The 58,201-nt window shown below is 35.1% G+C and overlaps 7 protein-coding genes across 51 annotated transcripts; 2 read left to right on the top strand and 5 right to left on the bottom strand.

Moving 5' to 3' along the window:
• The first annotated feature begins 3,219 nt into the window (after window positions 1-3,219).
• LOC112282377 (signaling peptide TAXIMIN 1) lies at window positions 3,220-4,958 on the top strand. 2 transcript variants are annotated; one of them, XM_090250709.1, is made up of 3 exons: window positions 3,220-3,423; window positions 3,747-4,170; window positions 4,553-4,958. In XM_090250709.1, exons 2-3 carry the CDS (start codon window positions 4,070-4,072, stop codon window positions 4,674-4,676), a joined length of 225 nt encoding a protein of 74 aa, XP_090106835.1. In that variant the 5' UTR covers window positions 3,220-3,423; window positions 3,747-4,069; the 3' UTR covers window positions 4,677-4,958. The 2 variants fall into 2 exon arrangements, with proteins under 2 accessions (XP_090106835.1, XP_090106834.1); XM_090250708.1 differs by lacking the exon at window positions 3,220-3,423 and adding an exon at window positions 3,503-3,571.
• A 3,432-nt stretch (window positions 4,959-8,390) lies between these two features.
• LOC112282830 (uncharacterized) lies at window positions 8,391-11,208 on the bottom strand. 4 transcript variants are annotated; one of them, XM_090250707.1, is made up of 4 exons: window positions 11,114-11,208; window positions 9,668-9,820; window positions 9,014-9,095; window positions 8,391-8,754 (listed from the first exon to the last, which is right to left on the bottom strand). In XM_090250707.1, exons 1-2 carry the CDS (start codon window positions 11,117-11,119, stop codon window positions 9,668-9,670), a joined length of 159 nt encoding a protein of 52 aa, XP_090106833.1. In that variant the 5' UTR covers window positions 11,120-11,208; the 3' UTR covers window positions 8,391-8,754; window positions 9,014-9,095. The 4 variants fall into 4 exon arrangements, with proteins under 4 accessions (XP_090106833.1, XP_090106832.1, XP_090106831.1 ...); XM_090250706.1 differs by having other exon boundaries at window positions 8,391-8,751; XM_090250705.1 differs by having other exon boundaries at window positions 9,672-9,820.
• A 426-nt stretch (window positions 11,209-11,634) lies between these two features.
• Window positions 11,635-13,192, bottom strand: LOC112282490 (chlorophyll a-b binding protein of LHCII type I, chloroplastic). The gene is made up of 2 exons (XM_024520119.3): window positions 12,918-13,192; window positions 11,635-12,705 (listed from the first exon to the last, which is right to left on the bottom strand). Exons 1-2 carry the CDS (start codon window positions 13,104-13,106, stop codon window positions 11,959-11,961), a joined length of 936 nt encoding a protein of 311 aa, XP_024375887.1. The 5' UTR covers window positions 13,107-13,192; the 3' UTR covers window positions 11,635-11,958.
• A 14,899-nt stretch (window positions 13,193-28,091) lies between these two features.
• On the bottom strand, window positions 28,092-29,434 carry LOC112282134 (uncharacterized). Its single transcript, XM_090250704.1, has 3 exons — window positions 29,405-29,434; window positions 29,188-29,294; window positions 28,092-28,978 (listed from the first exon to the last, which is right to left on the bottom strand). The coding sequence occupies exon 3, from the start codon at window positions 28,870-28,872 to the stop codon at window positions 28,219-28,221; it is 654 nt and encodes a 217-aa protein (XP_090106830.1). The 5' UTR covers window positions 28,873-28,978; window positions 29,188-29,294; window positions 29,405-29,434; the 3' UTR covers window positions 28,092-28,218.
• On the bottom strand, window positions 29,430-33,560 carry LOC149989311 (uncharacterized). Of its 4 annotated transcripts, XM_090250703.1 has the most exons (5): window positions 33,079-33,560; window positions 32,667-32,828; window positions 30,420-31,173; window positions 29,910-30,185; window positions 29,430-29,759 (listed from the first exon to the last, which is right to left on the bottom strand). In XM_090250703.1, the coding sequence occupies exons 3-5, from the start codon at window positions 30,918-30,920 to the stop codon at window positions 29,721-29,723; spliced, it is 816 nt and encodes a 271-aa protein (XP_090106829.1). In that variant the 5' UTR covers window positions 30,921-31,173; window positions 32,667-32,828; window positions 33,079-33,560; the 3' UTR covers window positions 29,430-29,720. The 4 variants fall into 4 exon arrangements, with proteins under 4 accessions (XP_090106829.1, XP_090106828.1, XP_090106826.1 ...); XM_090250702.1 differs by having other exon boundaries at window positions 29,430-30,185; window positions 32,667-32,905; XM_090250700.1 differs by having other exon boundaries at window positions 29,430-30,185.
• A 4,248-nt stretch (window positions 33,561-37,808) lies between these two features.
• LOC112282619 (E3 ubiquitin-protein ligase SIS3) lies at window positions 37,809-42,786 on the top strand. 37 transcript variants are annotated; one of them, XM_090250696.1, is made up of 11 exons: window positions 37,844-37,958; window positions 38,058-38,173; window positions 38,608-38,672; window positions 39,795-39,833; window positions 40,199-40,265; window positions 40,500-40,573; window positions 40,906-41,044; window positions 41,151-41,243; window positions 41,581-41,649; window positions 41,846-41,992; window positions 42,114-42,786. In XM_090250696.1, the coding sequence occupies exons 3-11, from the start codon at window positions 38,653-38,655 to the stop codon at window positions 42,567-42,569; spliced, it is 1,104 nt and encodes a 367-aa protein (XP_090106822.1). In that variant the 5' UTR covers window positions 37,844-37,958; window positions 38,058-38,173; window positions 38,608-38,652; the 3' UTR covers window positions 42,570-42,786. The 37 variants fall into 37 exon arrangements, with proteins under 37 accessions (XP_073390348.1, XP_090106822.1, XP_090106820.1 ...); XM_090250694.1 differs by lacking the exon at window positions 40,500-40,573 and adding an exon at window positions 40,652-40,740 and having other exon boundaries at window positions 37,857-37,958; window positions 38,426-38,672; XM_090250698.1 differs by having other exon boundaries at window positions 37,870-37,958; window positions 38,589-38,672; window positions 40,194-40,265.
• Window positions 42,787-43,881: 1,095 nt separating this feature from the next.
• LOC112282621 (uncharacterized) lies at window positions 43,882-49,967 on the bottom strand. 2 transcript variants are annotated; one of them, XM_090250699.1, is made up of 4 exons: window positions 49,922-49,967; window positions 46,187-49,011; window positions 44,919-45,715; window positions 43,882-44,637 (listed from the first exon to the last, which is right to left on the bottom strand). In XM_090250699.1, exons 3-4 carry the CDS (start codon window positions 45,183-45,185, stop codon window positions 44,425-44,427), a joined length of 480 nt encoding a protein of 159 aa, XP_090106825.1. In that variant the 5' UTR covers window positions 45,186-45,715; window positions 46,187-49,011; window positions 49,922-49,967; the 3' UTR covers window positions 43,882-44,424. The 2 variants fall into 2 exon arrangements, with proteins under 2 accessions (XP_090106825.1, XP_024376254.1); XM_024520486.3 differs by having other exon boundaries at window positions 44,919-49,011.
• Window positions 49,968-58,201: the final 8,234 nt, after the last annotated feature.

Raw genomic sequence — 58,201 nt, 5'->3', positions numbered from 1 at the left:
TACCGAGATGTGAGTCCACGTTTCTTACACTTGTTACAAATGAAGTCATCTGGGTTAATAGGTGGTCGACTGATGGCCGCGTAGGGGATAGCTTGAGAGTCGGAAGCCGTAGCTATGTTATTGCGGTTTGTAGCGGCGCTGGACCACATTACTGATTCGCATTGTAAAAGCTTCTTCTGGTTCGTCTTGACGCATAGAGATAAGATTGTCTTCATTGTGAAGCCTAGTGCTGAGTTTCTCCAGAGATGGGATATCTCTCTCATTCTGGATCTGCCAAGCAAGGCTATGGAATCTAGACGGTAATCTATTTAGGACCTTGTGAACACGAATGACGTTTGATTGTGGTTGGCCAATGGCTATGAGCTCCCGTTGTATGTCAAAAACTTTGGTAATAAAGGTGGAGACGTCCATTTGTTCTGTCATTAGGAGAGTTTCCCACTTATTTAGAACCACCATGTGTCAGCAATTGTGTTTGTTTGGTACATCGATTCGAGGCACTTCCACGCAACTCGTAGATTTGGGATGTCTTTGATATAGACACAAAGCTCGAGTTGAACAGAGAGCTGGATGTAGGATTTGGGTTTTTTCTTGCTTCCGTCTAATTGTGTTGCGAATACTGCTGGTTGATGTTACTCCGGAAGTGCTGAATGTTGCTTGAAAAACTTTGGGAGGATCTCTTGGGTCGTTGATCGCGGATGGCGAGGTCTCCTTGGATGGCAAGGTCTGCTGAGCTGGAGGTAGGTCAGCAGTAACAACGTCCCAGAGGTCGCCTCTTTTGAGGATGCTTTGCTGTGTAGATTGCCATAATCTGAAGTTGGATGGTCCAGATAACATAACGTCCCTAGATACTATGGTATCCATGGTGCCCATGCGTTCTGATCGTATGCAACAGTTACCAGGTGTGATGTGATGCAAAGAACTATTCTATTTTGCTAATCTTAACTATGGTACTGTAGTGGAGAGTCTGATCTCACACAAGAGGCAGAAAATGGTGACGACTGGGCGATCTGAAACAGAAAGAGAAAAAAAGAACAAGAATAAAAAAAAATTCTTAGTGTGGTCCCGGGGCCAAGCCCGCTCTGATACCATGAGAGAATGAGAACAAGAATATAACTGTATTACTTAACTGTGAAGAACAAGAAGAATCTCAATATATAATGAGATTACAGAGGATGGCCCGCAATGAGATGTGGGGTCCATATGTGATGAATGATGAATCTAGGTATTACTGTTAACTGAGGAGTAATATCCAACAGACACATCATGCATTGCACAGGAGTAAGGCACAGAGGAAGTACCATCATCTCCTTGTAGTGAGCCTCCAATATATCACAATTCTCACGAAGTTCCTTGTAGGTATGTAGAGGTACATATTTCACAGTGTCGATGTCTTCGGGAGTCCGAATGCCTGCTACTACATCTTCACCCGGCATACGCATTACAATGGATCTAACTCGAATCACTCAGAATTGTTCCGTAAGGCCACATTGAGCAAACAATCTGCAGTTGTTGAGGAAGTGATCCAGGTGAATCGAGACGTGTTGGTGATAATCAAAAGCATACCAGTCTATGATCCACGCCATCTGAGCTGTTAGAAATTGCGTATCAAATAATAGGCACAGCCAAGCTTGAGCACGAATCCAACCTATTCGCTGATGAGATACTCTCCATATGGTTTCTTCTCCCCGGTGCTCGGATTGCGAGTGAAGAACACACCAATACTAGAGGAAGCTCTCATGCTCCCGAACACCATTGCCAGCACATTGACAGATGTGCCGTTGAGGCCGGTGATCTGGTAGATGAGTCGGTATTTCACCGCTCGTGAACTATTCCATTATTCGTAGACAGCATTTACAGCTAGTCACAACTGCTCAAGAGATCTGTCCAAAAACATGGATCCCTTCTAAGATGCAAGAAACCATTCAAGAGATGCACAATTTTTCTGCCATTGTAACACTAACCTCCACCCGTTCTCTCGTCTCTTGTTTGGCGTTTAATTGAACCCAACTTACTAAAACACAAGAAAGACAAACTATACCAGCAGGAAAATCTTTGCTAATGGTGTTGCGGTAGACGCTTTTGTAACTCTGTACAAGCTCCTTCAGAACTTGAGTCGTTAGGTCTGTGTCATTGTACACCCACAAGCAGTTTTCAGGCTTTCCAGCTCGAGCTCTACAAGGGAGTGGCGGAGACCCATCTCCCCTACGCGCAGCAAAAATCGAAGAAGACAATTCTTCGTTAAATTTTTAGAAAACAGAGCTGTCCTCTTCTTCGTCCTGCAATTATAGCAGTCCCTCCACCTCCGTTAGAACCCCTATTTACAAACAGAATTGCAATGATAATCCACCAGTTTCCGCACAGCTAATGATAAAAGATAAACAAATCGTCAGAGAGACCCATATCCAGTCACCACATTTACTGTGCTGACATACCCGAAAGCTAATCACTCTCAGGTTACAAGTTCTCACTAATGAAGAAAACAGCTGCCGATCAATTTCTCCATATCGACGGCACTATGCCAAAGCAACCAGTGATCTTCAAAAATTTACGGCTCGATTCCCAGAACCACAGCTTCAGCACACTCAGCACTGTCGAGTCCCTGCTTCAACTGCAGCCCTCATGAACCATGAGAGGTTCATGCTTTTGGGGCTCGTTACCTTAATATCTGTCATAAAATAATAGTTGAAAGCTACAGTGTCAAAGTTCCCCAGTGTTTCAATTGATAAACCAACACCTGGAGAGGGTGTGGTCGCAGGTGCGGTGAATCATAGGCTCATTAAGGTGCAGAAGGGGTCCACAGTAGTTGAAGAAATGTTGTATTTTTTTTTTTTTTTTTTTTTTTCTTTTGTCTTTTTGATCTCTACTAATGACGTCCTCTGACACAGGCTACAGAAAAATCGCAACGAGTTTCATGTCCTACACTCTCAAGCAAATAGCACCTACGTAGCCGATTCCTGATCCCGGAAAATAAAGCACCCACCGCTCACCGATCACGTTTTCAGGGCTGCGTCAGAATTTCGGACGGTGTCCGGCCCCACGCCATGGAGCAGTTCCAATGAAACAGTGGGGGTTGCATGATGATTGGCTACGACCGTTGTTTCCCCGAAGCGTCCATGCGCTTGGACGAGTCCACACGCAAACGACCTTTTCCCAACCGGTCAAGCGATCGGAGTTGCTTGTCTACGTCCGAGAATGGTCGCTGCGTCACGACAGCCGAGATCACGATTGTTTGCTTCTGAGCTCTCCCAGGTCTATTGATTGGGGTAGTTTTTCACGCCTTGGATCAGGATGAAGCAGCGAGCACGAGAGAGTAGTGGGTGTATATGTTGTTGGTGAGCCGCTTTCAACGAAGGTTGTTCTGACGGGAGTATTGTTCAACGAGCAACGTTGAAGACCTTGCGCCGCAATTGATGCTCTCGCGCGGTGTGGGACCCACCATGACTCCTGTTGTGCTAGACCCATGACAGGGGAGCGATTTTGTGAAGCTGGGGAGTCGGGACTCTGTGTTCTGAAGTTGTAGCTTCGTTTTGTGCTCTTGTAAAGTGTCGGAGACGCTAGAATGCAAGATTTGGTGCGTTTCGGAACTATTGAGTGTGTACGGCTCTTGATTTCGAAGCATACAAGCACCGAAAGTTGGGTTTAAATTTTATCATAGTTGACGTGAAAGAAAGAAAAGCTCAGCTGTAGTTCGAGCTTCCCAGCAACAGTAATTCCGACGGAACTGACCAATTGCTGTTTGAATACAGAGCGGTAGACTGAGATAACACTGTTATGTAACGCCTGCGCTGTTACAAGAGCAGAAATAATCAAGTTCGCTGGGAGAGTAATTTGCTTGCGATAGCAGATTAACATAACATAACCTAACAGGAATTTGACGCAGCCATCTCTAGCTTGGGGGTGCTTTTCTGGTGTCGTTGCTCACAGCAACACTCTCCACCAAATTAGTAGGTTTTTGAATAGCTGCTAGAAAATCTTCCTGCACAGTGTTTATCGTTTGAGAAGTATTTACCGTGAGTGGACGCAGTGATTTGATACTCATCGAAGGAAAGGAAGCTGGTCGCAGGGCAAGATGGGCTGTGAGTGCAGGCCCCTCGGGTTTCTCATAGGATTACCTTTCATGTTGGTGGCGTCGCTGCTCTCATTAATTGGCGTGTTGCTATGGATTATCACGTAAGTCTATCTTCGTTCTTCCCTCTTGTGCGTTGTGTTTAGGTCCCGCGTGTAAGATTATCCACTTGCTTGCAGTAAAACAAAAAAAAAAAAAAAAAAAAAAAAAAAAGTGATATCGAATTTCCGAGGAAACAACCGTGTTTATTCTAAATTTTTAAGATGTCTTACCATTTGATTCAGAGTACCCAGTTTGTTATCTTAGAAATATTGTCTACAAGAACATCAGTCAATCTTTTTGGAGGATTAGCAGAGTAAGATTTTGGTACAGAATGGTAGGAATTGGAGCAGAGCGGATTCTCAATGACGGGCTGTTGCTTCCATGGTCTGTCACTTTACACTTCTTCCTGATGACACAACCACAATCCTTTCGATTCTTATGCAGGGTTCCACTCATGTTCTGCTGCCCCTGCATAATCTGCATCACTCTACTTGCAGAGTTTGCTGTGAGCCTCATCAAAGCACCCTTCGATGTCATCACATGGTTCACCGAGCAAATACCATGCTGACTGAGCATATATATATATATATATATATATCAAGCTGTAAATACGACTTTGTCATAGCGTGCTAATTTTAGTGATATGTGCCGGCGTCAAGGTACAATTTTCAGGAATTTTGTGTCATTTCGTCACTTTCAGATGTGAATGAGAATAATCTACATGTGAAGTTGCAAGTGAAGTCATTTGCTTTTGCATGTTAATGCCTAGCTACCAGGGGGAAGTAAAGCTCTCATACTACTGTGAGGACAACGTAGCTGGAAACTGCAAATATACTCTTTGTTCATATCATGAGGTTATTGTTTCCAGTTTTGCAATGCCGTCTGTGAAGCAAGACTTGCTGGACTGAAATGTCCCAAGTGACATAGTTTGTGGTGATGGATAGAATCTGTTGCATAATATTCAAGAACCCTTTTGTTTTTTCTTTAGACAATCCAGAGTTGTAATGCTCACTTGCTCACTTCCATTGAAGAGAAAACTTGTCTAGAAGCCAGAAAAATCGAGTCTATCAGTCTATTGGAGAGTTAGGATTCATCTAACATGCTTCTCTCGAGAATTAAATTAAGGGAATGTGAGCGGCAAAAACAAATGTTGTGTGTCAACTAATCGTCTTTCTTCTCATGGTCGATTGAGTGTCTTCGCCGTCAATGCGAGATTCAAAAAAAATATTTAACTTTTTATGATCTGGTCTTTGGAAGTATCAAAAAATAAAAATGAAGAACTGCACTCGTTAATTTAGTATCGATTACAGTATCAACCTTCACTAGTTTTACTGAAGCACATGCATAAATTTTACTATCACCATACATAATTTAGGATCATGTTGTTCAAGGTTCATATAAATTAGTCATTATCCTGATTGAAAAATAAAAGTAATATTACGGCAAACATTATCTCGAAGTTACTTTGAACAGGATATCGTTTATAGAGATATATTCAATGTTTAATTAATGTGTTAATAATTCTATAACAACACCTTGGTATAATTGGAAAACAAATTACTGTAATGAATTAATGAAACTTTACTGGATTTATTCATAAAAACAATACTCCTTTTAACAAACAAAGTTCTTATAACAACTACTAAAAATTTTGAAACTAGTTTTTTGAATTTTAAGCAACAGTTAATTTTTTATTTCAAAATCCAATTTGAACTAAAAGAATCTAATCTTTTTTTAAAAGGTTTCAAAATTTTAACCAATGTATTACTTGTAAGCACATATCAGATTAGAATATAAAATAAAAATTGTTCACTCTAATTAATGAATAGATGGTAAAAATGTTAAAATTTAAACATTGTATGGATTTTTGTTCCTAGAAACCCTCTTTAAAATTCTATAGTTCAAAAAGCTTGGTAAAGAGAAACTCTCTTAGAAGCCTTGGCCTATGGATGTAGTACAAAGTGAAAAAATCATAACATTGACCAAATCATTTTTTTATTACAAATCTAAAAAAGTCAACTTATATTCTAATAATTACATGAAGTATGAAATAATTAGTATCTTACTTTTGGATGTTTCTTTTTAATTTTTTCTTGACATGGCTTTTTAAATTTTTCTAAAGAATTTTTCTTATATGAAAAAATAATTATGCATGTCATATAGAAAAATGCATTTTCCTCATCTTTCCTTCTCAAGACTTTTATACTAATTGCTTTAAATATAAAGCTATCTAAGTGACACTTCTTAATTTCAACTAATTAAAGGATTTCATTATTATAGTATTCCACCTTGCCTTCTTTATAAAGGAATTACTATACAGACACCTCCATTGCCACACATCCTTGCAAAAAAATTGATTTTTATTTTAGAAAATATTTATTTCATTTTATTTGACAATGATAAAGAATTAAAAAAAAAAACAAGAGAAAATATTTTGTGTTTTAGTTATTCGTAAAATTAACTTGAAAAATAATTGCAAGAATAGAGGAATCTAAGGTTGAAATAATATAGAATCATAGAATACAAATGGATAAGAATATATCAAATTTTGGTATTGAAGTAATAAATATTAAAAAAATACATAATTTAAGAACCACAATAAAAGAATGGTGTCCTCCTAGCCATTCTCTTTGTTAATTATGATTTGTTTTTTAAAAAACAATTTCAGTGTATACATATATATATATATATATATATATAGATATTTTTACATTAAGATTGAATTAATTTCTATTTTAATCATTAAAAAAATTATTAAAATTATATATTTGAAGTATAAAATTACATTAATTTTGATTAAAGAATAAAGTCAAAAAATAAAGCTATAATTTTTTATAATCTTTTCATACATTTTTAAAAATAAATTAATTAAAAAACCACAATATATATATATATATATATATATATATATATATATATATATATATTGATATAAAAAAATTAATTTAAAAGTGTTAGTGAAAAGTTATTGATTACCAGAGATAAAAAGATTAGAGACAATGAAATGGTGTAATTTTTCTAGTAATATCAAAATCCATAAGTTTTTTATTTTTATTTTTTAAAAACAAAATATTTTAACATTTTATTATCATTTAAGCAGAAAAAAAATTGTAATATTTATTGTATCATATTGTTTGTAAGATTGATAAAAAGAAAATTTAATTTTTTTAAAAATTAAAAAAACTTAGGATTTTTCAAAATAATATCAAATTATCTTTAAATATATATATAAATAAATGAGCTAGTTTATTATAATTTTAATAAATATATATCATTCAAACAAGAAGAGAGAAAGGAAGTCTCGCTAAGGACTAAAAAAAGTGCAACAAGAAAAATGTCATCTTTTTTCCTACCATACATAATTATAACATATTCTCAAACTTACAAGTTAGCATATCTAGTTTTGGGGCATTGTTTTCTATGTTTATTATGTACTTGTAAGTTAGTAGGATAAATGTTTTTCAAACCACTTAAGCTTTAATTAAAAATAGGTTACATTACTTAAAGAATGTTTATATTTTGTCAGTTTCATTTAATTGTAATTATGTTTGACCAAAAGCAATGTAAAGACACTAGAGATAGTAAATGGTAGAGAGATGCTATTGCTAAATATTATTGGATCATGAAATAAAGTTTAGAATGTTTGTAAACTTCTCTTATATTGCAAATAAATTTAGCGACATCACAATAGTTTAGAATGCCACCTGTAGTTTTGCTCATGGAATTAACATTTTTAAACAAACAGACATGATGGGATTTTGGTTTAATTGCAAAATTAGTTAAATCCATTTTCCAGTTTTTTCTTACTTTGAAGGCCTTCCACTAGTATCACAAGATATTTCCAGTTTTTTTCTTTTTCTTTTTACCAGCTCCAGTTCTTGTTTAATTGAATTATTAGCAGTTTTCTCAGCAGTAGCCTCAAATTGCATCACACTGCAAAGAGGAAGTAATTAAGGAATGAGTACAGGACTTGGCAAAGCTTGAATTTTCATCGGCAAATTCAGGTACTACGGTTACTCGTAAAAGAATCCAAGCTCAAAACGAAAAACACACGACGGCATAACTCTTCTAAACTTGAAGAGCTGGAAATCACAACCCTCGAGCCAATAAAACCAATCATTCTTTCTTTTTTAAGTTTGAGGTAGCTTATCTCCGATATACAAATATTGACGAAGTAACTCCTGGGTGGATAACCCATTCCACATAAATCCAAAACCCAAAGGCCTACCTGATAGCTTAATAATCAATATATCCACCAGGTTTCAATACGAGTGAGAGGATGTGACCAATAATAGCAATGATGTTTAAGGCGAGACCAAATCTCGTTAAGACATGACACATTCAGAATACTCAAGTCTGAATCTGTTGGTTCATCTCACTACAGCGCACCCGCAGATCTGAGTACTGGATTGTCATGAGGGCCGTATAATGAGAATGAAACACAGCAATACCAGATATCAATGTCTTTATGGCACTAAGCTAAACCTAAACTGTATATTTTATGCATATTTGGTGTCGATTAACAATGCAAGTGTGAAACTAAGTAATTAAAAAATAACAGTAAAACTGAGAATCCCAAGAGGAAATAAGCCACAACGTCTGCCTGCTGCCCTGTCTTGTTCATCGCATCATTGCTCGAACACCTGCTGTACAGAAAGTAGCAGAAGAGGATGAAAGTGGGGTCTTCACGACACCCAATTTTATTGTAATTTCATTTGAAGATAGTCCTTTAATGAGTCAAACTACACCCACATCACAGCCATCAACGCATGATAGTTCATGCAACACGATACATTTTTAGAAGTAATATATGATTAAATGTAGAAATCCTCAGCATGACTTAGTGAAATAAGAAATCATAAACCATCAACCACTAACTGCTATAAGTGATGTGATGGGACTTACAAGATACAAGATATTGTCCCTCTCATTGACCAGCTTCAGACCTATTGTAGGTCACACCCCTCTTTGACGGTCCACAAAATCGCTGCCATCCATATCACACGCATCATAACATTGCCATTATACGGCCAGCACCGAACTACAGAACTAATTGTTTAATTAGTTAATTAAAACAAGAGAAGAAATAGAGGAATAAGAAAAAAACAAAAAATAAACAAAAACAAACAAACAAACAAAACAAAACAAAACGAACAAAAAAAAGGAATAGGGAGAAGTAGAAACAGGGAACAACTGATGGGTAAGCTGAAATAATTGCACCCATTCTACATAGGACAACTGTCAATTCATAGACGTACTCACAGTCAGATATCTTCGTACACACAATAAAAAAAGAATTTACATGTTCATTTTACTTGAAAAAATTCCACCAATCTTTGAACTGAATTATGTACGTTCAGCACTGCTTTGAATGTAGACCGACAAATGATTCTCATATTCTGATCATAATCATGAATAGGAGTAATGACATTGTCATACACAGAACATAAAACATGATGATGAAAGAGTTAAATATGAAGCAACCACTACAGTTCTCTCCTGGCCCCCAAAGAAACATGTAATCAACCACAACGACAATGCTTCAGTCAAACGGCGCACCTACGTCTGCTTGGAGTAACCGGATGATGAGGGCACTCGCTTAGTTCGGAACATCATGTAACCCACAGGGAGGACTACTCCCAGCATCATAATCACTGCTCCAACAGCATACCGCGCCGGCTCTGGTGGCGCAACCTCCAAAAGATGCCGCACCTGGTTTTAAGTTCATAAGTTTAAGCACATAACTCAGAAACCGTCCAGCAAGTACATTTTTAATGGATTAAACCGATCGCCTCTTCTTCCTGGTTTAAGAACACATACTAAGCTTGTCCAAAAAGACGTGTAGTATTACAAGCAATATCAACTCACGAAGCCATTTGACATCCATAGTTTTAAATCACCAGGAAGATCCGACCATGCTAGGTGTAGAAGCACATACAAACAGGTTGAAAACAAGTCTTCACAGAAATGAAGATCCTGTCAAGCCAGAAAAATAAAAGGCAACTTATCCAGCAGATTATATGAATGACCTGATGAAGTTCTTTGAAGATGCTGAGAGACATGAGCTAAGACATGCACGAAGCATGAATTTAAGCACCAATCTTCGACAAGGAAATTCTAAGCATTCAGAAACTTCAATCCGTACTGCCTTAAATTAGTCTATACTTAAAGAATCAGCTCAGCAATAGCATGAATCGATTGAAGACACCGGAATGAGTCTCTCTGAAAGACCTACCATACGCCTACTACACTTCCGCGGCCGTGATGTTTATAGCACCATTTAAGTAAAAAAATATAAATTTGAGGAATTTGCAAACTATGTATCAGATCAACACTCAAAGGCGATTACCCACAGTTCTTGCTAATGCAATGAGAGTGAAATTTACTTTACATACACATTGGGATAGAACACTGCTAACTTCTAAAGCAGATCGTCCACTGACGAGACTATGCTTGGCACAACTAATGCCATTCATACCTGCCTCCAATTCCTTCCCACTCTTAAATTCTTAAAAGGAAATTGATACTCGAGCAAAAGAAACTCGTGCAGAAGCAGGTAGGGAAACCCTAACACACTCCAGGGTGTTAAGGGTGATAAGCATATAGAATGTATTATGTAAAACGCTGCTCAAAGGTTGGAGTGAGCACAAGAAACGCAGGTGCGCGATGCGATCTTACGAGAGCCATTCAAAAACACAACCCCTGGACATATATCCGTATTCTTCCTCTCTTACCACCAACAAGTCGAACTATTACCACTAAGTGTTCAAGTTCCGGCTAAAATGCAAGTGGCAGTATCCAATACGATAAGAAAAGAAAAGAAAAACTAGAAGTACCTCCTGCTAAACTCAAACATAAATCATCAAGAACTCCGAAACACCAGAAATATCCACATGAAAAGTAGACAAAACACAGGAATTCAACAACGCAACTATACCACATGAATGGTAGCATAAACAGGATTCCAGAACGCAATAAAAATAACATATTATTAAGAAGCCATACCGGCATTGCTGAAAGAACGCGAAGCACTGGCACCGAAGCTCTAACGGCTACAGCTCTCACTCCCGACGCATGCAACGCAAGCAGATGTGTCACGAAGTGCAAGAGCTCTCGCTCTGTAACTTTCGAGCGAGTTTGAGGAAACCGGCCCCGACGTGAGCCTAGGGTTTCATCCACGAGCAATCCCTTTGAGGATGGAAAATCTCTGTCGAAACTCCCTGGCGCACATGCGGAAGTGGGATGGATGAAAAATTGGGCAGAGCCAGGTTTGCAATCCTCTGCAGGGCAATCGTCCTCCAATTTTGTATTATACCATTTGGGATTCTTCCGACATTGTGCTTTAGAAATGTGTGTGATTTGTATACTGTGTGGTCCAGACCCTAATTCTATCTTACAAAAAATGAAAAAGATATATATGTATATATATATATATACACACACACACATATGCGAGAGATTATTCAAATTGTTTCAGGACCTTTCTTTCTTGCTTTTTTGAGAGGGGGGTGGGGGGTTGCGTTAGATTTGTTTTGTAATTGCTGTTTCATATTGAAAGGTTTTTGTGTCAGCAAATTTCATGGTAATCTAAGAAAAACATGTAGTGGCTTCCGTATCTCAAAGCTCTCACCCTAAAAACTAAACTCATAAACTGGTGGAGCCAGGAGCTTCTTCGCTTTCTCCCGCAGTGGGATCCACTACACCACAACATTACAGCAAATTGGCATTGTAATTACAGTATTACTATACTTATGGCTCGGATCATGGCATCGGAGCGGCGTTGGATGACTTGATATTCATGGATTTCATGGCTGGAAAAGCAAAACGCAGGGCACTTCTCAGTAAATCTCTTACAAATGCAACCAATCGTGCAAGTTTTGCAAGGGGCTGACTCCCGTCACAGCGCCTTGCGCGAAGAGACCCGCCATGGCCATCATGGCAAGCCTTCCGTTCTTGATTTCTTTCACCTTCAGCTCGGCAAGAATCTCTGGGTCGCTTGAGAATCCAAGAGGATCGAACGTCTTCCCTCCGGGATAGAAAGGATCTGCCCCTTCTGGCACGAATTTGATCCTCGCGTATTCAGCGAGACCCATGAGCAGAGCTTGCACGACGATGACGGCGAACAGGCTGTGTGCGTTAATGAACCCGGGGACGCCTAGGTAGTCAATGCCAGCGTCGGAGAAGATCTGAGCTCCCGTATTGAACCAAACGGGTTCGAAGCCAGGGGTGGAGTTTGAGTTGATCAGCTCCGGGGTCAGGCAGCCGGTAATGCCAAGCATAGCCCAACGACCATTCATAAGCTCCTGAGTCCGGAGTCTGGCGTAGTTTGCTGGAAGCCTTGCGAGCTTGAATATATCGCAGCCGTAGTCCCCTGGGTACTCTCCCTTCAGATATTCGGGTACGTCTTTGGGTTTTGTGAAAGGGCCTTTCCACAATGGTCGGTTAGGTCCGTAGTATGGAGCTCGAGCATCTTGATCGGGTGCCACTGACTTCCCGTAGACCTTGTACCACTCGGCGATCCCTGTCATAGTAGCGGTGGATCCGTTGCTGGTGGACTCGGCTAATAAGGCTTCGGGCGCAGGGTCTGCACTTGGTGCCTGCAACACGATGGAAAGTGGAACTCAGATCGTCAACCGAACGACAATTTAATGTTTAACAATCTTTCGTCACACAACGTCTATGTCGCTCAATGCGCTCATTCAAGCTTCTGATCGTACTAAAGCATCGATGAAGACACTGCATGCATTCGCACAGGAACATAAGTTTACAGAACCAATGAAGAAACAGGAAACGCCAGACCCGAACCTACCTGTTGGACAGCGTTGATCACTCCCTCCAAACTCACAGTAGGCGCATCCGCGGTCCCTTCACCTTTCGACACTGCCTGGCAGGTCCATGAAGACGAAGAAATTGAAGAAGGCTTTTTTTGAAAACACTTACTGCTGCCAAATGCTCCAACTGCAGGGGCAACCACACCCTGGATCGCCATTGACGCCATCACTGAAATCGCAGTACACAGTTCCTCTAAACACGACTTCGATTGCAAGGATGCTACCGCTAAGTGGGAGCTCCGAAGTCGATGATCTCCGAATCCTACAATTGACGATCGTAGGGTTATGATTTTTTTATACGATCTCACTAGAGGACTGATCGAGAACGCTCTGTGCCATACATATCCGACTGACAAATCAGAGATTTGGATTGGGATCGCGCTCAAGGGTTCTGAAGCAGGTCTGTGATTTGCGACTGCGAGATGCGCAGGTTAGAATTCCGATTGGGACCATGACCCAATTACCCTCGGTAGGATGCGTGCGTGTGTGGGCTCAGAGAGTTCTGGTGAGCTGCAACGAGATTCCATGGGCAGTGCCCGTGAAGAACACGGATTGCATGGGTAGTGAGCTTGGTGGGGAAACAAGCGGGGTTATGGCGTCCACACTCCGTCCCCAACGCCGCACAATTCCCGCACACCAGCCCACACTGCCTCCACGCTCTTCCACAATTCGGCACTGCTATCGCTGATCACTCACTCACTGCACACAACGAACCCCCCCCCCCCGCGACGTCACCTGTATCGCCCCTATAGCCGTCTCTCTCAGCCCTACTTCCGTGCCGTGCCCGGAAATCCAATTCTGCTTTCGCCACTGCACGGTTACCGGATACTGTAGCCCTAAATGTGTGGTTTCCTTCACCGAGGTGGGAGAGCACCCATTTCCGCCATTTGGATTAGTTCTAGAACAAATGAGATCTAACTAACTTGAAATGTGTTGAGAATGTTTTAGAAAAAGAGACAAGAGTAGCTAGAAGTAATATGCACACACATGTAAAAATATACATACAAGAAGAAGTTCATTAAGTTCATTGATAGGATTATTTCTCTTATACAAAGAGAAGTGGAGAAGATAAACAGTTTCTCTCCACTACATCCAAAACATTGTAGCTACAATATTTACTATAGACTAGAATAAATAGTATGGAGAGCGCCACCTACATTTAATACTCTCAATACTCTTCGTCGCTCATTATAATATTTATATGCATAGAATTATAATCTACACTTTTTTGTAATCTTGTAAGATCAACAATTGCTGCCTCATTAAAACCTTATCTAGGAAAACCTTATTGTATTTAAGGATAAAACCATAGATAAAAGAAAAAGACTACAAGATTATCTCAAGAGTTCATTAACTTTCTTGCTCAAGAAAAGTAAGTTGCTGCATGCCAATGCCATAAGTGAGTTAGTGATGGTTGCACAAAGGTAGAGTTTTGGTGAAGAGATCAGTAAGATTATTTGCAAACTCAATTTTTTTGAACTTAAGTACTTAATTAGTAACCAAATCATGTGTATAACTAAAATACTTTGGATCAATATGCTTTGTCTTATCTCTTTTAATGAAACCAAGTTGCATTTATGCAATACAAGCGCTATTATCTTCATACAAGATAGTTAAAGAATCATCATATAAAAGTCTACAAGTTGTCAATGGATTTATTAATTAATTGCAACCAAATACATTCCTAAGATGCTTCATATAAGGCAATAATTTTTGCATGGTTGGATGAAGTTATAGTTATAGTTTGTTTCATTGATTTCCATGATATTGCAACTCCATGTCTTAAGAATACATAGCTTATTTGAGATTTAGCTGTTGCAATATTAGATTTATATCCTACATCAAAATATCCAATCAATTTTGGATCTGCAGATCGTATGTAATATAATCTCAAATCTTCAGTGTCTTTTAATAACATAGTAAATGTTTGACGCCATTTCAATATCATAGTATTGGACGTGCTTTATATCTTGCAAGAATACTAATTGCAAATGCAATATATGGTCTAGTAGATGTAGCAAAATATAAAAGTGCTCCAATCATTGCGAGTATGGATATTGTTCTTTCCATATTTCTTCATCCTCTTCACATGAACAGTATGGATCATAACCATCATGACCAAGTCCAATCATTAGTGTTGATAATTGATTAGCATCAATCATATTAAATCTCCATAAGATTCATCTAATATATATTAGTTGGTAGAGAAAAATGCTACCATTTGTAAGATGCATAATGTAAAGACCAATGCAGAAAGTTATTTTTTCTAGCATTTTCATTTTAAATTCATAGATAAGTAGATTAGTAGCTACAACACATGAAGATCTACTAGCTTAAGATCATCAATATATATAGCAATCATCACAAAACCAATTTTATCTTATTTTTTATCCCTTGATTAGTAAATCACTTATAAATTTATTTATAATTAAATAATCTCAGAGACATTGACACGACATACGTCCAGATTATTTTAGACCATATAGGATCTTGTGTAATTTAATACGATAATATTGTCCTAGAATAGGTATATTTAGAGTTCTTATTTTTAAATGATGTAGAACTTTCATATAAATATATGCATCAAGTCAACCATACAAATATGCAATTATCACATCTATGAGACACATCTCAAGAATGGCATGAACTGCCATTCCAATAATATATTAGACTGTAATTGAATCGATGACTAGAGAATATGTGGATTCGTAATCAATACCAAATCATTGGATAAATCCTTGGACAATAAGACAAGCTTTATAGTCGATTATTTAATCCTTAACATCTTGCTTATATACTAATATTATCTTATATCCCATAGGGCAAGAAGAAAGAGTGTGCACAATTAAACCAAAGACTTTTTTTTTTATACAAAGAAGCATATTTGTCTAGTACATATGTATGTAAGCAATTAATTACATGTATAAATAGGTAGAAGTAAGTAAAAGTAGGTAAGGTAAATTAATTCTATAATATTTTCTATGGAAGCTTCCTAGAGGCTTTATAGATGCTACTTTGACTTTATAGGTGTCTTTAATTGACTTTTTGGATTAGAAACATCGTCAACAAGTTGGCCATGTGCCACACATGTTGTTAGCTTGAAGACCAAACTAACTATGTGGCCCACATATAGAAAAACTTACCTTATAAGTTAAGATATGTGTCTTAAAAAGTCAACACATATTGGAGGTTCTATAGAACATCGCCATGTAGTCCCTAGTTAGATAGTATATATAGAGACAAGAGTGAAGCCTTCTTCACTCTTATCAACTCCTTTCTTGCTTCTAGCCTAGTTTCAAGGATCTCTAATTTTCTTGGCTTTTGGCAATAGCCATTACAGTTTCTTTCTTAATATACATATGAAGTTATTTCTATTTTTTCATCTTTCTTTGAAAGAAGTCTCACTTATTTATTTGTCTTTATCATGATCTTGTTCTTGACAGATTGACAAGAGTGCACTTACAATATCAGAGCTTTGTCTAATCTTAATTAAGAGTAGATTATCCCTTTCTCTTGATAAGATATAAGCATATTAGAAGTTGTGGATTATCCTCTTCTAAATTGATATTGTCCTTAGTATTTTCTTTGTTTTGAAGTCCTCTCTTTTATTTGTCTTGAGTAATATTAGACATCTTTTCTTTTCTAAGTATTATCATGGCAGAACTTGCTAAAGTAAAGAGTGGAATGGAACAAATGTAAGAGCAATTGAGGGGGTTAATACTTGTGATGCATCAACTCAATTTACCACCACAAGGACCAACAAGATTGACAGGAAGTGAAGATATAGAAATGATTGGAGCTGCTTCAACATCTGTACCAAATCATGTCCCTTCTTCTATGGTGGAACGCCCTTCTAGTGTTAGAGAACCAAGAATTGCCCTACTTGAGAAGTTTGATAGTACCAAATCAAAGTTTAGAGGATTTATCAATCAAGTATAACTTGTAATTGAACTTCAACCCCAAAGCTATCCAACTCCAAGATCGTAAGTTAGATTCATTAATACGCTTCTTTCAAGTTCAGCATCATCATGGTTTTCATCTTTTCTTGAACGACGAGATTCAATATTGGATAATCTAGAGGCTTTTTTAGTAGAGTTTTGATCCATGTATGGAGAACATGATACAATTTGTGTTGCAACCAATAAGATCCGTATTTTACGACAAGGCAATCGATCATTAACGTTGTATGCTTCATAATTTTGATAACTTGTAACTGATATCAAGTGGGATGATGTTGCACTTATTAGCCAATTTCTCTACGGATTATAATATGAGGTAAAATAATTAATGCTCAACTTACTTGATCCTCAAACATTGAGTCAAGCAATTGACTTTGCTATGAAGTGCGACAATTGTCTTTTTGAATTTCGATTTGAGAATTGTTCAAGTGGACCTCAACGTTACTATATTTCAATGGCAACACCAACATCTCTTCAATACATACATTCAAAAGTAGAGGATATGCAAATTGATGCGGTATGTTTCAAACCTCTTATTGAACAAGACAAGACTTGTCGTCGTTACAAAGGATTGTGCTTATATTGTGGAAAATCTAAGCACATTGTTCAACATTGCCCAAAGAAGCAACGCAACCATAAAATGAGGAGTACAGTGATCAAAGAAGATATCATGTCGAAAAACGAATTGGTCCAGCTACAATAGGGACCGTGCGGCTAGAACCTTGTACAACGCTTAGTAAAGGTCCTATCTTCTCCTCAAAACCTTCTCCATGTTTTACGATGAATATTATTCTAGAACCTAAACATCACAAAGCCTCTGCCTTACTAGATTTAGGAGCCTTAGCATGTTTCTTAGATGAAGAACTTGCTAAAAGATATAATATATTTTTAGCAAAGAAAATTAAACCTATTCATATAGAAGTCATACATAGTTGTTTGTTGTCTTTACGAGATGTTATTTATTAAACTCTTTTTATAGAAATAGCAACTAATGATTATAGTAGCTTTGTAATATTTAATATCATTAGATCTCTTTCTAATCGAATCATTTTAGGTTTTTATCATGGCTAAAAAAAATATAACCCTAAAATAGATTGGACTTCTTGTAGTCTTGATTTTTTTGAAAGTATAACTAAGAGCATAGTTAATCAAGTAAAAAGTCATAAATTTAGTATAACAAAACCTATATTTGTAGGTGTAAGAGCTTTTTTATATGCTACAAAAGAAAGATCACCTTGTGTCATTTATGCCACACCTGTTTCTACTGGAGGAAAGAATTCAAGTGGCATTCTAAGCCAATATCAAGATTTTTAAGTTGTATTTGAGAAAAAGAATGCGGATACTCTTCCCGAACATCATCCCTATGACTGCTCAATTGACCTTCAAGAAGGAGCACAACTGCCATTTGGACCAATCTACAATTTATCTCAAAATGAGTTGGTTGAACTCAAAAAGTATATTGAAGAGAATTTGGCTAAGAACTTCTTACTCCATTCCAAATCTCCAATAGGAGCTCCAATTTTATTTGTGAAGAAAAAAGATAGATCATTGTAGATGTGTGTTTATTATCAAGGACTCAACAAAATCACTATCAAGAATAGATACTCACTATCTTTGATCAGTTGAATTAAGCTAAGATCCACACAAAAATAGATCTATAAGGAGCATACAATATAGTAAGCATCAAAGAAGGAGATGAATGGAAGACTGCGTTTTGAACAAGGTATGGATATTTCGAATACAACGTCATGCCTTTTGGACTTACAAATGCACCAGCAATGGATCCTAAGAAAGTTCAAACTATTATGGATTGGAAGATCTCAAAAACGGTAAGAGATGTCCAATGCTTTTTGAGATTTGCCAACTACTATTGGACCTTCATCAAAGACTTCCCTCAAGTTGTAGCTCTACTTACACATTTGACCTGTAAAAACAAACTTCAATGAAATCAAGAAGTAGAAGTAGCATTTGAAGCTTTGAAGACAGCTTTTGTTTCTGCACCAATTTTGTATTGCGTCGATTTTTCTAAGCCATTTTTTATGGAAATAAATGCATCAGACTTTGCTTTCGATGCCATATTGTCACAAATGAGAACAGATGATAAAATTTATTTAATAGCTTTTCATTCCAAAAAAATTTCCATAGTCAAGATCAGTTATGAGATCCACGACAAAGAACTTCTTGCAATCATGGATTCATTTCAAGAATAGTGCCACTATCTAAAAGGTACTTCTAATTCAGTCATAGTATATACGGATCACAAGAACCTTGAATATTTTATATCAGTATGTATTTTGAATCGTCGCCAAGTCCATTGGAGTATGTCTTTATTAAGATTCAAATTCAAGATCACTTATCAACCAGAAAAACAACAAGGTTTGTTAGATACACTCTCTAAATGATCTTATCTTACACCAAAGGAAGGAGATGCTGCTTTTGATCAACAATGGACAATTCTCTTGAAGCCAAAGCATCTTCATCTTTGAGCAATGAAATCAACACTAACTGTTGATTCAACTTTTATTAAGCAAGTTCAGTCAAGTATGTCTTCTGATCCTCTTGTTTGTGATATTAAAGGAAATCCTTCAAAGTCTCATGATACTTTCAAGTTTGAACTCAAGAAGAATCTACTATATTTTGAGCGATGCCTATATGTTCTAGAAGGTGAAGCTCAATTATGTGTTCTTCAAGCTCATCATGATTTTTTAGTAGTAGGACATTTTGGGTACAATAAAACTTTAGAACTAATATCCAAGGACTTTTGGTGGCCTCAAATGTGGAACGCAGTCAAAGATTTTGTACAATTTTTTGATATTTGCTCAAGATCAAAAACTCCTCGTCATTGACCTTGAAGACTTTTTTAGCCATTATCCATTCTACAACAACCATGGTCTTCTATTTCTATGGATTTCATCATGGATCTTTCAATCTCAGATTCTTATAACTCTATATTCGTGATAGTAGATTGTTTTACTAAGATGGCACATTTTGTACCATGTACAAAATCCATCACAAATGAAGAAACAGCTAAGCTCTTTCTCGACAATATCTATCGCTATCATGGATTATCCAAGGATATTATATCAGATAGGGGAACTCAATTTGTATCAAGATTTTGGTAGACTCTTTTGAAGATTCTAAAAGTAGATATAAAACTATCTTTGGCATTCTATCCTCAAATTGATGGACAAATGGAGCGTGTTAATCAAGTTTTGGAGGAGTATTTAAGATGTACCATTAACTACCAACAAGATGATTGGACAACTCTTTTGCCACTAGCAGAGTTTGCTTATAATAACACGGTACATTCTTCTACAAAACAAACATCTTTCTTTGCCAATTATGGTTATCATCCACGACTTGATACTTTTGACTTTTCAAAAGTTGATAATCTTGGTACAAAAGATTTGGCAATTTATTTATCAAAGCTACATACAACGATGAAGGCGTAGTTAAAAGAAGCTCAAGAACAACAAAAGGTCAATGCGGATGTCTATCAAAAGGAACAACCACCATTTCACATCGATGATAAGGTATGGTTACTTCGTCACAATATCAAGACCACTCGTCCTTGTGACAAGTTGGACTATCAAAGGTTTGGACCATTTTCTATTTTTACACAAATCAATCCAGTTGTATATCATTTACACCTATCGAAGTCAATGAAAATTCATCTAATATTCCATGTGTCTCTTCTTAAACCATACAAGATAGTGGACATACCAAGAAGAAGACAAGCTCCACATCCTCCAATAGAAGTGAACAATAATGAAGAGTTTGAAGTGGAAGAAGTCTTAGATTCAAGGCGGCACCAAAATAAATTGGAATATCTTATCCATTAGCACGGATATGATATTTGTGAATGCACATAGGAGCTAGTAAAGAATCTTGCAAATGTAGCAAAGGCGATGGAGGCTTTTCATTGACAACATCCATCAAAATCAAGATGAAAATCTTCCTTATAAAAGAAACAAGATCTAGGCAAGATAACATTCTACTTTCAATCTTTGTTTGTAGCTTCTTTGTAGTTGTGACATTGTTGTGTTGTAACATGACTATATGGTGAAAGATGATAATATAGATCTTATTATAGAAGAGCCAAGTTAAAAGAAAAGATAGAAAAATATAGATAAAAGATAGGAAGGTAATAAAACTTTTAGTAGTAATGCTACTTTTTTAGAAAAAATAGCTTCTACTTACTTTGTAGGACCAAAAATAAGGCAAAATAAGGTAGATTGGAAAAATAAATGATATAGACATCTTTAGGAGGAAGTTAAAAATATATTCTAGTAAAAATTACTTAAAAAAAACTAGATGTTGATATCCGGAGAGGGCCAGTTATGAACCAGGGTCGAAATCAGACCTTGAGGCACAAAACCGAGTTTCAATGATGACTCCGAGATTCTTTGGTAGATCAGAGAGTGAGATTTGATAGAAGATTAAATAGGGTTTCTATGGGCATTAATTTTGGGTGATTTGGAGTTGTTCTAACTTTGTAAGAGCTTTGCAAAATAAAGGTTTGTTTTGGATGACTTGGATTTTATGAAATAAAATAGGGTTTACGTTTTGGATGATTTCAAGAAATTTATTATAGATCTATGAGTGAATTTTTTTTGATTTATGGTTATAATTTTGTTTAATATGTGTTGTGAATTTGAGCTCGATCTAACAGTTCAATTGAGGAATATTGAGGTTTAAGTGGATCAAGGTCTCAGAAAGTAGAATTTTAGGTCTAGTAGGGATTTTTAGGATTTCTTGCATTCTACTATTTGGATTTGAGTGAAACTTACGTGAGAGGATATTAGACTCGATTTTCTATGTGTATGAGAATTTTGAGATCAATCGAACGGTGCAAAAGAGAGATATTGGCTTTGGAAGATTGGCATCAAGTTTGGAGAAGGAGGCTGGCCAATATCAGAGTACATTTTTGAGATTATCGTCAATTTGATAACTCCGATCCTTTTCAATTTTTTTGTGCTTGTTTTTAACTTATTTTTTTAAAAGTGTGCAAAATTTGAGTTAAGATCGACGGTTTATTCATTAGTTATTGAGGTTTAAATCTATTGTAGGAATTATTAGGGTTTAGTTAAGATTTGGTTTAGGATTTAGGATTTATTTAGGGTTTGGTTTAGGATTTAGGATTTGGATTAGGATTTAGTTAGGGTTTTATTTAGGTTTTAGAATTTGGTTTAGGATTTGGTTAGGATTTGGTTTAGGATTTTGTTGGGGTTTGATTTAAGGTTTGTTTAGGGTTTGATTTAGGATTTAGGATTTTATTAGGATTTAAGATTCAATTAGTTTTGGCCTAAAGTTTGAATGAATTTCAATAGGATTTTAACTAGAATCAAATTAAGATTGAATTGAGATGTATTTGAGTGATATTTGTGATCATTTTAATTTTTTTTTAAGAATTCTTATTATTTGTTTGAAATTTCTTTGAGGTTTTTTTGAATTTGATTAAGCTTGCTTACCATTATTATGGTCTAATTAGAGCATTGTTAGTATTCTATTAGAATTAGGATTTTGTTATTACAATTTCCATTCTTCCTTCCAGAGCTAGGTGCCCGGAGCATTCCTAAGCAAGTTTTCATATATTACGACAACGCTAAGGAGATAGAGAACCAACTACTAGTGGATTCAACTCAAGAGTCTTCATTTGCTAACCTATCGGATGAGACATTATGATTGTCACAACCTTCAAGACAATGCAATTGCAATAAAGATCTTCAAGAACGACATGTTTTTCCTCGAATAGATGGCAAGATATAATGCGTTTGGTAATACGACCTTGGAAGGGACTCTAGATGTTTGGTGATTTTATGAGAGGTAGGAACAACTCTTGACGGTATTCCAAATGTTTTATTTGAAAGAAGTTATGAAGGCCTCAACAACTATCAAATAACTGGGTGATCTTCTCGCCCTGATATATGACACTATCGATGGTTAAAAGGCCCTATGAATTATCTTCGAAGAGAACAAAGATCACAGTATGTGGCAAATATAATTTGTCGTATCATAGATTTCCTCAACATATGATGACCGCTCCTTACGGAACTCATCACTAGGAGGGAAGGTAATGTCGTGGACATATGCATGTAAGCCAGTAATCATATGTATAAATAAGTTGAACCAAGTAAAAGTAAGTAAAAGTAAGTTAATTCTATAATATTTGCTATGGAAGCTTCATAGAAGCTTTATAGACACTGATTTGATTTTATAGGTGTTTTTAATTGATTTTTTGGATTAGAAACATCGTCAATAAGTTTGTCATGTGCCACACATGTTATTAGCTTGAAGACCAAGCTAACTATGTGGCCCACACATAGAAAAACTTGCCTTGTAAGTCAAGGTATGTGTCCTACAAAGTCAATACATATTGGAGGTCCTATAGAATATCGCCATGTAGCCCCTAATTAGATAGTATATATAGAGACAAGAGTGAAGCCTTCTTCACTCTTGTGAACTCCTTTCTTACTTTTAGTCTAGTTTTAAGGGTCTCTAGTTTTCTTGGCTTTTGGCAATAGCCATTACAGTTTCTTTTTTAATATACATATGAAGTTATTTCTATTTTGTCATCTTTCTTTGAAAGAAGTCTCACTTGTTTATTTTTTTTTATCATATTCTTGTCCTTGACAATATTCTTCTTTGATAGCATTTTTCTATTTTAACTAGTTAGAGTGATACATCATTTTTTGGATGGTTTGAGGTTCAAGATCTTCTTTTTTGTAAGAAAGAACTTCTTCAATCATGAATGTAAATTATTCATCTATTATAATAGATGGTCTATCCCAAATGTCATTTATAGCACAATATAGAATAGATAATTTTGTACTTAACTTGGATTTATTCCTCTTAATTTCAAGATTTTCTATTACATGAGGTGAAGTTATAATGTTCATGGACATATTGCCATTAATTGATGGGCTTGTAGATTTAGTAGGAACTTCTACAAAAACAATATCAGAATCACTACATATTATAACTTTCTTCTTTTATGCTTGCTTATTTGGTCCATGAGGACTTTTAATTACTGATATTTTAACTTGAAGCATATTTGTTAGTGGCATTGGAATCTTAGCGGATTTATTCTAAGCCTCATTAATGGAATTCTTATAATCCAAGGCGCATCATTGAAGCAATTAGATATTTTATTTGTGATCTGTTTTAGATACAAAATCTTGACAATTATACTTTCAGCCATAGATTTTTTAGGATCAAGATTCATTATAAATTTTTTTGGTGCTCCAAATATAAGTACTATATTTCTTTTTTGATTAAGTACTCTTTCTTTAAGAGATGGAAATACAATCTCTTCAAAACGACAATTTTAAAAATGTGCATGTAATAATGTACTAATTGATGGATCAATTCTATGAATAATGCTTGGTGAATCAAAACCAACATATATGCCTTCTTCTCAATGAGCTCCAATGGTATGTTATTGAGGTTCTTGTACTAGAATCCAAGCATGGCAACCAAATATCCATAAATAAGATATATTTGAAACATGACCTAAAATGAATTCTTGTAGTGTAATAATTTTAAGTGAAGAAGAATAAAGGCGTATTAATGCTGCAGCATGCAAAATTGCATGATTCCATACAAATACAAGTAAATTTATACAAAGAAGGAGTGGTTGGGTAATGAGATGTATATGCTTTATAAATAACTTTGTAAGTCCATTTTGAGCATGTTTGTATATAATAAAATATGTCAATTCAATCCTTGTTGCATTAACAAAGACCAAAAAATAATGAAATGGTCCAGATATTGGATTAATAGGACCACAAATATCACCGTGCAATCTTTCAAGCATTAGTAGTAACTCTTGTGGGAGTTTCCAAATTGAAAGTCAAACTATTGTCTTGCCTTGCATACATGCATGACATAATTCTATAGAATCTTCATATGCAAGTCTTAAATTATGTCCAATTATACATGAAATTATCTTTCAAAATAATATAGATCTTGGATGTTTCAATTATCTATGCTAGAAAGGAACGCAATTCTCTATGATAGATGATGCAAAATTAAATATAATAGGAGGCCGGATTGCAATTTGGTATAAACCATTTGTTGCAACAAAGACTTTTTCTACAACTTTGTAGTTTTGTTTAAGAACCAAAATCTCTTGCCTATCTAGAATTGCGGTTGAAAGGTCATAACCATTGACATGCATATCTTAGTATCTGATTAGATTCCAAGGTATTGAAGGTGCAAACATTGTATATTTATATTCTATGATAGAGCTCGTAGGCAATTTTACCATCGTTCTTCCTTCTTGGAAATAAAATGCATTTGTTCCAGCCAGTCATCAAATTTCTAATTTGCCAGATTAAAGATTTTTTTAATAAAAACTGACTATCCTCCAAGATAGTATGTATTATTAAAGAATCAATAAGCACATCATTTGACTCATCATTAGAGGTTTTTTCATTCATATAAGCCTCTAAATCAACAATATCAATTAAATCCATGGATACATCTATGGTATGAACTTCACGAGCCTTAGCTCAAAGTTTCTTATTTTCTTGGGATATTTTAATAAAGTATTTTGAAGTATGGCATGCATGTGCCAAATGTCCAATCATTTCACATTTATTGGAAGAATGCATCTTTGATTTTTTTTTTTTTTTTTTTTTTTTTTTTGTTAATTTTTCTACTGTAATTAATTATAGAATGTTTATTGTTTCTATATGGGCAAAAATGGTCACAACCATGACTAACTTGGTACTTGTGAGTATTTTTTCTATGTTTGTATAATTGTTTCTTAGACTTTGGAATATTAAGTGAATGAGATTCTAGAACTGTGGTTCCGATAGGATGAGCTTCTATATTACATAAGAGAAGTTTTTTTTTTTTTTTTTTTTTTTTTTTTTTGTTTCTCCACAAGAAGTAGATAGGACATAACATCAAGATGACTTTGAAATTTCATGTTCCTATATTGTTGTGCAAAGACAATAGATGTGGGAAGAAATGTAGAGAGAATTTTTGCATTCATTTTTTCTTTAGAGATGTTTTGTCCACATAACCATATTTGTGAAATAATATGATATATTTTACTATTGAAAGCATTTAAATTTGGAAAATCCAAGATACATAAATGTGTCCAAATATGATAAGCACGTGGAAGAAAAATGGTCTTTTGATGATCAAACTTGGATTTAAGATTCTCTTAGAACTTGGCTGGATCTTCCATTTCAAAATATTGATGTTGTAATACATATATAAGATATCGACAAAAGAAAAGAAGTGCTTTCTAACAGATAGCAATAAGAACTGAAGTACTTATATTATGAGATTTTTCAAACAAAATTATATCCAAGAATTTTTTGTAAATAAATTTATTTTTTCTATTTTTGCCCATAATAGATAATCATTTCTATCAGCAGCTAATGGTCAAAATAGAAGAGCTTGAAAATATTGGAATGGAGAGGTGATAGTTCAAAACATAGTAGAAATAGTCGAGAATGTTGAAGCACTCATTATAAATAAATTTGTAAATAAAAATAAAAGATGAAGTAAAAAAAGGTTGAGTAAAATAAATCTTAAAATATAAAACAAATAAAATGATAAAGTTGAAACTTAAAATCAAAAATGTTAAAAATTTTATGGTTTTTTTTTTTTTTTTTTTTTTTTCTACAAAAATAAAGGTTTGTAGTGGAATACAATAGGATGTGGTAGATGGCAGCAAGGTGCAGTAGTTCAATATAGGATGTAGTAATTTTGCAGATGTGTGGTAATACAATAGCAAAGCAACAACACAAGATAGCAACAATAGCTATAGCAACTCAACACAACAACAATAGTAGCACAATAGTAGTAACATAAGACAACAAGAATAATATCACAACAATAGCAACAATATAAGATAGCAACAAAAGTAGCAACAAAAAGAGAAAAAAAAAATTGATGAGAAAATAAAAGATAAAGTGCACACAAGTTTTTAAGAAGCAAAACTAAGGCATAAGAATAATCATGCTGATAACGTGTTGAAAATGTTTTAGTGAAAGAGACAAGAATAGCTAGAAGTAATATACGCACACATGTAAAAACACACACACATATACATACAAGAAGAAGTTTATTGATAGGATTATCTCTCTTATACAAAGAGAAGGGGAGAAGATAAACAATTTTTCTCCACTACATTCGAAATATTATAGCTACAATATTTATTATAGACCATAGTAAATAGCATAGAGAGTGCTCACTACATTTAACATTATCAACAAAATAGAGTACATTTTTGTTGATATTTATATGTATGTATGTAAAGGTATGAGGCATTATTGAGGTATGAGTGCTAAAAAAATAACCAAAAGATAAATATCATAATATATTAAATAATTATATAAATAGATATATATATATATATATATATAGAAAAATGTTAAATGGATCCTTCTTTTACTAAATAGATTCACTCTTGATGAAGAATATGGTAATCATGATGAATGTGGTTGATTTTTATTGGTTGCAAATGCAATAGTGAAGAAATGAATTTAAAGGTCATTATTTTTTTTCATAATGGTTAGGATGGGTGGATAATTTTAGTAAAAACTTGGGTCTATTTAACATTCTCCTATACATATATATATATATATATATATATATAATCATTTGCTACCTTCTTTTTTTAATTTTTTTTATTGTGATTGATTTAAACTCTTAAAAACCTAACAATTGAATTTAATAATAAAATCACTGGTTTCTTCTTTTACAAGGGGTGAGAAGATTATAAATTTTAAAAAATTCAAATTAAATTTAAAATCCTTGTCCCAAATGTCAAGTCATCTCTATTATATTTTCTTTTGACTATTGGCAATTATAACTAAAGTAAAGCACACCAATGTTTTGCAAAAAATATTGCTTCAATCAGTATAATTATATTTAAACAGTAGTCACTTTTAGTATCTCAAAAATATATGTAGGTCAAATATATAAATAGTCACTTTGGATCTGAGAAACTGAGCCCTTCATCCCCAACAGCAAGTTCATACAACTTTGAAGAGAACGTTGTTTACTGTAAATGAAACAGAGTGAAGCAAATGAAGCATTTTTAGGTTTGTGAAACAGGCGACACATGAATCAAACCAGCTGCTATTCAAGTACTGTACAAGTTGCAATACCCACTAAATCCACAGTTTTCTGCAAACAGTCGCAATCTACAGCCGAAACAAATCTCACACATTTACAAATCGCTTCTCTTGTGAACTTACATTATCGAAATGGGTAATGTGGAAAAGTCTTCTGCATGAGAATCAGTAACTTCGGACAGTCACAGACTCAGTGACCATTGTTGCAACATTACAAGCTTTCATGCAAAGTCTGAGCTTGTCACTGAAATGCTCATGTTCAAGTCCCTCAGAGGCACATGGTGAAAGACTCCGGAACGGGACCTTGGAGATGATGGACTGCTACAACGAGGAGTTGGAGACTTTGCAAGTTTTCTGGTGTTGCTCGCCCCTCTTGTTGCAAACACCTTCTTCACTGCCGCGGCATCATTCGCACTCACACATAGGTTTTCCTTGTTGTGGGTGAAAGCATTCTCACTGTGAGTTGGACTGCCCTTTCTTCCTGGATCTTTTGAGATGGCTTTGTCCACTGAAATCGACCTTCCCCTGTCACTTCTGTTGCTTTGTGCTACTGCTTTTCGGCCTGCACTGAGTTTTGGACCTTCACTTGCTCGTGCCTGATGCACTCTGGAGCTCTCAGGACTCTGCCTCGAATTATCCGGTTTGCAAGTTTCTCTCGACGTTTGCTGACTTGAGTGTCGAGAAGGAAGGGTTGCATTTCCATTGGATCTGGATGGTTCTGAAATGTGATTCCATGGCGAACTCTGCCTCGTTGATGTGGATTGTTTAGCACAGCGTTTGGATTCGTCAGGGGCTGCAGTATTACCGTGTATCCGAGGTTGTTCGGGGGCCAAGTCCACTACCGACATCCAGCCACCTGCTTCGTTCAAGAGCATGTCGTTGCTTGATCCCTTCTATTGTGTCTCGAAGCTCTGTTAACTGCGCTTCCAGCTTCGTATTCTTCTGCTCTGCGGCTTGAGCTTTCACACGCCATTCTCCCCCCTGTCCATTTACAAGCAGCAGGGATTCAACTTACAGAAATGCATCCTACATAAACGCTCTAAATGAGTTACATCTACCTGTTCAAAGATGTTCTTGTCCGAACCACAGAATTGAAAAGGACTGTTTCATGACCAACGTTTTAAGGCATTGAAAGTCATTAAAATATTCATTTGAAAAAAAGTGTATGTTTCTGTCTTCTTGACAGTTACCTCGCGTTGCCTAACCTTGCGCATGCTTGCTGCACTGTAGTCATTTCCATGATCACATTTTTCAAAACTTCCTGTACCTGCTTCCATTGCTCTGCTTCAGCATTTATCTGCAAAATCGCCGCGGCGCGTTTTGTGATTCATAAAATTGCTCAACTTTTACAGACTAAGATGCAACAACTTCATTCGGTCGGGTTGCAAGAAAGTGATTGCTACAAACCTGAGTAAGAATCTCACGGACTGTCTTTGTGGTTTTTTTTTTTTTTTTTTTTTTTTTGTTTAGCGAGCTCCTCTTCGAAATTGTGGCTGTTCTCCTGTTGAAGTGGTAGGAACAATTGATATGAGTCTATCTACTGCGGCATCTGTCACGCGTGCTCTCCATTACGACGATACTAAATCCTGAAGAAAATAAAAAATACAATCTGTCTCTGTTACTACCATTTTCTTAAGACTTCGACCCCATTTCTCTGTCGACTGACCGCCTCTTTGGGCAATCGGTAAACTGCGTCACTCGCGTTTGCTGACAGTCGAAAATATCAAGCCGTATCTGCGCCTATCTTGTTTTCGACAGATAGCTGAAGTAAGATCGAAGTGGGATTTTAGATAATTGATTTGAGTCAACTCTAGCATCAAGGAAAGATTGGCAGAATAGTTGAATTTTAACAAACAGTTGGACGAAGGACCGAATGCAAGAGAAAACCTACAGATCTGATTTGTAAACTTACGTGATCACTTTTCTGTTTCTCAGAGCAATTTTCTTCTGTGGTGCTCAAATTCGAGCACTTGTTATGGCAACTTTTCGGGAACATATCAGTAATTTTCTGGAAAACTAACGCTGAGTTATCAAGATATTTGTGTGCACCATCGTTCATCGCTTTGCTGCGCATTGCCGAGCTAGATTTCAATATTCGTAGTCTCTCATCCAGACAATGATTATGTCCTTCATTCGAAACTCGTCTACGAGGGGTGCTAGGAGCTGAAATTGCTCGTGGTCTTCTTTCCTGCGTCGTATTAAGAAGACAAATGAGAAATCAGGTGTTTGTGGAACAGATAAGCTTCGCAGGATGAAGGCATAACCTTTCATAGTACACGCACTGGGGAAGAGAAGGAAAGCGTTCCTACTTACCACCACTCCGATGCAACACATACTCATGGATATTCATCGAAGACGCCGAAGAGAATTGGGTGTACATGGCATTGAATACATGCAAAAATTATGTCTGAAGTCTGCTTACATTGTCGAGAATAGACTCTACAGCAACTCGAAGGGAACGCGCCATTTGGGCGCTCTTTCTACCCATGTCTGTGCATCTTTCTACCCATTGCTGTTTAGCAACCTCTTTCTGCATTCTCAATACTTCGCATTTTGCCTTCAAGACTGCTGTTTGCTTAACCCAGCCTGCATTCGTCCCTTTGAGACCAGGCCTATCCTCTGTACACACAACGCCTGATACCTTTGAGCCGTTGCTGTCTTTGGGGAAAATTGGCGAGGTAATTAGCGAGGCCTGCTGGGTGTAGAGGAACGCCTGAATTTCTGTTTCGAGATGCGCAGCGTCCAGGCTGAAGTTGCATTCTTCCTCGTCCGTGGAGAAGACTTTGTGGGGATCATCCTCGCCAATATTCACAGCGTCGGAGAGCTCGTCCACAGGAACCCATGAGGACATACCAGAACTGATGTGGTCAAGCCTATCTGCCGACTCCTGACCACGAATACGCATCGGTATCGAGGATATCATAAACCCCCTACGAATTTGACTTTACTGCCGTGACCACCTTCGTAATGAAGCTCCGCTGGCAACTCGAACAAATTGTAAACTGTAACTGAAGCATGTTTTCAGGGTCGTCCGTGCAACTCTTCAACTTATTCCACCGTGCTTAACTAGATACTTCGTAGATCGATTGGGAGCCAGAAAATTAAATGCTGCTGGTCGATTAATATCCCCCGAGACACGAGAAATTATTTCCACGCACAATCTCGTACGGCGTCTTCTGTAAAAGTGGTCACCATTCCAAATCCTCCAGATCAATCCCACAATGAGGTCAAAGAAACAATACTAGTCTATTCTGATGATGCAGAATTTTAAGCAGGCTCTCACAGTCAAAGGTATTTAGAGTAAGACAGAATAAATATATATATATATATATATATATATATGTATGTATATATATGACACGACAAGCTAGTGGCCAGCCGCAATGATCTTAGCAACTCATTCTAGAATGTGAGACTTCATGAAAATTCCACTCTAACCATCCTGAACACCCATGGTCAACATCGTCATGTACAGCAGTGGGTCTCATCTGGCTATCACACTCCGTCAGGTCTGGAAAATGACATGGATCCTGATTGACTATAACTTTCAGGTTATAATCTCTTAAATGGCGATTAAACCATGATTCTCGAGAACCTCTATGAGGAAGTCTACGGAGGAAAGATTTTTTACTCGAATCAATCTGGACTTTGCACACGCTGTCCCAGAAGAAATCGCCCTTGTTGTCAAAGTGCGCATCGAATTATCTTGTGCATCCAGACCAACTGTTAGAGTTTGTAATTACGGATGTTGTCAAGCTATAGACGTATCTACATCCAGACCAACTGTTAGAGTTTGTAATTACGGATGTTGTCAAGCTATAGACGTATCTACACCCAGCTACGGCAGGCTACGTGTGAGTTGACATCCATGTGTGAAAGTGAGGCACATCTAATCGTCAAAATTTGCACGCGGTTCTTGATTGCAGGCTAAAACTTCCAAAATATAAAGAGGAAGACCCAACCAGCTGGATCAATTGCGATGGAAGTGAGGAGAGGAGAAGAGACTTGAGCATTTCATTTTGCACGATTAAGTCACACGCACAGAAGCTAATGTCTAGCGGAAGGACCAACACAACATTCTTAAGGCACTTCAGTAGCAAACAAGCAACTCAAATTCTAGATAAACTTGAGGCAATGAAGCATGAGTTGAAGGTTTCGACAAGGCACAACAAGAGAACGTTTATTAGGATCAGGAAGTGCACGCAATAACTCTCGGGGATACCTAAGTGACTGCAGAGTAACGCAAACCAAACTTCGAAGCAGGAAAAGAAGAGCACATTTCGGTCGTCATGACTCAGTCGACGCTAAAAAGTAAACGACTCCTATCAATGCAGCAAGCTTCTCCATCTTCTAAACAACACTACCGACCCGCAGAAGTGACTTGATGGCGGTCGACATGGCTTACACCCACTTCGGTATTCAGCATCCAGATTCTTACAGTCTTTTTTTAGACAACATTTTCACACAAGCTCATCCACTCTGCCATGGAGCAGCTTCAGACCAATGGACAGTACCACCCTTTTACGACAGTCATGTCTGCTTTCTCAACGTTCCGAAATACAACAACTGCAACCAGAGAATCTTCTTCCTCGGGGCTGAATCCCCAATTCTGCAATCACCGCCGATACTGAGACGCCACCCAACAGTGCAAAGTTGGCAAGAACCATACCAAAAGCCTGCGACAGGAGAAGTGGCCCGAAGAGTGTGGGATCACAGAGAGCCGAATCTGAATTGAACAAGATGTCGAGGAGGAAAAATACAGCTTCGCGATTGAGGCACCGTCGAGCTTCGAAGAGAGTGAGGAATTCGGTGGCGGCTGTTCGACAGGAGCCTGTCGGTGGCAAGAGCTCCACGGGTCAATGCGCATTCAGTTCACCGGCAGGGCCGATTCTCGTATACCAAACTAAACTACAAAAAGAAAATAAAAACACACCCACCACATCAAATAAAAGTCTAACTTAGGAGCTTTTGTCACAGTATCATCTACTATGCAATGTGTAAATAATATGAAATGAAAAAATGACAAACAATTCTAATGATAATAATAGACGTCGAGAGGTTGAGACAGATGTGTTGTCAACCTCGCAAAGACCCAATTGTTGGACTGGTTCGGGCTCACGCTTCGATGCCACACAACACGATGTCCTCCATCACCAAAGATAAGACCCCCAGTACACAATTCAAACTTCCGTTTTGTGTGCATCGGAATGTGTGTGGGTGTGTCTGTGAGCACCATCCCACTTTCCCAAGGACCAATGACGGGTCTCGTAAACGTCAAGAGCACATCGGAAGCAGTGGACTTCGCTCACCTTTTCGCCGCGATCCCCGAACCACAACCCACTAATCCACGACTCGACCTTGTTGGACATGCAATGCTACAAAGGGATCTGATTCAAGCAGGATCAATAAACAAAACAAAACAAAAACTGGTAGCGCTTCATTTTCTTCGCATCCAGTTTCGAGGTCAAGGTAGCGGTCAGAATTGCTACAGTTCCCTGATCAGTGCCGAATGCTGCACTCTCCGCTTTTGGGTACAGCTCGGTGGAGAGACACAACTCGTAAGTAATGTTGACACGATTTGGGGGGGTTTTGTTCGTGGACGAGCAGATCCCCTCGTAGAGTAACAAAATAAGAGGCATAATGGAGCTTATTTCTTCATCTTGAACTCAATGGAACATCCAACAATACTACCAACCAAGTGTTTAATTTAAAATAGGAAAGAACTTTGCTACCCTACTTAGCTTCAAGGAGGACAAAAACATTTAGTACAATAGTCTATCCTCTATCCACATTGATACATGTATTTTGATGCATCCCTAATGTTATTCTTAATACATGTATTTTGATGCATCCCTAATGTTATTCTTAATACTTCATGTTATAATACGATCAATGTATTTATAGCTATAATCTTCATGTTATTTAGTTAAACATCTATTATTAGAAATATTTTTGACAAATCAATAGCTACAAAAAAATTGTATTATATCAAATGTATAAAAAAAAATTAATAGTATATGATTTTTATTTTGTTTATATAATTTATATATAATTTATTGCATTAATTTGATCTATTTGAGAATTTTATTTTATTTATTGCAATAAGAAGAAAAGAAACAATATATATATATATATATATATATATGTGTGTGTGGTAATCAAGCAAATTAATTTAGAAAAATCTAGTAATAAGGTAAAAAAATTGGCAAAAAATTTATAGATATCATTAATAATTTATTAGATAAATTAAGCTTTAGATTAGAATAAAAAAATTACACTAGCTTTGTTGACTTTCTTAAGTGTGTAATATATTTATAAGAATCTAACATAATAGCAAATTTAGTAAATTAAGCAATGAATATCCACAAACATTACAACTATAATAGACTAATCCCTATCTTTGACTTATATTGTAATAGGATATAGATAAGATAATTATATAGATAACTAGAACCATGGAAGTTTCTCGAATTGAGGTTAGGTTAATGAATTAAGTAGGATCCATTATAGAACATTTTAGAGAAGATTTAGGGCAGTTACTTAAATGGGATCCACCATAGAATCTTCTAGAAAAAGAATTTAAGGCAGTTATCTAGATGGGACCTACTACCTACAAACATTCTAGAAAATCTAAGGTGATAAGACAAGGTATAAATAGGAATGGCCAAGGCCTTTTGGAGCATCTGGTTAGTTATGGCTTTGGACTCTTTCTCTTAGTAAAGTTTGGTTCAGCATCTTTCTATTCAGATCTATTTTGTTTTGTTTTTGTTTGCTTAGTTTTGTCTTTCATGTCTTATTTTGTTTAGTTCTGTTCAATTTGTTTTGGTATGTTTTGTCATATTTTGTAATAAGGCCTTATGTTGTTGTGGATTAGAAGGATCTTGGGTTTGTGAGATAGTCTAATCTTGTTTCATATATAATTTAGTACTGTTCTATTCAAACTAAATTTTCTCCTTTCCTTGTCATTTTCATCCTTGCTTTTTAAAAATTATAATAGTTGATTCATTTTTAAACTAATAAATATATCAATCCATACAACTTTTAGATTTATTAAAATCAAACTTCAACTTAGTACAAAATACATAAGAATATATAATAATCTAGTATAAAAGGTTCTCTTCTATTAAATTATGTATATACACTTTTATTTAATTTTTATTAAAAAATAAATATTTTATTTGATTCTTGCTAAATTTATATCATTATGAATTGAAAGTAAAGAATCTTGTATTGCAATCTAATACGACTTTCCTAGAGTCTCTATAAAAAATTTTAACAACAACAACAACAAATTTTGTTATTTCTTAATAATCTTTTAAATTGCTGATATTCTTCTACAATCATAATATTTCTTATATAGCTATATTTCTATTTTTATCAAAATTCTTTTACAATCCTATCAACTATGTCTAAAAAATTTATTTCTATAATTATTAGGTCACAATTCTTTTACAGCTATTTTGTTTTCATTTTTTTTCCTTCCATCTCCTTTAATTCTTTTTTAATTATTTTTTTGAAAATTTCTTTATATTTTTTTGTATCTAAACACTAATATCTTAAAATGTACCATGTTATTGATACCTTCATTCAAATATAAATCTCAATTTGAGTAATTGGACCAATTAAATTAATTATAGTTACCTAATCCAATTGAATCAACTTAATTGACTTGCTTAATTCAATCAAATTAGTTACTTATTAAGTTTATTGAGTAAATCTTCATTTTAATGTTATCTCCTTTCTAAAAAAAGTTTTATCCTGAAAACTTTCATGATAGAAAATATTATTTTCTTACTTGGCTTTCTTGGTTTACTCACCTTTATTATTTTACTACCATTGCATCTTTTGATGTAATTCATTATTTGACTTTTAAATTGGTGCTGAAAAAATATATAGTATTTTAATGTTCTTAAATCATTTCATGAAGATTTGTTTAGCAATAATCAAATATGTATTAGATGCAATAATGTATTAGGTAAGATCTTATTTTTGTAGATTAGATAAGTCTTGATCTATTCTTCTCATCTAGTAGGAGGAATTGACCTTGAGAGCTTTGAATTTAGTGCAAAGTTTAAAATATTCTATTAATTTTCTATTCACTTTATAGATATAATACACATGTATTTTAATGCAATTTTGTTCCTATTACTAAGTCTCATATTTTATATTCTACCACAAAAATATGTTTATTAACTTATATTTTTTTCCTTGTCCAAATTGACATCTTTTTATTTCTAGTCTTTTTCTAAACTTTAGACTTTATTGTGGTCATCTAACTAAATTTCTTCTATAAGTTAAAAAAATTCTTTGATTTAATTTCTAGATTATTCTTTGTAGAATAATTCTCCAACTTATTTAAAATAATTCTATATTTTAAAGAAATGCTTTCTTTTAGTGACTACATCCTTATTTTATTTGGTGAGATATTGATCTAAGTGTATTTAAGTGTCATTAGAATTCTTTAAGGCCTCTATATACATCTTCATCTTATCTTTGCACTTTTAAAATTAATCTTTGATTTTTTCACTTTTGCATATAAAGTTGAATATGTCTAGTATTCCTTCCTTATAATGAATCTATTTAATATTGTAAAGTACATATCTATTTTTCTAAAATTATTTCTTTATTTATTTTTATATAAATCTCTTAGAGTTGAGTTTTCTTTTTATTAGACTCTTTAAGCTTAAAGTCAAAATTATTCTTATTATATATTATAATGCCTTTGTAGTCTTTGTAGAAACTATATTCCATATTTTTCCATAGCCATTAAGTGGGATTAAATAATGCACTTGTCAAACCTCCATGAAGTTAATGCTCCTTCTTCATAAACTATTGTTAATAATACTTCTTTATTCTCTAATATATTAACCTTCATCTTACTATTTCTTCATGTTTGTAAAAATGAAGAAAAAAAAAATCACAATTGTGTCATACTCAATTGCTACAATAGTTTTGACTAGCATTTTATTGATATAAGTTGATTTTTTTCTTGAAGAGCATCATCTCCATTATTTGCAGTGTGCATGGTTTTGCACAATTATTGTCCTTGATGCTTTTAATACCTCAACTTTGAAAATACACTTGAGGGGGTTATTTACTAAAATAAAATTGTTTATAATTTTGAATTGGAATATTTTTTTTATTACCTTTTACACGAAAATATTTTCTTAACATAAAATCTATATATTTACAGAACATATTTTTAAGATTTTTTTTTATTCATATGGTATTTATAAATAAAAGTTATAAAAAAAAATAGCTACAATAAGTACTAAATGTTTTTGATAAAGAATAAAAATATTTCAGATTTAAAAAAATAATCATCATGCATTCCATGACTTATCTAAAAAAACAAAAGATTACTTAATACATAGCTAAGTAACGCAACCATCTCTATAATAAGAATTCATATCTTTTAGGATTATAATTAAGAATCCAATAATTACTTAACATTTCTATCTTTTTTATTAAAATTATAATTAAAAAATTACTTAAATAATAACTTACAAGATTGTAAAAACTCCAAACTAAAATTTTGTTAAATTAAATAGATTTTACTGTTTATTTATAATAGAGAAGAGAAATATTATCCTAATACATAGATATATTTGTATGAAAATAATTTGCAAAAATATATATATATATATATATATACGTAATTATTTTTAAATGATGCATGAAAAATGTTAAAATTCGATGATTTCTGTTTTAGATGTGAAATTGTTGAATGTTTCTTAAGGCAGTGGTGGAGAGTTAGTGAAGGCTTTAGTGACGGCTTTAGAATTAGTGAATACGTAGTTAAGACTTCGTAAAGACCTCGTGAAGACCGAGCGAAGACCTTAAACTTGGCGAAGATTTCTGACTCAAAACTGCTTGTTTGATCGCAGGTTGCTGTTGTGTTGTGTTGTGTCGGTGAACACATCTTTGAAACGACGCTGAAACGACGCGATGGTTGAGAGAGGTGAGTTACTTTCTCCCTTTCTGTGTCTTTTGACTTTCTCTTGATGCACCCCTGGTTTCAACCCAATTCCCTAACCGCATGAAAAATTTGAACTTGTAGAACGGAAAGATGGAAGACACAGTGTGAAATCCAGGGCGGAGGATGATACGACACAGGAAAGTTCTACGAGTAGAGCGAAACTATGGATCGAGGAGCAACTGGTTGATTGCGTTTCGGTACAACTCTGGTTGCATCTCTAGTTCTTGCCCCCTCGCCAGATAATTCATAATGTGGCTCTTCGGTTGAATATTTGGCTTCCCCGGAGGACTGTGTGATTTGTACACTTTTCTTGAATCCATGGTAATATCTTTGATGAATGAGGATTACGATTAGTTCCGTGTTCTTGATGTCTCATGGTGAAATTAGGTTTCCCTTGAATAGTTTTCAGCTGAACGTGACTGTCTTAAAATGTGTGTGTTTGTTTCCAGGGTCTGTTTTGACCTACGATTAATCTGTATCCATCCTATTTCTGGTCTGATTTTGTGTCCAATGTGGCAAACGGTGCCTCTGGCTCCTGCAGTCTCCATCTTGGTTAATGTAATTGGATTTTGAGGCAAATGAATTCCTGGTTCACTCAAGAGCTTTTCCCAGAGTGTTTTGAATTATGCAGTGGGTCAATGTCAAATTGAATGCGTACAAGAGCGAAGGATGAAGGATGTGCAACTCCTCAACCAGGTTAACACGACAGACCCTGTGCAATTGGTTGCAGCATCAGATCGTATGGTATATTCAGTGTCTCAATTAAAGTTCCTTGTGAGATACTTTCAGATCGTGTGCTTATCGTTACAATTTTAAGTAGAAAAATTACACAAGTGACTCGAACAAATAAGCTCATGAGTCTGCATGCATCTGTGGCAGTAATAATGCAGCCTTAATTTCACGCTTTATAATATGTTCAAGTCTTGATATGCTTACATACTGCCCAGTTACTCTAGTCTCTTGCATCATGCATTTTAATGATCTTAGATGAGACTTCCACTTCGACCACAAACAGTACTTCTTTAACATAAAAATGACGCAAATTGACACTGTAAGTAAACGTTCAATTTTCAAGTCTCCTGATTGGCAGAGTTGGATTACCATTGAGTTCACCCCTTGCAAGGGTGTCATGGTTATACCCTGAATCAGATTGTAATTGAGAGGACTAACTCACATGCTGCTTTGTTAGCTTCAAACCCAGGCAGATGATTTAACCAACTGTATGTTATGAAGTCCAAGCAGTGGCAGACTGTTAGACAGAAGCCTTTCGCAAACCTCTACTTGACCAAGATTATTAACCTTTGAAAAGAGTGGTGATTATAGGTCTAAATTGACAAGAATTAGAGAAACCGCCTAGTTTATGTATCTTTATGAGCAGGTTGGTCAAACGAGATTCTTAGGCAAAACCCTTTTTGCTCTGAGACAATGAGTGTCAAAGGAACTCCTCAATGACATAACGAATTGCAGCCACTCAAATATAAAATGTCAAGCACGTGGCCTCCACCTTGGTGTGCAGCACTGAACCTGCATAAGAATCTGATGATTGAATAAGTCATGAAGGGTAGTCTTCTTTTAGCTGATTTTTTTTTTATATTGAGCTGACTATGAGCTGTCGGCAAGAAAGTAGCTATTGCATGATCACGGTGAAAAAAAAGTGTTTGGAAGATGAGAGGAATATAAGTAAACATATACCCATGAAAAAGAATACGCAGATCGTCAATCTTCTTGACAGGAAGGAACTTTGGTTATTCCCGCCTTTTCTCATTATGAAGATACAAAATTTACCAGATTGATGATACTGGTGGTTTCGTATTGCAGGTTCGATGGGTTCTTCCTTTCTATGCTGGCCACTAGCGTGTATCCTCTTCATAATTTCAATTTTTTTCTCGTTATCTGAGTTGCTAAATGACCTAACATCAAAATTGCAATTGCGATGTCTGTTTCTTCACTGAAATTTTATTGAACTCATACTAGCTTAGAGTTATGCAAGATTTAAGTATTCTAAGAGTCACTCGTGTATGTGAACATCTTTTTTCTGGTGGCGTATTGTTAATTTCTTCTTGGAATTTTAAAACTTCTTTTTTTATTTGTCCCATTAGAATAGACCTCTGATTCGATCAAAATGACATCGGAGAAATTGGGTGTTTCATGACTTGGAAACATTTGGCAGCTCACAACTGTTCATACATCAATATGTGTAGTCTTTAACTTGAGTAGAGCAGGATTGTTGTACTCGTGAATTGGCAGCGATATCTGTTGTGTAGGCGCCCTCTGCACATATGGATAGTGGTATGCTTTCATCATAATTGCTTCTTTCTATGAAGTGCCTTCTTAAAAAAACTAATATTTTCTGTTTCTTCATCTTGAGATCTTGTCCATGCAATTGTCTTTATTCTGGTATTTGAGAGATGAGATGCATTTGCAAAAGATAGTTTTCACAGAACATGATCTGTATGTTCCAAGGCTTGCTTACCCTAGTATATATAGCATGCATCTAGATAGATCTCAACATGAACTGTGCAGGTCGACTATGCAACAGTGTTCTTGTTCCGGATTCTCATGTTCATAGACAGCGGATTAGCATCAGGAATGGGACCGTAAGTATTTAATTTATGTTTTTCGTTCAATTTGGTTCTAGAGACGCTTCCCATATTAAAGGATCTGTCAATGTGCAGTTAATTACTTTTTCCGTTCAAAATTTTGCATCTTGTTACAACATTCCCGCTGCTGAGTTTATGGTGGACTTTCGGATTTCGTCTCTCAAGTCAGTTGTAAATTCCCCGCCAATCACAGACGCTTGCGTTACACTACCTTCAGTAGTTTTTAGTGATCTATGAGAGGATCAACAGTTCAAAATTTTCTTACAGAAGAATGATCAGAATACGAAACCATCACTCACATTCTGCTTCTGTTCCTTGCGCTTTTGCAGAGAGGCTACTCAAATGGAACGAATGTTACGGTTCAAGGGTCGTTTGTTTGTGCTCTCAGTGTTATCATTTGTATTTTACCCGTTCCTATGGATGTGGACGATTCTCGGAAGTCTCTGGTTCTCTGATACTCAAGGATGTGTAAAGCTCTTACCATCTTTGTGTGTATAAAAAGCCCTAAATTAAGTATTGAAAATCTCTCTAACTAGAGATTGAAGAATTAAAAAATTGTATGAGATTTTCGCAGTTGCCAGAGGAAGGGCAGAAATGGGGTTTTCTCATCTGGTTGGTTTTTAGCTACTGCGGATTGGTTTGCCTTGCCTGCATCACAGCTGGAAAAGTAAGCACTTCTGAAGAAATTCGATTTACCCGTTTTATCATCCTGAATATCATTATTGTAGCAATATAATTCTGTCAAAGTTTTACCGCTGCACAATCTCACTTCCAATAATGCGATACTTGGAACATCTCTTCTGAGGAATTCGTTTCTTCTCTGCCAGATCCAGTTCTTCCTTAGTACTCTCCCTTAGAACATTCATATATTGTAGTTTAACTTGGTTTCAAAATTTGCAAGATAAGATGATGACTTTGCTCATGAAATCTTGGAGAAAATGTATTACCGCTCTTTATGTTGACTAATAATAAACCTAAACTTGACGGCTGAATTATATTTGCAGTGGCTTCTGCATCGGCAGTCTCGTTTAGCTTCACCCCCAAATGGGCAGAGTGCTATATCAGAATTTCAGGTCGTGCTTGAACATGCTTCTTTTACTTGAGCTTTACATGCCAATACTCTCTTGACTGATGATTAGAAAATGTATAGTAAGACTCTTTATCGCTAGAATTTTCTGAAATCATCGAGATCCTGCTTATGTACCAAGTTTTACACCTAGCCAATGCGTCAATAATGACGCGTAATCTTTTGTTTGGAAAAACTTTCAGATGTTCTTAGAAATGATCCGTTTCCCAGAATGGACAAGTAGACACAGAACGAATGCAGTGATGATGAGAACCAATGACTTGGCAGTCTTCCCCCCAGGCTTCGTGTTTAGCCAAGGTCACAATGCCCACACACTTCAAGCCACTCAGGTAAAATGTAATGGAACTCATTAGAATCACTCTAGAATAGATTTGAGGCTTTTCTTAATGGCGTTTGTGGCTTCGCATCTCACTATCATCCGAGTCTCTTGTGCTGTTTTCCTACTTGCAGAGGGAAAGGGTGGAAAGAGCGATACAAGGATTACACAAGTTCTCTCTGTCAAGAGTCGCTGAAAACTGGACGCAATGCCCTATTTGCCTTGATGACTTCGACGTAGGCAACGAAGTGCGGACTCTTCCTTGCACCCACACCTTTCATGTAGCTTGTATAGACGCCTGGTTGAGACTGAATGTGAAGTGTCCCCACTGTCGTTCTTCAGTGTTTCCAGAGCTCGAGCTTGACCGTTCCAACATACCTGCACTACCTCGCCTTATTCCATCCCGTTCGAGACATTTTCCCAGCAATCATGCAAGTGATCTAAACCATGGGGCAGTTGTAGTTTCGATACCAAGATCCCAAACTGATAATCCAAGACCACAGGCACCCAGAAGTACTGGAGGTACAGGTGCCCACATTATGACCCTTGCCGACTTGGCTTCGAGTTCTGTTCGGCAAACTCCTCGCTAAAACGAATCTTGGACGTTGTGAAAGCATTATCACTGGCATAACTTCCATTTGTCGTCAATATAGCACGCAGTAAAACAATGCCGCCCAAATTTTGGAGATGAACTATTGTTGGCCGGCATAATTTAGAAAAGTGTTTTTTAAGAGTTGTAAGGCAAATTGTCTGCATTTGATCCTTCAGTGGTCTGAAAGAAGCTAACTCTCCTCCCAATTGAACAGATGTGTGAGGTATTTGACTTTACATTACTTCTTTTTTCTCATCGTCACATAAAGTTTGAGCAAGGAAAGCATCAAACTCAGGAAAAAAATAGGGGCTACAGAAAACTCTAATTAAAATCCTCATCTCCATGATCCACTGCGAGTGAGGAATGGGAGCTGACAATCCAGCCAATCCATGCTGCTGTCGGACTACTTGCATATCATAGTTAGAAAGTTCCAGCCTCAAGTGGTGCGTTTGAGAAACATCACCCACTTGATTGGCGAATGAGCCAGTCCAATCAACTTCACTTGCAGAAACATGTCCACCTTCGAATCAACATGTTTGATTTCCGTATCTTCGAAGTGAACATTGACGTCTTCGAGATGGGGAGCATGGGCGAGGATGTCCACCACTATCCAAATCCTGGGCATCGCCATGCTCACCAGCAACGAAACAGATCAAATCATCTGCAGATTATAACCTGGCACTTCTGCGAAGAGGAACGATGACGCTGGATTTCGCTGGAACACAGGATATGCAAACTGAAAATCCTCTCTTTATTTTCTCATTATCTTTCCTCGCAATAAGTCATCCCGCCTTGCATAAGCCCTATAGGATGAGTTCATAGTTTGAAAAGAACAGAAGGAACGAGTAACACGAACGCAAGAGATGGGATTTCAGTCAAGCACATCACCGTTCATGAAGACTGGGACTGTAAGTATGTTTAGAGAATGGCCAAGCCTTCATTTGACAAGGAAAGAGGTGACAAGATTCCGTCATTCCTATCCAACACCTAAACGATTGCGCAGGCCGTTATCCATTCAGTCTACTCCAGGTTACTCCGACCACTCCCCCAGAATCTTCATGGCAACCAGAACTCGTGGTACACTCGTGTAACTTGGCAGAGGTCGGGAGCGCGTTGCCAGCTTTGTATTGCCGTTCGGTACTACAGTTCCCGAAATCAATTCCAAATACTTGCACAGCAATTGGAAAAGCTTTTCACAACCCATGTCCTAGTAAAATTTTAAAGTGCTTCGAAAATATCTTGATGATCTCACAGGTCGCAACTGTGTGAAAAGAAAGAGTCACAAACATCTGTACACCAAACGATTCATATGTTGTAGATATAATCCTCCACAAATCATCTGGAGAAACGTAAAACTTTATAAAAGGATAGGATGGATATATATGGCAAATGAAAACCCCTGACGCTAATCGATTGGTTCATTGGCAATGATTTGTCAACCTGGCGTATGTAAACATGAATATGCACAAAGCCCTATATGCTACCGCCCGGCTCGAAGGGGAGAGCTAATATAGCACATTCGAAGTCAAGGTGTGACCAGAAGGCACAGCTATCTCCTTCGAGAGCGCAAGGCACAATAACCTCCATCTTCATACTTCATACCCTTAGGAGCAATAATATACTCCAGCATTGGGCACTTGTCTGTGGGCGATGTTAGAAGCACCTGTGCAGCACACAGCTGCAGTTCGTTGTCTGAACAGCCATATTAACCCGTGGCTCTTCTGGTGGAACAAGTCTCTAGGATGGAAATACTCTTGATGTGTGCGGGCACGTCAGCAAGAAGCCATGATTTTCGAAGACCTTCACTGTAAGTGAAACTTGGATTGATGCAATATTTCAAAGGCTACATGATGTTAAGGTGCTTCCCGAGTGCAGTCTTCATTACCTAAATCTCTTGCAAAGTCCACAAGCTCTACCGCGTTTTTGTTCATCGTTTTCTGAGGCAGTATTTTCCAAATGAAGCTAAATAATCTTTTCCGTTGTGGCTCGCCACTGCTGTTGACCCAGTCTGGTTCTGCATCCTTAAGAACAAGTCTCGCTCTTACTGTGTGGTCCTTTCCATGATTCTGCACATAGAAACAGCAGGAATCAGGCACTTCGACCTGCTCATACGTACTTTTCAGTCACCGGAACCCTGGGCTACAAGTGAATGCTCAGACAAGGACCTAATCACTGACAAACGCAATTTGGCGGAAATAACCTAGCTAGCATCACTATATTATGCTTGGCGGTAAGTGATACAACCAAAAAATCATAAAATTACTCTACAGACAAGTATTGTTGCAGCGGCTGAGCTTTTTCGCTAAAAATTTGGACGTATGAAAGTGAGTGATAAGGAGATAGATACCTCAATAAGCTTCAAATGATGCCTCCATTCGTTCTGGGGTAGCTTCTTATCTGAAGACCCATCCGGTCCTTCCCAATTGAAGACACCATCTAAGTTCTCAACTCCACGAAATGTGTCTGCCACAGGTTCCATTTCTGCTCCAACTTCGACGTTTAAGCTACTCTCCTCGACAAATCGACGAACATCAGTCATCTCAGGGGGATCGGGATCCGCATACACTCTAGTTTCAGGCTCCTGAAACCCGCTGCAGCACCACTTCGTTCCCATTCTGTGATTTAGGGTTTTGATGTCCTGAGGAGCGTGAACATTAATACTAATCTCGAGGCGCTCGTGCTGCTGCGACTCTCACGGATGGTATTGCGAAAACACTAAGTGCCAGTCAGAACATTTGATCACATAGGTTATATCGCAAACTGCAGGGGATGCAAATGAGGCCAGAGGGAAACAAGAAGGGCAGAGACGCGAGACAGAGAATCCAGAGCTGCTTGCTACACATCCCAATGAAAACACTCGGACGCCCAGCTCAACGACTCCGATCCACCAACACCTAGTACGCCTTCCTCCTCTTTCGCACCTTAGAAATCTCTACTGCTACTCCAAAGCCTAGGAAAAATTCACCAAAATACCAATACCCTTAAATCTCCACAACCCCAGAGCCTAAAATTTACTCTTCCGTCCTCTGCACTCTCACACTTAAGACTCTGTCAACGACACCTATTTCCAGAGATACGATGGAGCCACCCACCCACCCACCCACACTTCTTCACAATACGCTTGCCGACTGCCCTTGCTCCAACCTGAACCAGAACACATGCATCACACACTTTCCATCACGGTAAAAATAGCCCGCCCCCCTCATCGACACCTCTTCTGTTTCCTTCCCTCGTCCCACCCACACCAACCAAACCAAACTAACGTTTCGGTCTCTGCTTCTACCCATCTACTAAACCAAACTCACTTGGTCACAGGAAATCCACACCTCACCATCCGAAGCAATGTGGTGGTCATCACTATCAAAGCTCGATGACAACACTACCGGCCTGATAAAACCCACCTTGACCAACTCAAAAGAGTCCAGAAAATGACAACCTAATGCTACAGCAGCAGCATCGGTAATAACAGCAGGCAGAAAAAGAATAGCAACACAGTCCAGTTGATGAGGATTGATGCTTGGTAACGTAATTCCTCACTCCCTCCCTCTGTCCCGCCTCGTGGGTGGGTGCCTTTCTTTCCTTCCACACAACGATGCCAGGAGGAGACGGAATTACCATTATCCCGCTACGCTCCACCGCGATCTCGATGTTGCCGTTGCCCAGTGATGGAGTGGCGACGAAGCAGCAGGAGACGGGAATTGACTCCAACTACCCACCACTATTTGTTTGCTGTTTATGTTTCGTTATTTTATTCTTTTTCTTCTTCTTTTTTATGCTTTTGGTGTGTTTTTTCTTGCCCATGAGAGCATCTCCGCATCATCACTGCCAAGTAAAATCTGGTCCAACTTCTTTGTGGGTGGTGGTGGTGGTGCACACGCCGATGTTTTCCTGTCGTGTTCAATATTTGTTACTCTATCTCTCTCTCAGATTCGACTACTTATTTAACCATGAATGATTTCAGATTCCTCTCAATCTGTTGTCTCTTTCTCTCAATCTCTCAATCTGTTCTCTCTTTCTCTCAATCTCTCAATCTGTTGTCTCTCTGATAATATTTCCTTCTTTTTTTTTTTCTTTTTTTTTTTGCTCCTACTTTTGATGATGGTTGCAGCTTCAATCATCGAGAATTATTTTTGAGTAATGGCCAGAGGTAACAACGACAACAACTGGGCACAGACTCTCTCTTTCTCTTCATTGCTAATTAATAACTTGGTGTCAGTCTAACTTGGTATCCTGGATTTCAGGGAACATTCCTCTCTCTCTCTCTCGCTTTGTCTATGTCTGCTTTTTCACTTGGTGGAGATTTATCCATCCTTTCATTCATGTTTAAAGGAATGCATGCTGCTTTTGGTATGCATATATATGAATTGTAATCTTGAATACCATATTTACATCTCTCCATACTAGATATGAATAAGTATTGCGATTTACAACTAAGTAGTTTATTTTACATTTTGAAGATATTTTTAGGTTTTAAATAATATTTTTTTATCTTTATCTATGTAAAAGTTGCTAAATTGTAAGTGTCTGTGTGCAACAGAAAGCGTGTATTCCTTGTCCTTTTCTTTTACATGATACAAAACCAATTCCTTTCTTTAAAAATTTATTATTGATTTGTGTATAAAACAAACATTTGAATTAACATACAGTAAATTTTAATATCTTTAAATAAACATATAACCTAAAAATGTTGATGGAAATCAAACAATGTTAAGTTATAAAAAAGTGTAAGAAAAATATATAACCTTATATGTATGTATATATATATATATATCCAATTGTTCTATATCTTTGAAGAATATAGTTAAATGGATTTCAGAAGTTACTAGAATTATACTAGAATCAAAGTAACCTTCCTTACAAGATGTGGTTTAGAAATGATAACATAAGAATTCAGAATATTCATGTCGAAGCCAAAAAATGAAATTTCGAACTATTATCTTTGTACCTAAAAGTAAAATAAAAGTAATTATTTAAATATTTTACAATATACTCCCCCACCACAACTGGTTGTCTCCCTCTAATAGCTTTATGTATGTTAAATTTCTACCTAGTTACTGTGATTTATTATAGTATATAACAAAACAAGAACTTATAATTATTGAATCCAAGTCCACATATTTAAATACTTAGGACGTAATTTAAAACAAATTATGTGCTAATTACAATAGTCATAGTAGACCCCACTCAATCTCTTGTTCTGGCAACATTACTTAAGAACTCTAGTTACAGAATTATCAATTGAAAAGTAAAAGAAAAAGTCAAGCAAGGTAAAGACTTGATTCATTCCTTTACAAATTAATTGGTATTTATCCATATGCTGTTTCTCACTCACATGAAACCAACACTTCTCAGCTTTCTAGATATTATTAACTCGTGAACAGCTAGACTAAGACTCGAAATTGTTCACACGTGAACGACATTGAAAATGGGCATCATCGGCAATCATCGAAGGAACATTTATTATTGACGAGAGTTGTACACGTAGTTTTAATGCTAACATTTTCTTTACAACGGTGAAGACAGATGAAACCATAACGCCGTTAACCATTCACGAATGTTCTCTGACGTTTTCCACTCTAACTGTGCTGAATACAAAGATTATAATGTCACACGATTAGTTCACGAAAGAACCATATGGTAACGACACCAATGAAAGAGTAAGTTAAGTCTTAGCATCAAAAGATCATAGAGAATTCGCAACAGAACTTTCGTTGTTATGAGATAGAATCAGCATACTGAACATATCACATGTTTCACCAAACTCATCTTCGCTGCATTTCAAAGAAGCAGCAGACACAACATGCAGGAAATTCCTTGACATAATCGCTCAACATGGAGAAAACCAAGATTTTCAATGCATTTGGCTGCAGATGAGGAGAATTCCAACCTATCCAAGGTAAAGTCAAAGAACTGGTGTCACCTGCGACTCATTGCATGCACTATAGCCTAATAAAGATAAAGGAACAATGTTAACTTGCTCAGAATTAAAAGTTCAGTCCTAAAAGTACAAACTAAAGGACTTCATCGAAAGAGGCCATAGGGCATGAATGAGCTAAGTTACAATCAGCCAGAAGCATCTAGCAGTGTAATGTCAGTAACAACAGTGAGAAAAGCACAAAAGCACGAATACAATGTCCTCTGCCGCCTCATTGTCCACTGTTTCTCAACGTGGCATTAGCAGGTCTCATATGTTCACAAGGTACACCTCCCTTAAAAGCTGTATCATCCTTTTTCAGGAATCAATTCTAATCAAAGTCGAGCTCAAGCGACTCATCTTGCTTTGAGATGAGCGCAAAGATATAGGGTGTTGCCCGGATAGCACATATCCACAGGCCAAGGTAAGTGAGATGCTTTTTGAGCGTCTTGTGGGCCTCAGCCTTGTCTGGCCTTCGTGGTATACCTCCGAGAAACATGACTACTTCTTTTGGAACAACTTCCTTCTGCACGACACAAAACTGCATCAGAATGCTAAATTTCAAGCAAACCCAGCTTCTTAAAACGGACTTTACATAGGAGTACGGACGACAGGACAGAATGTGCTATCGCACCCTGTGAACATTACAATTTAAAAAGAATTCAAAGGAAAAATACATATAAGACATCTTTAAATTGACAGACTTCTACTTGAACGTTGTGTGCATGGACCAAGAATAGACATCCTTTCTCTCCTAACGCATTATTGCAGTGAACGAGATTTCGCCCCATTGCGTCTCGGGAATGAACCACAATAATAAAGCAGATCCAAATTCATCTCGGGCTCAGGTCAAGAAGCTCAAACTCGACCAAGTTCTGCATCCCTCATTCCTTCAGCCATGAACCCCATCACGTTGCAGAGCTGCAACTAGGATTAACACTAAGAATTCTCAACTAAGTGCTAGTGACCACCAATCAGAAAACTACAACCAAACCTGATATCCTAAAGCCTCACCATACATCCATGACACGACACAATCACCACTGCACAAAATAATCCCAAACGATCGCAGAAGCGTTCCAAAGTCTTCCAAAAATGCTAATCAAATTAAGATTGGCGATTAAACATCGACCTAAAACAGAGATATACCCTATCATTGTCAGAATCTTAAACCCCACACCACAGAGATCGAAAACGACAATACATCACTACTTGATGTACTCTAAACCAGTTTCCTGATGTTGCTCTCGACAGTATTCCTGGGCCATGTGCTACAACTGAGTGGCCCTATACAAGAAAAACACTGACAAAATCGAACTCATACAACAAAATCCAAAAACCAGAAACGAAACTTCGAGATGACTATATTATCATGCTCAAACGAAGCGCTGAATTCCACTGAACAGTAACTAAAGAAGAGGAAGCGCGAGTCGTACCGAGCAGATGGATTGCCGCACAGCGTGTCACCGGATCACCAAAACCAACTTGCAAATCGGGGTCGAACGGAGCGGACCGAATTCATGAACAGAAAGGTCGATGGGACCTGTCCAAACCCTAAAGCCAATTCAACCTAATTTCAGCGGCTTTGGGTTTTCACTCTCACCGTGCGACGCTCGGTACCCGTGGTCAAGATGAATGAAGACATCCATGGTGGAATAAGGCATCTAAACTCGTGGTTGCTGCGCTGGACAATCATATCGATCATCATCCATCGTTCATGCCCTTATTCTAGATTGGAATGAGTATATTGTTAATCAGACAAAACTGTGTTGTATATATGCCACATTGTACAAGTTAAACACATAAACTAACATAATAGATTAGTAGCATATATAATATATTATTTTGTGTCATTATGTATTATATATATATATATATATATATTTATCTAGATTAGAAAAATAAGTAGAAGTAAGTAAATATGATAATATCTTATGGATTAGCTTCTTAGAAATGTAGATTTGACTTTATATAAGTTTATAGATGATAGATAGGTTGAAATTCAATCAATTTGACTTGTAGATTTGTTAAAGTCATTTGCTATAAAGATGGAAGGAAAAATTATAGATGCTATACTTGGCAAAAGTAAAAATAGATTTGCAACCATTGTAGATCTTCACAAGCTTATCAACTCTCATAGGATGGAAATTTCACATATTACTAATATCAATTATAAAAGTATTATTTATATGCATATGAAAAAATCAACAATGAGATTGAATGTCTATAGTAAGAAGTTGTATAATTGAGAAAAGAAAATATATTAATCTTACGATTGAATTCAAAGTATCTTGTTATTATAAATATAAACAATGCTGTCATATTATGTATGTTCTTGCTTGAGAATGCACCATGTACCTAGGTATAGAAGGTAACTAGAAATGCAAGAACAATCCTATCAAGTCTAATAGAATCTTAAATAACCTTAAATAGACTTTAATAATCTTGATTAAACTTTGACCAATCTAAAATAAATTTAAAAGAAGTTATGAAAGAAATACAAAGAAGTCCCAAAATAATCTCAAAGAAAAAAAATAAAATCTTAAAGAAATATAAAAATAAACCTTTAAAGAAATAATAATAATCTTAAAGAAAACTAAAAATAAAAATCTTTAAAGAAACAATAAAAAATCCTTAAAAAATATTAAAATAAAAATCTTAATATAGTTCTAATTAAAATGTTAATTGAATCTTAATCAAATCCTAGGTCAATCCTTAGATCAAATTCTAATTGAAACCTTAATTGAACCTTAATCAAATTCTAATTCAAACTCTAATAAAATCCTAATGAAATCTTAAACTCTAAAAAAATTATAGATAAGTTCTAATCCAAATTCTAAGGAAATCTTAGACCAAATCTGAAACCAAACCCTAATCAAATCCTAGATCTTAAACAAACTCTCAATAAACCTTATAGTAAATGGAATCTTAATAGCTAATAATCAATCCATTGATATCAATTCAAAATTTGCATACTTTTTAATGTCTTAGTTAGAAACAAGCACAAAAAAGATGAAATCAATCGCACTTATCAATTGAGAGAAATGCAAGCTAATTCAATCAGGTTTTAAGCATCCTCCTACTCCAATTTGAATATTGAACTTTTAGTGCCAATATCTCATTCTTGAATTGTTGAATTACTCCCAAATTTTACCTAAAAATGCTAAAAATTGAGTCTAGTATTTACGAAAAAAAAAAAAAAAAAAAAAAAAATTACTTGAATTCAATTGATAGATTGCTAAAGATCTTAGAAATATTCACTGATCGTCAAACTCTACGTTTTGAGACCTCAATCCACAAAAACCTTCACACCCTTTGATCTAATTGTTTGATTGACTTCAAAATTTGCATACACATTTATAACTAACACATCAATGTATTAGCCAAAATTTACTTATTTACACACCATAAACTCAAGAAATCCTTAAATTTATAAACATATTTTTATTTTTCAAAATCTAAAGTGATTAAGAACATTATTAACTTTGAAAATCCTTCAAAAATTCAATATTGACTCAATTAATATAAAACCAATGCCTAAAAGATTTCTTCTTCAGTTTGCTCTCAAATTCCACTGTTTGATTTATCAAAGAACTCTCAAATCACTATAGATATACAATTTTGTACCTTGGGATCTGATTTCGACCAAGATTGATAGCCGGTCCTCTCCAAGTATCAATTCTTAGCTTCTTGAGATAAATTTTGCTAAAATCTACTCTCAACTTCTTCCTACACATGCTTGTATTATTTAATTTTCCAATCTACTTTGTTTTGTCTTATTTATGGCCCTACAAAGTAAGTAGAAGCCTATTTTGTAAAAAAGCAACATTAGCGTCCTTTAATTTTACTATCTTTCAACTATTATCTATATTTTAAAGATAATTTTCTATAAAACTTTAAAATTAAATTTTCTATAATATAATATTTTTTTCTCTCTTTCATTCATTAGCCATGTTACATCATGACAATTTAAGAATTAAAATTTCAAGGATTCCTACAATAAGCTAAGATCTATCTAAAATTACATCTAATCTAATATTTTAATAGATTTATTTAAGTTGGATACATAGATACAATCATATCTTGAAGTGCTCTCTCTTAATTTGTACCTTTAATGAAAAAGAATTTATAAATCTTAAATGACTTAAATTTATTTTTAGTAATATCTACAATTATATTAAAAAAAATAATTAAGAATAATTAGTAGAGATAAAGCTCATATCTATACAATAAAGATCATAATTAGCTATTATATATGGTGCTAAATTTTGAAACCTTGCTTGCAACTTGAATTGAAATCATAAAGTCTTTATTAATTAATTTTAATATGATATAAAATATAATACCAAAGTCTTATTATTGATAATCTCTAAACATCAAAGACAAGAACTTGATGAGTGCGAGTGAACAAGTGAAATTATTTTTCAAAAAAAGATGATAAAATAGAATATATATATATATATATATATATATATATATATATATATATATATATATATATATATATATAAAAATTAAAAAATAAATTAAAATGGCTATTATCAAAAAAATATAGAAACTAAAGATCCTTGAAATTAGACTAGAAGCAAGAAATAAATTGAGAAGAGTGAAGAAGGCTTCATTCTTGAATCTATATATACTATCTAATTAAGAGCTATGTAGCAATGTTCTATAAGACCTCCAACAAGTGTTTAATTTAGAAGAAAAATGTCTTAACTTGTATAACAAGTTTCTTATATGCAAGTTATATGGTTAACTTGTATTATAAGCTACCAATACGCACAAAATGGGGCTAACTTGTTGGCCAAGTGTTCAACCTTTCAATCACCTTTAGACATATATAAAAATAAAACCATATCTATGAAGCATTAAAAAGCTTTTCTACAAGACATTATCAAATTTATCTATTTTAACCTATTTCTATCTATTCATATTATGTAAGTAACTATTGATATGAATATATATGTTTGTGATATAAAAATAGATTTATTGAAACGATTTATTAATCAAGCCATTGTATGCAATAATTGGCTCTTTAAAAGACATTGACAACAAAGATTTGATTAAAAATAAATAAATCAAGTCAAGACAATAACTTCTACGATTTCAAAATTTTATTTATTAAGTCATAAACTTATATAAATTAATGTAATATATTTTAAATATTTCATTGAGCATAAAAAGACATGATGTCATTAAAAAAGATTATGCTTATATTATGGAAAATCTAAGTGTATTACTCAATATTATCCAAAGAAGCAATGCAATAATAAAATAAATAAAGTGGTTGCAAAATAAATTGTTGTGTCAAAAAATAAGTTTGTTTAGTTATAATAGCAAATATGTGGGTAAAATCTTATATAATTTTTTATAAAGATCATATTTTTTCTACAAATCCTTCATCTTGCTTTACAATAGATGTTTTTTTAGGATCAAAAAATTACAAAGCCTTTACTTTGTCAAATTCAAGAGCCTCAAATGCTTTTTTAAAACAAAGATTTTATTAAAAAATAAAAAATATTATTAGTTCAAAAAAATAAGCATATATATTTAAAATTTATTTATGGTCATTTATTATCTTTTAAAGATATTATACATAAAAATATTTTTATAATTATAGTAATTAATAGTTATAATAGCTTAGTAATATTTAATATTATTATATCTTCTTTCAAATCAATTATTTTAGATTTATCATGGTAGAGAAGTTTAATCTTTAAATAGATTGGATTTCTTATTTTTATTATATAATTCAAAGTTTTTTTATTCAAATAAAAAGTTATAAGTTTAGTACAATAAAATATTTATTAATAGATATAAAAATTCATATATTTGCTATAAAAGAAGGCTCATTTTTTACTATTTATATTACATCTATTTTTAAAAATAAAAGGCTTTAAGCCATATTTTGAATTATTCTAAAGATTATTAAGACGTTTATGAAAAAAAATATAGATATTATTTTAGAGCATTATTTATATGATTATTCAATTGATCTTTAAGAAAAATTCAATGGCCATTTGGATGAATTTATGACTTATTACAAAAAAATTGTATGCATTTAAAGAATATATTGATAAAAACTTAGCTAAAAACTTCATATGCCATTCAAAATTTCTAGCAAGAGCACTTATTTTGTTTGTAAAGAAAAAAGCTAGATTACTATAAATGCATGAAGTGTTAAAGTAAGTAAGTAAGTAAAAATAAAAATAAAATAAGTTACCTTATAAAAGATATTATCTTAGATAAGTTGCTAATAGTCAAAGAATTGACTCTTGGTAGTTAAAAATGATATCTTATGGATATATGATAAGATTAAGGATCAAAAGTCAAAGTCAAGAGAATAAAGTATGAACTAGGGAATATTCAAAAATTAAATAAGAATAATTAATGTTTGACATAAGATACATTCAAGGTTAGTAAGATGCCAAATGATCTTAATATCATGTATATAAAAGTCAAAGAATAGAAGTTGTCTTCTAAGGCAGCAACTACCACTTATAAGTATTGGATGTTGGAAGTAAAAAACATCTTATTCCATATTCTTTTTATGTACAACCTTGCTGATGTTAAGTGTTGTAACTTCATAGTGCTTATTTTTTAATAGGTTATGGTCTAACTCACCTTTAATTGTGAGTTTTGAATTTCTTTGAAGTCTTACTTATTGTAAGGAATAGATCTTTTTAATTGTTGCTGATGTTAGAATTTGATATCATCTAATTCCATTGTTGCATCTAATTATTGATGTAGTTTTGCTCTTACTTATTATTAAGTACATTGATAATCTTAGAGGCTGTTAAATACCTTAGAATGATGTTTTAAATCACTAGTATTGTATTTTTTTTGCTGATTTACATCATTTGTGATCTAACATTGTAGTTTTATATATTAAACTTTTCTTGAGGTCCTCTTATAGTAATAAGGAGTGAAGGTGAAGGATTTAGAGTAATTGAGAAGTTTAGGAGTAACAACTTCTACCATTGGAAGAAGAAAATAGAGCTTTTGTTGGCTTCATTGGATCTTTGAGACATTGTAGATGAAAGTGAAGAGCCTCCAAGTGATGATGTTGATATCAAGGTGAAGAAAGAGTACTAATGTTGTGAAAGAAAGGTTTTTGGCATGATTGTATCAAATTTGGATGATGCCAATTTTTCACATGTAATTGTTTGTAATAGATCAACAAAAATATAAAAGACTCTTTAGAATATCTATGAGAGTAGAAACCTTGTTAATATTCTATGCACAAGGATGATCTCATGGCTCATGTCAACAAAGTAAAAGTATTTGCAAACTAATTAGCAGTTGTTGACAAACTAGTTGATGATAAAAACATTGTATTGACATTATTGATGAGCCTTTTAGAGTCTTATAACTACCTCATTGTGACATTAGAATCCATCAATTTTAAAGAACTTATTATGAATTATGTCACATCAAGGCTTATATATGAAGTAATCAAGAGAAAAAAAATACCTTTAAAGTGATTATTTGGCTCTATTTTCAAGACAAGACAAAAGTAGCTATTTTCATCAATGTAATAATTCAAAAAGTAACATGAAAAATTATTATATTTATAGAAAATTAAGTCATTTTACTAAAAATTACTACAAAGCCAAGAAAAGAAATAGAGAATACAAACAATGCTTGTGATAACTTTGATAGAGATGAATATGCTTTCATGGCAAGTGAAAGAGCCTCCATGGCTGCCATGTCTAAGTAAATTATAGATTTAAGTGCTACTAAGTATATGACACTATACAAGTATTCATTTGATACTTATGAAAAAATTGAAGCAATCAAAGTTTGTTTGAAAGAGAATGGCATGGTACAAACTATTGGAATTAAATCCATTATTGTAGAAATTATTGTGAAGGACCAAATCAAGAGGATCAAGTTGAAAGAAGTCTTACATGTACCAAAAATGAAGAATAATCTCTTTTTGGTAAGTAAACTTATATCATATGGTTGTAAGATTTAATTTGATAAGAATGGATATTTTATAAAGACATTGAATAGACAATATATTGCCAAAGGCCTTACAAATGGCAACTTCTACTTCATCAATTATAAAAAGATGAATGAAATAGAAGTTATAGCATTTATTGATTTTCCATAAGATCAAGACAAGTTTAAAATTTGGCATCAATGATTTGATCATTTGAATATCAAAAGCATGAAAGAATTCCAATCCATAGTAAATGGCTTGGATCTTAGTCAATTCAGATACAATGCCTTAACACTTACTTATAAAGGTTGTATATAAGGCAAACAACAAAGAGCTTCATTTCCAAAAAGAGTTGCAATATGTGGAAGAAAATTATTAGATAATATGTATTTTAAAATTTATGGACCAATAAGGATACTATCAATTAGATGAACAAGGTATCTTATCATATTTATTAATTATTTTTTAAGAAAAATGTGGATTTATATCATTAAAGCTAAAAGTGAATGTTTTTTAAGGTTTATGAAATTTAAGGCTCTAAAATAAAAACAATATGTATATGAATAATAGAGGTGATTACATATCAAAACATTTTGATGAATTCTTGAAGATTCAAGGTGTTACAAGACAATCTTCTATTTTCTACACTCTACAACAAAATGGAGTTGCTGAAAGAGCAAATTACACCATTCTAGAAATGACAAGGATTATGTACAAAATCTTGGGCATGAATATTAGGCGGAAGTAGTGGTAGATGCAGTATATATAAAGAATATGTACTCAACAAGTACATTCATATTGATGACTCTATAAGAAGCTTAGAGTGGTAAGAAACCTTATATTTCATATATGAGGATTTTTGGATCTATTGCATATATAAAGGTACCAAATTGTATGAGGTCCAAATTTGATACAAAAGGTACAAAATGTATATTTATTGGATATTGTGAAGGTACCAAGACATATAGGCTAATGTATTTAAAAACTAAGAAGATGATCAAGAGTTGTGATGAAGAGTTTTTGGAGCATAATAGTACTTGTGAGTTCTTGGAATTGTGTCCAAGTAGGAGTAATAGTATATTTGTAGATACAACTTCAAATTCAGCAAAAAAAATGAAAAAAATAAAATAAAATAAAATAAATTATGACATTGATAATGGTAGAAATTCAAATGAAGATGAAGAGCTAAAGAAGATAAATCATAGTATGTCTATAATTGCTAGAACCAGTCATAAAGTCAATAAGGGTATTGAAGATGATGATGATGATGATGATGATGATGATGCAAAGTATCAATCTTTAAATGTGAATAAGCAAGTTTTAAGAAAGAAGAAGCTTATAAGAAACCTTGGAGTGAAAAAAGGTGAAGCTTCATTAAGTGAAAAGAGATATTTTTTAAGAGATAGAAACAACTTAGTGCATGGTAGAAGAACCACATCTTTTTTTAAATAAATAAAGAATATGTCAATGTTATACTTCTTACTAATCCATTGAATTTTTGCGATGCAATGAAGTCCACAAATGTTATGAATTAGAAGAATGTCGACGAAAAAAAATACAAATTATTCATAGACAATGGAATATGGAAATTGACTCAACTTCTACCAAATCAATTTTCAATTGGTTGTAAATGGGTGTTTAAAATCAAAAGGGATGCAATAAAAAATGTTATAAGATACAAGTCTAGATTGGTTGCTAAAGTCTATTCACAAGTTGTTGGTGTTGATTTCAATGAGACGTTTACTTCCGTGGCAAAATTCACTACTATTAG

Source organism: Physcomitrium patens, chromosome 5 (assembly GCF_059467195.1).
Source record: "Physcomitrium patens ecotype Gransden chromosome 5, ASM5946719v1, whole genome shotgun sequence".
NCBI lineage: Eukaryota > Viridiplantae > Streptophyta > Bryopsida > Funariales > Funariaceae > Physcomitrium > Physcomitrium patens.
This window is presented reverse-complemented; position numbering and strand designations above follow the sequence as displayed.

Excerpts from the sequence above, each read along its gene's own strand:
- LOC112282377 (XM_090250709.1), top strand. The coding sequence starts at position 4,070 with ATGGGCTGTGAGTGCAGGCCCCTCGGGTTTCTCATAGGATTACCTTTC. Across the intron at positions 4,171-4,552 it reads GTGTTGCTATGGATTATCAC|GGTTCCACTCATGTTCTGCT; the intron begins GTAAGTCTATCT and ends ATTCTTATGCAG.
- LOC112282830 (XM_090250705.1), bottom strand. Across the intron at positions 9,096-9,671 it reads TCCGGTTACTCCAAGCAGAC|CGATTTTGTGGACCGTCAAA; the intron begins GTAGGTGCGCCG and ends TATGGATGGCAG.
- LOC112282490 (XM_024520119.3), bottom strand. The coding sequence starts at position 13,106 with ATGGCGTCAATGGCGATCCAGGGTGTGGTTGCCCCTGCAGTTGGAGCA. Across the intron at positions 12,706-12,917 it reads TGATCAACGCTGTCCAACAG|GCACCAAGTGCAGACCCTGC; the intron begins GTAGGTTCGGGT and ends ATCGTGTTGCAG.
- LOC112282134 (XM_090250704.1), bottom strand. The coding sequence starts at position 28,872 with ATGCTCTTGAACGAAGCAGGTGGCTGGATGTCGGTAGTGGACTTGGCC.
- LOC149989311 (XM_090250702.1), bottom strand. The coding sequence starts at position 30,920 with ATGATATCCTCGATACCGATGCGTATTCGTGGTCAGGAGTCGGCAGAT. Across the intron at positions 30,186-30,419 it reads TAGAGTCTATTCTCGACAAT|GAAAGAAGACCACGAGCAAT; the intron begins GTAAGCAGACTT and ends AATACGACGCAG.
- LOC112282619 (XM_024520456.3), top strand. The coding sequence starts at position 39,459 with ATGTCAAGCACGTGGCCTCCACCTTG. Across the intron at positions 40,741-40,905 it reads TTTCGGATTTCGTCTCTCAA|AGAGGCTACTCAAATGGAAC; the intron begins GTCAGTTGTAAA and ends GCGCTTTTGCAG. Across the intron at positions 41,244-41,580 it reads CCTGCATCACAGCTGGAAAA|TGGCTTCTGCATCGGCAGTC; the intron begins GTAAGCACTTCT and ends TTATATTTGCAG.
- LOC112282621 (XM_024520486.3), bottom strand. The coding sequence starts at position 45,185 with ATGGGAACGAAGTGGTGCTGCAGCGGGTTTCAGGAGCCTGAAACTAGA. Across the intron at positions 44,638-44,918 it reads ATCATTTGAAGCTTATTGAG|AATCATGGAAAGGACCACAC; the intron begins GTATCTATCTCC and ends TTCTATGTGCAG.